This window comes from Melospiza melodia (assembly GCF_035770615.1).
Source record: "Melospiza melodia melodia isolate bMelMel2 chromosome 10 unlocalized genomic scaffold, bMelMel2.pri SUPER_10_unloc_1, whole genome shotgun sequence".
NCBI classification, from domain to species: domain Eukaryota; kingdom Metazoa; phylum Chordata; class Aves; order Passeriformes; family Passerellidae; genus Melospiza; species Melospiza melodia.
The window spans coordinates 1,305,835-1,375,810 of record NW_026948501.1 but is presented as its reverse complement, the minus strand read 5'-3'; the positions used below and the strand labels follow the sequence as shown (position 1 = coordinate 1,375,810).

Genomic DNA, 69,976 nt, shown 5'->3' with positions numbered 1-69,976 from the left:
CGCTGGGAAGGCATCGCCATTAGAATGGCTGGATCAAGTTTTGAAGCCCTTGGAGGCTCCTGCAGGTATTTTCTCACTGTCTTAACAAGGATTAATCATTGACAACCTGGCAGGACCAGGTGACCGATGCTTCTGTGTCTGTTGAGTTATAGGTGCTTCTGCAGGGAGGACTTTTGCTGCTCCTTTTCTGGTTCCTGCACGCAAACCCAGCTCCCATCGCAGGGGTGAGTAGTGTGTCCCTGATGACCCCACAGGCTGAGCCCTGCTTTTGTGCCATGCAGTCATGGGAAATGGAGCTACTTTCTCTTAAGGTCCTCCAAGAAGGAAGAACAAACCTAGAGGCGAGACAAAATCCCTTGAGTCAAACAACGTCTTGAAACAAATAGTGGAGGAACCGCACAAACGGAATGGTGAGAGCATTTCCCTCAGCCTTGCCCTGGGGCTCAGCAGCCAGGGGCTCTGGCTGCTCATCTGGACACGCCGTGCCCGGCACAGCGGGAAGGGATCCATGGCAGCCTCACTGCCCCGCTGCTGCTTCCACGCCCTGCAGGGCTGTTTGCCAGCCTGGCCTGGCTGCAGCTTCTCCCCAGCCTCTGCAGGAAGGCATTGGGCATCAGCTCACAGGCAGACCAAACATCAACACACCCTGAAATTCCCCACAATATCCTGGTCTCCACATTAGGAAAAGGAGGTGGTTTGCACCAGGGAGTGATCTGACCCAGCCCCAAAAACTTGGTCGTTTTCCTGGTCTTTAACAAATATTGCCTCCTGTAGATGCCACCACCCAAATAGCCAACAGTTCCCTCTGATGCAGCTGTCTCCCTTCCTTTCTCAAGAGGTGGACATAGAGGTTCTGTGGAAAGCAGCATTTCCTGAAGGAAGCAGTCGCTCTTCGTTGCCAGCCCCTGCCACAGGAAAGGAGGAGATGCCAGACACAGGCACAGGCACAGAAGGTAATTGCTGTGCCAGGCTCAGCCCTTGGCAGGGCTGTGTGGCAGCAGCTCTGCCCCAGGGCCTGGCCTGCACAGGCCCGGCAGCAGCCAAAGCTGGAGGTGCCTCTGGAGCTCGTTCACAGCCCCGGGGAAAGGGGACTCGTGCACCAACGTCCCTCCCGCTGCAGCTGCTCCGGAGCTGGCCCTGAGTGCCCCGAGGCCCAAGGCACAGGAGCAGCCCCGAGCGGGAGCCCTGCCGCGAGTCCAGGGCCAGAGCCAGCCATGGCACAAAAGGAAACAGTTCTCATCTTGGTTTGCTTCCAGACTGGGATACTGGGATGGCTTCTCCATTAACCTGGAGGTTTGAAATTGTGAAGCCCACTGAGGGTTCTGCAGGTGCGTTCTCATGGTCCCACCAAGGCGTAATCATTGACAAGCTGGCAAGAACCAGGTGACAGAAGCTTCTGTGGCTGTTCAGTTACAGATGTGACTGCAGGGACAACTTCACCAACTCCTGGGCTGCATAGTGAGCACCAAACCAGCTCCCATCACAGCGGTGAGTAGCGTGTCCCGGCTGGCTTCAAAGGCGGAGCCCTGCTTTTGTGGCATCCATTCATGGGAAATGGAACTACTTTCTGTCAAGATCCTCCAACAGTAAAGCCCAAACACACGACAGACAAGAAACTCCAGAAGCCATTTGAAGTCATGTGGCAACTGCTGAAGGAAGAGCTTCAGGGAGGACAAGGTGGGTGCATTCCCTCAGCCTTGTCCTGGGGCTCAGCAGCCGGGGGCTCTGGCTGCACATCGGGACACGCCGTGCCCGGCACAGCGGGAAGGGATCCATGGCAGCCTCGCTGCCCCGCTGCTGCTTCCGTGCCCTGCAGGGCTGTTTGCCAGCCTGGCCTGGCTGCAGCTTCTCCCCAGCCTCTGCAGGAAGGCATTGGGCATCAGCTGACAGGGAGCCCGAACAGCACCACGGGCCATGCACACCGTGACATCCCCTGCAATTTCCCTGTCTCTCAGCAGATCAGGAGGCACACAGTTTGCACAAGGGAGTGCTCCAGCCCAATCCCATGAGTCTGGACATTTTCCTGATTCTTATCTGTGTCTTTGAGAAGCATTGCCTCCTGAGCTGCGCCCTTGCCGATGGGAAACAGCCCCATCTGACCCAGTGTTCCTTTTCCTTTCTCCAGAATTGGATGCAGAGGCTGTGCTGAAGGCGGCGTTTCCCACAGGAAGCAGGGATACTGTACCAGCCTCTGGTGCAGGAAGGCAGGCGATGCCAGGCACAGCCACAGGAGGTAATTGCTGTGCCTCTGGGCCTGAGCCCTGCTGAGGCTTGAGCTGCCCTCTCTGCTGCTTGGCACTGCGGGCACAGCCCGGACAAGACGGGCACAGCCCAGAGGAATTGTCCCCAGCAGGCTCAGGGCACTCGGGTACTGAGCTGTCCTGCTGGGCTCCCTCCGTGGGAGACACGTCCCCAAACCTGGGAGCGGCTGCACGGGGTGCCCATGGTGGGGAAAGGGCAGAGGGGCAGAGCAAGGCTCCAGTGGGTCCTGAGAGGGCTTGGCTATGTCCACTTCTGTTGGGGGAGCAATTTCGTAGGAAAGAGGAATAAAGAGAGAGAGGGAGTCAGGAAGGGAGTAAGGGAGGGCAGGACCGAGGGAGGGATAATTGTGGCACTGCCTGCTGCATTTTTGCACCAGGGCTTTAGGAGGAGTTTCAGCTTTGGCTGTGAGAGAGCCCCAATGCAACCTGCGCTGCTCCAGGCACCTCTCCAGGGATGTTGCACAGGGCCTGCAAAGAGAATGGGGGTGGAGCAGGAGTCAGCCCAGAGCTCCCCAGACCCTGGTGCAGCTTTGGCCTTGTCCATTCACACCTGGCTCCCATGGCCTTACCCGACCCCCTTGCAGTGCCCATTTCCCAGAAGCAGAAGGGGATCTCAGCACAGCATGGAAATGGTTCTGATCTGTGCTCTGTTCTAGACTGGAATCGTAACATGGATTATTTGGATGCCCTGCTGGACAATGGCTTGCAATTCCTGGAAGATGCTGGAGGCAAGTTCTCAGTGTGCCGTTCGCGAGACAATAATCAGTGTCAATGTGGCTAGAGCTCCCTCGCCTTCCATTTCCCTTCACATAATCTCATGGTTGAAAGATTCTTGAATTCTTGGCCCGCTCCTTTCTGGAGCCCTGAGTGATCCCACAGGATTGCTGTGAATAGGAGGAAGGAGCATTTAGCTGTCCATCCTCTTCCCGTGTGCAATGGCCGTGTCCTTCTGTGTGCTCTGTGCAGTCACAGAGAAGGGTAGAACGGGCAGGGTCCAGGCCCAGGGCTGTGCCCCAGGACTGAGCCTTGCCTGCAGCCTAAGGATCTCCTACAGTGTCACGGGAGCTGTTCTGTCCTGCCTTTCTTTGCAGCTGAACCTGTTGGTGAAGGTGATCTGGCTTCAGAAACCACATCCAGGACTGAGCCTCTGGGAGATGGTGAGGGTAGGTCAGGTCCTTTGCCCTGGGAGAGCTGCCAGCTCAGAGCCCAAAGCTCGGCCAGGGGGGCATCGCTGCAGGTGCCAGGACAGAGCCATGCACGTGTGTGCCCTCGCCCTGCGCGATCCCCTCACTGCTCCTGCGGCTCAGTGGTGCCCGTGCAGCTGAGCAGAGATGGCAGAAGCTTCTGTGGCTGTTGAGTTACAGATGTGTCTGCAGGGAGGACTTCTCCAGCGGCTCGGCTGGATTCTTGGCACCAACCCAGCTCCCGTCGCAGGGGTGAGTAGTATGCCCCTGCTGACTCCACAGGCTGAGCCCTGCTTTTGTGGCATCCATTCATGGGAAATGGAACATGGAACAAAATGAAAGACCCATGATAGTGCAGGCAAAACGTCTCTTGACTCAAATGAATTCCTGAGACAAACACAGAATGGGGCACAGGCTGGACAAGGTGGGTGCATTCCCTCAGCCTTGTCCTGGGGCTCAGCAGCCGGGGGCTTTGGCTGCACATCTGGACACGCCGTGCCCAGCACAGCAGGAAGGGATCCATGGCAGCCTCGCTGCCCCGCTGATCCTTCCACGCCCTGCAGGGCTGTTTGCCAGCCTGGCCTGGCTGCAGCTTCTCCCCAGACTCTGCAGGAAGGCATTGGGCATCAGCTGCCACACAGCCCAAACCGCACCACGGGCCTCAGATCCCCTGCAACATCCCTGTCTCTGAGCTGATCAGGAGGCACAGCTATTTGGAGGAGGGAGTGTTCTGGCCCAGCCCCAACAGCAGGGGCATTTTCTCCATCTCTACACTGACTTTTACAAGTTTTGCCTCCTGCCGATGTCACCTCCCCAATGGGGAATGTTGCCATCTGATCCAGCTGTGCCTCTTTCTTTTTCAAGTGATGGACCAAAAATCTGTGCAGAAGGAGCCACACCCCGGAGCAAGCAGTGTGTCGGTATCCAGCTCTACTGCAGGAACAAATGTGATGCCAAGCACAGGTGAAAGCACAGAAGGTAATTGCTGTGCCAGGCTCAGCAGGGCTCAGCCCTTGGCGGGGCTGTGTGGCAGCAGCTCTTCCCCCAGGGTCTGCCCTTGCAAGGCCCGGCAGCAGCCAAAGCTGGAGGTGCCTCTGGAGCTCGTTCACAGCCCCGGGGAAAGGGGACTCGTGCACCAACGTCCCTCCCGCTGCAGCTGCTCTGGAGCTGGCCCTGAGTGCCCCGAGGCCCAAGGCACAGGAGCAGCCCCGAGCGGGAGCCCTGCCGCGAGCCCAGGGCCAGAGCCAGCCTTGGCTCCCGACTGGGCAGGGGCTGCACTGGGTCCTGACAGGGCCTGACTCTGTGCCCTGGGGCTGGGGGAGCTGTCACGGGACAGGGAGGGCCAGGGCTGGCAGTGGCTGCTCAGGGATGGCTTTGGCCCCTGTCCCTCCAAGCAGCCACTGCCCAAGCAGCTGTGCTGCCCCCGGGCTCTCCTCCCAGCCTGCTGGGCTTTGTTGGGTGGCACAGCCTGTGCCAAGGGGCGGCAAGGTGCCTGCAGGGCCCAGCTCTGGGGGAAACGGAGAACGTCCTGCCCGCATCCACCGTGCTGCCAGCTCAGCAGCGCAGCACAGCACGGGCTGATGCTCCCCATTGCTCCCACAGGTGCAGCTGGAACCACAGCACATGTTCCTGATTCCCAGGAGGGCCCTGGAGGGGGTTTCTGTCAGGGAACAGGCTGCTGGCTGGGGTTACTGGCAGGCCTACTTCTTTTGGACATTGTCGTCATGTTGTGCTGCTTTGGAATCTGGTATTCCTGGAAGAGAAATGGGTGAGTGTTTTGTTGTTCTCCCCCTTGAAACAGCTTCTTCTGAAAGTCTACCGCAGACAGGAAACATTCCCAGTGGGGCTGCGGTGTCGGTGTGGCCAGTCCATGATTGTCCAAAGAACTCTGCTGAGGGTTCTGCTGCTGCCCAGAGCTTTCATTGGCCTCCTCATTGCTGGGCCTTGTCCTGGGGGGCCCGCTGGGGCTGCAGCCACTGCTGGCTCCCACTGAGGCTGCCTGGCCAAGGCAAACCCCAGGGGCACAGGGCAGAGGCAAAGCACGGTGGGGAGGAGAAAGAGCAGGGACGAGATTGCCCTTGAAAGGCAGAGGCGCTCTGGGGCCCGCTCCTGGCCAGGGAGCCTGCCCAGAGCCGTGCCCTGCTCGCCGGGGCCTTGAGGGACAGCTGTGCAGCTGGGCCAAGCTGTGCCAGCAGCTCCAGCCGTGCTGGGGAGCCTTGCCAGCTCTGGGCCCTGCTGTGCAGGAGGCTCCCTGTGTGCCCCTGGCAGCTGGGGCCTCAGCCACCTCCTCTCTCCACAGTTCCACCTCTGCACAGCAGTTTAAAGGCGGCAGCACCTCACACACGGAGGGCCTGGGCAGCCCTCTCAAGAGCTCTGAGAAGAGGACCCCGGAACGGCCATCTAAGACGAAACCTGCTATTCTCCCAGTGTAGATCCCACTGCCACCTCCTCTCCCCATGTGTATCCCTGAGCTGCCCTCATCCCCTTTTTGATCTTCCTCCGTCCCGTCCCAGCCCATTCCCGAGTTGTTCTATAGACCCCAGCAGCAGCCCAGCACCCTCCAGCCCCTCTTGAGACCAACACGCCCCTTCCTCTGCCCCAGAGCCCCCTGGCCATGCCCTCTAAACAACCCTGTAGGTTACACCCCTTTTAAAAATGCCAATCACTTGTTTTTAAAATTTTAAGGTTTAATAAAATGGTTATATAGATAGTCATACAATTAGAGTAACGATAATTTGCACAATTTGCATTAGGACAATATGAGACAATAGAAACAAAGAGTTACGGACGTCCGGTTACCTTTTCCTGGGCAGCACAAGCTCAAAAGAGGACACCTGTTATCAGAGGATTAACCCTTAAAAACAATACCCTGTTGCATATTCATACATTTCATACATGATGCATAAATTCCATTCAAATACAGGATTCTGTCCTTTCATCATCAACTTCTTCCTCTGAATCCTAACAGTGCCTTTGAGGCGGGAAGAAGTTTGTTTCTTCTGATAAGAGTACAATGAATTCTTTTCCTCTGACAGATATATGTGTCCTGTGGCTGCTATCCTGCTGTGAGTCCTTTCTTTAAAAAAAAAGTATCTCACATAGCGTAGCTTCTATTTTAACATTTTTTTATAAGCTAAAACTATATTTAACACACTACTTAAAAGAATTAATACAGAATTACATTCTAACACAACACCTATAATATTCATTTTGGTATTTGCGAAAAGCCAATCATAAAGTACACATTTTTCACACCCCCCCCATCCCCCCATCCCCACCCAGGTAGGTGATGGCCCTTTTTTCTATTGCAATAAAGAGGTGGAGCTGTCACCCCAGTGTCCGGGTGGCAGCAGCAGCAAAGCCCAGCCAGCAGCAGCACTGGCTCAGCTCCGTGCCCAGGAGCAGCCGTGGATGCCCACGGTGTGGGCAGGCAGGAGCCAGGCAGGGGCTGCTGTCACCAGCGGCGGGGTCCCCAGGGCTGGGGGAGCCCATGCTGAGCGTCCCTGGGCTGAGGGCACATTTCCTTCCCCGGCATCATCTGGGCCTGCACCTGCTCCAGTGGCAAGCCCAGGAAAAGAGGGAAGCCATCAAGAGCATCTCCACAGCCACAGCCTGACCAGCAACTCCAGCAGGCAAAACCAAGCCCCACCCTAATTAACACACACTTGATAGAACCTAATTGATGGCCCATCATCAATGCACAGGGTCTGCTCCTCTGGACGAGGGCCAGAAGGGGAGGGAAGGGAAGGGCTGTGTGGCCTTGGGGCCCGATGGGGCTGAGGAACAGCCCCAGAGGCACAACAGCCCAGCTGCAGCCACACTCCGTTTCCTGGTCAGAACCCTAGCCGTAGCTGCCCTGGCCTTCCCCGTAAGGCACCTGGGGGCTTTGGGGGCCCCCATAAGGCGCACGAGGGGCTGGGGTCCCTTGTGGGACACACAGGGATATTTTAGGCTCCCTCTGAGGCACGGAGGGTGCTGCGGTCCACTTCAAGTCATGCAAGGGATTTGGAATTTTGTGTGAGGCATGCATGGAGTTAGGGATCTCTCCCAAGGTGTGCAGGGCGCTGGGGTCTCTGCTGAGGCACATGACGGGGTTTTGGGGTCGCACTTCACATGCGGAAAGGGCTGTGGGCTCTCATAAGCGTCCCGGGGCTTTGCGCCCCTCCTGCTGCCCACAGTGGGGCGGGAGTCTCTGCTGAGGCCCGCAGGGCTCGGGGCCCTCCCGCGCTCCCTCCCGAGGCCCTCCGGGCCCGTCCGGCTCGGGGCTGCCGCGGCCCTGGGGCAGCCGCCGTGCCGGGACGGCGCTGGCGACGAGCCGAGCCGGAGCTGCCCCGCCGGGTCGCGCTGCACGGGCACGGCACGGGCGGCGCTGAGCGCCGGGCAGGCGGCGCCACAGCCCCGGCCCTGCCTCCTTCGGGGCCGGGCACACACAGCCCCGCAGGCAGAGCGGCGGCTCCGGGCTCCGCTCGGCGCCCCAGGGGACGGGACCGATGCCACAGGAGCCGGGGGAGCCCCGCGCAGGGCCCTGGCGCCGCCCGCCCGCCTCTCCTGTGGCCATCCCGGGCGGCAGGGACTCGCTCTGGGCGAGCTGCCGGCTCCTGCCACTGCCCTGACAACGCTGAGGGGCCTTCGGGGCCGGCACTGGGCTTGCCAGGGAGACAATTCATAGGAGACTTGCTCAGGCCTTACACAAGATTTACTGCGAAACAACTTTAAATCCCAGGCTAAATCGTGTGGTTTAACGCCTGGGTATTTGCAGTCTCGTCCCGCAGCCACAGCAGCTGCTAGAATGACCGGTGGAGACCACGAATCCCGCCACTCCCAGGTTCGCTGCCAGGACCCCGAGTTCTGGCTCCGTCTGCGGCACAGCGACGCAGGCGAGAGCAGCACTGCGAAGCACTGAGGCGAAGGAAGGAAGGACTGGACACACGTAGAAATGCCCAGACGCTTTACTGACACAGCCGGGGCCAGCACCGGTTTCAGAGAAAAACTCTTGGGGGGGCACTTATAAAGGCGAAGGGCGTGACACGAGGGGACACAAGGGACCAATGAACGAAGCCCAGGGGAGGAGCGAGGGACACAACCGAACCAATAGCAATGGCACAGGGGAGGGAGAAGGGTCGGGGGACAAATCATGTGTTAAGTAAGGCAAGATTGACACAGAAATGTCTCGAAATGAAAGGGGGCTGCTTACAATGATGGACAGGTAACTGGCCGGAGGAACAAACCTTTATGAGGGAGAACATGGGGGGAACCGAGGGTCAAACCAAAACCCTAATTTCCAAAATAACCAACTTTACAATAAAACCCGTATAAAACACGCAATGCCACAGGGATTCCTTGAAGACGCTTTGTAACTCCCCGTGGTGCCGGGCCAGGCCGGGTCCCAGTGTGAGGAATGAAATCCTGGAGATGAGAGCTCTTTTTCAGAGTTGGCATTGGTAGTTGACGTTAATGAAATTGATAAGGTCTTTATTTGAAGTATTGGTCTGTTGTTAAACATTGACTGTTAGAGTTCTAGGACTTGCCTTCAGTTGCTGTTGCTGACTGTTACTATTTTACCTGTATTTGTATCTCTTCTTGTCATACTCTGTATTTGTACCCCGTGTTAGTCATTTGTTAAACTTTGAATGTTAGTATTCTAAGACTTGCTTTTAGCCGCCGCTGTTAGATGTTGCTATTTCACCCTGTATTTTTATCTTTCCCCGTCATTCTCTGTATTTGTTCCCCTTTCCGTCTCACCCGGGATGTGTATCCATTCCCTTCGGGAACCACTTTTCCTACTCCCCTCCTCGCAGGAGGACTTGCACCCGGACTGAATTTAAATGAGAGGCTGTGGGAACTATATGAACCCTCTCAAAACAACAAACCAGCACATAAACTTTGACTTTAGCCCATCAGAACCACACTAAGCCACCCACTCTTGGCCAGAGCCGGATTCCGTCCTGTCCCCATAATTTTGATAGTATCCAGCTTGGAAGATACCCCTCGGCTGTGAGCCAATATTTGCCTTCCTAAGGACTCTGGTGAGGATGGAAGGCCCAGCTGTGCCGAGAGACAAAGCTGTACTGTTCCTCCTCAGCGTCGTCCAGTGGGAGCAGTGGCGGTGTGCGTGACACCTCGGTTCCCCACCCAGAGCTGTCTTTAATAAAGGCATTTTAAATTAGCTCCTCTCCTGGCCCTATTTCTAACACCAGCGAGCACCAACACCCAGCAGCTCTCATGTATGCAGCACGGCTGGCACCGGGGACACGAGTCAACATCCCTCCAGCTGCCCGCTCTGCCTGCAGGCTGTCACGCAACAGCAATGTTCCAGCCAGAACAGGCATTTTTACATCCTCAGCACCACGTGCTCTTGTGGTCCTGCTAGTGCATCAGAGAGAAAAGCCAAATGTGACAGACCAAACTTGACTGTAGGAGAGGGATGGCTCAGCAGAGGCTCTGGGGACCTGTGGTGCCAGCCAGTGCCCGGGCACTCGGACACAGCAGCAATACCCCAGACTGTCACACTTCACCTGGGAGGGTATCAAAGCCCAGGGGTTCTTTGTTCAGGGTCCGCCAGAGGCACCAGCTCAAGCTGCCACTGTTCCACCACCATAAAATTGTTTTAAGGATCCAGAGGTCCAACACTCTGCTATGGAGGACATTCCACATTTCCAATCTTTTGGGCATCTAGGACCTTTTGATTTTGCTTTGCACCCAAGAAAAATAAATCTCCAAATGTGCACAAATAACTCCTTTAGCATTTCCTCCTTTTATTTTCAGCTGATTTTTACATTGTTCTCTGCTACCTTGTCCTTGTCTTTCCAAAATTCCTGTGCCTATTGAAGCCCTGGCTTGGCGCACACATTTTCTTTAGATCTGTAGGGATGTAACTCCAGCAACGCTGCCGAGCACACCCATTTCACTGTTGCACAAACCTAACTCTGTGCTGCAGTATGTGAATCCCACTGTGGTGTGGGAGATGGCAGCGCACCAGAGCAGGTCCTGAAGCAAAGACATTCAGGGCATTAGAAGATGGTATTTGTTTGAGCCTGACTGCTAATGCTGATACAGAACTGCCTGTCATGTTGCCTTGTCTTTTTGCAAAGCTGGATTTGTGTTGTGATTTACATGTGATATTTTCAAGTGTTCCTATTTTAAGATGATTCTGCCAAAGTAGCTGTTTTAATTTGAATTTGATATAAAATCATCCAATAATTGAGACATATATAAATTACCTGTATTTGAACTGGTCTATTTTTAATTCTAAATATTTGTCATTTACAGAACCGAATAAAAATATTTTGGAAAAGGATAAATTCTTGTTTAACTACTTGCTGAACCTCTCATTCTGCAAACTGGCATTCCAGTCCAGATCCTAAGGCTGGAATGCAAAACTGTTTTAGGATGCTGTCCCAGCTGTTTCTATTTTATTAGATAAGAATGCCTTGGCAAAGTGTATTGCAGCTAGTAAGGCTTTGATTAATATCACACTTCTTTGTGTATTTGCTGGATGTAAGTATGGACAGAATCATATTCTTATGAAGATTTCATGATGAAGTGTTTTTTCACTTAAAGCTATAAAAGTTTAGCTAATAAAGTAAAATTTTACTCTTATTCAAAGCACTTTAAATGCCTCAATCAATTTTCTGTTAAAAACAGTTTGAAGCTTTCTCAGCCAAAAAAGTCTAAATTAGGGCTTGATGACTACTGTTCAACACAGTGCATTTCTCTCCTACAAGACCTTCTAGAAATACTTTGGTTACAATTGTTTAAGAGATCTGAAAAAAAATACTGTCCGCTGTCTATAACAGATCTCAAGATCTGTGAATCTCTCCATTATTACTGTTGGTCTCACTTCAAAATTTCTGAAAGGAAAAGCAGTTTCACAGGTGCAGTCAATATTTATTTTCTGCAAAATGAAATCAAATATCATTAATGTAAACATATGTAATACATAAATATTAATCCATTAAACCTTTGAGGATCATGGCACTGAACTTTATGGCAGTCGTGTCACTTGACAATAATGTTTCTTGCCAATAACAGAGGTTTCCACATCAATAAACACATCTGAAAATAGAAGAACCCTTCACAACATAAAAGAACAGTACCTGAAACAAAATGCTACAGAGAATGGTTACATGGAGCTGTTCTTTAAAACTATGTAGACTGAACAACTGCCACTAAAACTCCCTCTAAAAAAATAAAATTATTTGTTAATAACTTCTGTTAGGTAGATCATGCCAGGTAGCACAAAATACAGTAGCTGGAATATGCAAAATAATTCGGTAGGCCCATCTAATGCTTCAGCAGAGCTGTGTAGAAATCAAGGAGGATTCTCTGTGCCTTCTTTAATCCTTTTCCTTTTTTCTTCCAGGGCTTGTTTAAACACAGTTTTCAAGGTATTGTAAACATATGGCCCGTTCTCAGAATCGAAGCTTGTCTAATAAAAGAGAGAAGTTTCAGTTCAGTTGTTAAAGAGATGCCATACAGCAAAATGCAAAGTAGATGCACAACATTAAAAAAAAAAAAGCTTTGAGATTTATCAAAGAAAATATTTGTTTTTGATGGAGTGCTTAATGCCAAGTGTTTTCAGTTTTATGCTAACTAGACATTAAAATGAAACAGAAGAAAGAGAAATGTGGTGATTGTTTTAACAGGCAGGTTTACAAGAGATGAGGAAACAACACAGTGAACATTCTGTTCAAGCTCAGATTTCATTGACTGAATCTGAGAAGAAATCTGAGCTGAGCAATAACTTCACCTGTCACTGTTACTCAATGAGCCCAAAGCAGAAATTAGTTACTCACAACCTGTGGTACAGGTCTGGAACAGAACTGACTTGCAGTGTAATTTCAGAAAGTGATTTAATCTGATGGAAAGAATTCACATGGTACAGAATCTACCAAAGCCTTTGGGAAACTACTCTAGGTGATTAGTCAGTGTCACCCTGTAAAATTCTCTTTTCCCTAATTTGAAGATGTCCATGAACTGGCAGTGGTCCAGAAAGAGAAAAACGAGACTCCAGGATTAAGGTTGTAGTGACGGAATTTAATTTTTTAGAGAATATTTCCAACCCTTTATGTATGTGAGTATTATAAAATGTAAACTCTGAAATAAATAAGGTACACTGAAGCATGAAGGAATTACTGTAGCCTTTCTCACAGAGGCCTCCCTCTGTTGATTGCTTCACCCTTCATGATTTAAACCAAGTAAATACAATATCCTGGATAGTTATTTGGGATTACTTGCCTTGGTGAAAGCTTTAATAGCACGAGCAAGTAAGGCCTCCTCCACATCAGCTGGCAGCACTTGCAGTTTCGCCACACAGTGTAAAATACAAAGGATGGTCTGACACTGCTCCTGGTGGGGAAAAGGAACAGCATCTCATCAGAAGAAATATTTCCATAAAAAGCAGTTTAGCACTCAGATTTTGTTAACTGCTGTGTAAATACCAGGTTGTGCCTTCTTGTGCTGAAACTTCATGTGCAGGAGCCCAAATTTTCCACCAGCCCAAAGAGCCGCGGCATAATTATTTCAGTCACGATAGGAAAACTCTCCTGAGTGCTACAACTACTCTGGCAATTCCTCCTTATTTCTGGGAATTTCAAGATTCCCTCCACGAACAGCAGCCTTCCTGTGAATTGGCATAGGAAGGGTGAGATTTGACCTTTTCAGCCCAAAATGCTGTGCATGTTCAGGGCTTTTTTCCCATCTTGTACCTCTCTCTGTCCTTCCCAGTATCCGTCACCACTGGAAGCTGGCAGAGACACTGAGCAGTGCTAGCAAGGAGGAAGAAAAGGAAGAACAATATTGGGGTTGTTCCTTCCCAACCCTTTTCCAGCTTAATTAAGGGGCTGGAGCATTTGTCACACAAGCAATCTGCTCTAGGTAACTCTGTTTTGAGCAAGACACTTGGACTAGAAAATATCTAGAGATACCCAGACAATTCACACAGTTTGATGCAGAATGAATTCTCATTCTGATTTTGAAAGAGAATTAAGTGGCTTTTTTAAAGTGCAACCCTTGCCCAAAGTGAAGGAATGAACTGTCAGATTGAATATGTACCTTTCCCAGCAAGTGGAGTGCATCCTGGGATTCTGTGCATTGTTTTGCCAACATGTCAATGTCATCTTTGGATATAATAGGTTCTTTCAGCTGCTCTATCCATGACCACATCAAGCTGGAGAGGATAAAAGGATCTCTCTCGGTGCAGATTTTATCCCAAGCTCCATCTTGAGAATTCAGTTCTTTCTTAAAACAAAAAACAAAAAAAAAAAAAAAATACAAAAAAACAAAACAAAACTGAAAATGTATTATCTATATACCTTTGCCAAATTCTCTTTGATTGTTGCAGTATTTGGCTCTTATATTCCAACAAGAAAAGTGTTTTCAAAAAAATTTGTATTTTTTTCCAGAGTATCAACATTAATCAACAGTAATACAAGTGATTCTTTAAAACAGAAGGATGAAAGCAGCAGTGCAGCTGAGAACCTCCCAATACTCCACTGGAATACATAAACCAGCTTTGCATTACAACTTCAAAGCAAATGTTGCTAAGAGGATTTGGGTTTGACATTAAGCAGTTAAGTTTCCACTAAATTCTTTTTCTTTTACTCACAAATCCTCTGATTAGTTCTAAGAAAACACTGATGAAAACCAACTCAAACCTTTAAAACCTGTGCTATTTCTGTGCCACCAGCAGCCACATTACAGCCAGAGGTAATGGCATCAATTTCCCCCAGTTAGGAAAGTGAACACAACCAGAACCTCCACCCTCCTGCTATAGACCAGAATGTGTAGGTGTATCTTGCCAGCCTGTGAAACACCTGAACCCAGGCCTCATATAAATTGCTATCCTAATGTGCCATTTCAAAGCTCCATTGGCATTTTTGCCATTCCAGGAACTCACTGAGGTGAAATATGCAGAGCCCGTAGCATGGGTTTGAGTTAAAAATTACCTGCCACATTTCTACCTTCTGCTTCACTTCATCCTCTCCCAGAAATTCATTTATATCTGCAAGTGCTTTGGCTGCCAAAACTCGTCGGGCTTCCAAACTTAATTCTGACTGCAGAACAATGTGTGGAATTGTCTCTGACAACTCTCTGCTACTCTCACTTTCATATCCAGTGGAAAAATTCACTTTGGAAGAGGAAGAAGAAGAGTCAGAGTCCTCAGAGAGATAGAATCTCCTGCCATACATATTGGTCTTGTGGTCCTTCCTGTGAGCAGTCTCACTGGCAAAGCTGTGCCTTTGCATCCCAGGTTCCTTGGGATTGTGCATGGACGCCAGGCCTGAGGAAAAGGTCCTGCTGCGTTGGACTTCTTTGGTAGAGCTCCTTCTGTGACAGGAGCCGTCCCTTCGTCCATGCAAATCAAATTTCCCTTGGCTCCAGAACGTGCACGTGTTGCGCACTAATGCTTCTTTGTTTAACTCCATCTGTGGCTTTGTCTCACCTGTGGCAGAACATTCCTCTTCACTGTTCTGCTTGGGTTTGTTGTTCACTAAGATCTGCGCAGGCACTGTCCAGGCAGTGTCATCCTGTTCCAAAAGAAACTCAGTTCTCCTTAGGTCTGACTCACTGTAGCTCAGACGCCTTCTCATATGAGTAAGAGGCTGAAGGCATCCGACGTGCCTTCTCCTGCAGTAGGCATCACACTCGTGTCCCAGGGAGACGTGTGAGTCCTGGCTGTCGAGAGCAGAGCAGTGGGCGTAGGACGAGTCCGACGCGTCGCTGTCGTGCCTGGCCAGCTCCCGCTCGAGCTCCGTGGCCGCCAGCTGGGACACGGTGCTCTCAATCTCAGCTGAGAGGTCTGGGATGTCCAGCAGCTCTGCCTCTACCACCTGTCTGTTCTCAGCCAGGTCCAGCAGCAGCTTGCACACCAGGTGGATGAGCTTTGGCACGTGCTTGAGGTGCCTGCTCTCGTAGCCGTGGAGCAGGTGCCTCTGGCGGGTCAGGTACTGGGCCAGGGTGACGGCGGGCGCCCTGGGCTCGCAGCAGGCGAAGACGTTGCGCAGGGGCACCAGGAACTGCGAGAACTCCCTGACACACAGCAGCTGCCCCCGCGTCTGGATGGAGTTGGGCCTTTTGGCTCTGACAAACAGAATCGCCTGGTCAGCACTCATTCTGGTGGCAAAAACCAGGTAGCAAGCTATTAGAACACCTGGAAAATACAAAGACAGGATTAGTGAAGGAACTTTCAGACTCAAACAAACACTCAGTGGAAATACGGGATAGAAATTAATACAGGTGAAGACAGAGCGTCCTCTATTATGTGATGCTGTTACTGAAACGTAATTTCCTGTGAAGAAGCACGAGACAGTGACGCCCTGCTCACTGCACTGCAGTGGGAGCTCCCCACAGCCTCTCCAGGAGTTCCACTATTCACAAACATGGGAGTAATGGAGGCTTCTAAGGGAAGGGCACAACCAGAAAGGACTTGAAAGGGGCAAATGAAATTTTAGGTGCTCCACCAAATCTACCCAATCCAACAGTGAGTGGCAGTTTGTGAACATGTTATAAATACTGGACAAAGAAAGTGTACCAGGGGAATCTTTCCCCTCCAGAAGCAGGAATGTAATGGAACTATTATACAGATTAAAAACTTCTCTTACAGGTCTTTGGTTCTAATATACTAAAACTGATCTTCTCTAGCCATTGAGGACATTTGGACGCAGTAGTTTAGCACTTTTAACCATTTTATAGAGGTTCATCTTGCAATGACACAGAATCCAGCCCAGTTATTACTGGTTTATAAGCAGAGAGGGTTGGAGTTTCTAGAGGAACCCTGGTGCTGCTCCTGCACAGGGCACGTACCTGTCCTCCCCAGTCCTGCATGGCAGTGAACAGCCACCCTGCCCTCCTGCAGGGCGAAAGACATCACCTTGACCATGTCAAGGATAGTCGTGAGAGATGCCACGCCGTAATCCTTCCATCCAAAATTATAGAAATAAACTGAAATAAAAACAGAGACAGTGATTTTCTGCCACACCAAATGTGAAAGGCGTAGTACCATTTGCAGAGGAGAGATTACTAATAAGAAATTATAGTATTAAAATTGCATAATGGATCTTAAAATCTGACTGCATCTTGTTTGCAAGAGATTATTTTCCCATTTCAGTGTATGCTTGCTATTGAAACTTGATAGATACACGAAGCTAGCAAAGATTTGTCAAACTCAAGTTCAGCTAGAATGTAAAAGAGGTAACAAAACAGTGATTCATGCAAAATTGCTCAGCTATATATAGAAAGAGGGCAATTTTTTCTTTTCAGAAATAAAAGCACTTCTTCAGTCAGCAGCTGCTTTTTACAGAGAGGCACTTTCTTCTCACCATAACATGAAAATACAAAGATATGGTCAGCAGCAGTGTCCTCACATGAAATAACCTTTTATAGTCTAGGTAAGAAGACATGAGTGTACCAGAATTTGTGAATACAGAAGAAAAAGTGAACTGTTGTCCTTCCTTTAGAAACACCTGCACACAAACCCTCCATCTCTCTCTATATAATACAGAATCTTCAATAATGTGTTATTTGCTCTTCATTGTATTTGCCAGGTTTCACATTTTGTGCAATGTTTCCTACATAGCTGCGTTTAATTCACAGGAATTCAAGTAAAAATACCCTTAAATGTCAAAGTCAATAATTAATGAGGAACAACAGCAGGAGGGCACTTACTGCCAGCCTCCATAAAGGCTTCAGGACGGTAGGTGAAGCCGCTCTCCTGCTCCAGGGGGTTCCCACAGCTCGCGTGCTCCCCAGGACGCTGAAGGTTAATTATGGTTTTTATGCCACATCTTAGGGAAGGAATAGATGAGTCAAAGTATTACAAGCAGCCAAAACCTCATTGTCCCTTATTTTCTGAAACACATATTTATTCTTAGTGGATAATAAATCTTTACCTGTAGAGCGTTAAAATGAAAGGATCTTTATCAACAATCCAAATCTATGTTGAAAGAGAAAATGGATCAGGAATTACACCAGTAATATTCACAATAAATAATGACTAAATTTGTTACCTTTCAAACTGCTCAATAATGTTGTACTTTTCAATTACTTCTGTTGAGGGTCGAGCCATAGCCAGGATGTTATCTGTTATCCTGAGAAATTAGAAAAGTAAATAAATAATAATGTTATCATTAATAATTTCCTGGGTACGAGTCTTCCAAAATAAGAATATTATTATATTCAAGAAACAGAGAAATACCTTGGTGATTAATTGGAAATTACTTTTAAAATTCTACTATGCCACAGTGTTAATGATAAATCCTATTAAACTGATACAGATGGAACATTATCAAAAGACAATTACTGGAACTGCTTAGATGCCAGGACGTAAGTAAGAATTCCTTTGGATAGAAATCTTTCTATTCCTTTGAATAGAAATCTGGACCCAGATCTCTCTTTATTTATTTAAGGTTTGTAAATGTTGCTTAAGCATTTGCTGTTAGAAAAAAAACCCTGTAAGAATGTCAAGATATACTTCATGTGACTTTTGCTGCACATGAATGTCCTTCTGAACACATGCCCACATTATTTCATCTGCAGGAAATGCTTTTACTTTTCAATTGTATTATTAACATATTTAATTCATTTGCATCCTAATCCTGAGCAGCCCAGAACAGCTTTTTAATAATTCATGACACACAGGTATTTATTCTTTTGGATCTGACCCAAACCCACTGTAAGTCACCAGGAATCTTTCACTGTCTTTCCTGGGCTGTGTCCAGCAGCCACCAGGTCAGGTTCTAACTGCAGATCAAACTCCCGTTCCGTGTGCCACCTGGCAGCTGGTTTCCCAGCAGCCCGGCGGTTTTGCCGCTCACCATGAGGAGTAGAGCCCCTTGATGGCCTGCTGGTGCTCGGCCCAGCGCTCGGGGTTCTCGTACTTGCAGGCGCGGCCGCCGCAGGCCATGGAGCACTGCATGTGCCCGGGGATGACGTGGCGCAGCCGCTCCCCCACCTTCGTGTACTTGGCCGTGGGGCGCCTGGAGCTCCCTGCGACACACAGAGCCGCGTTAGCCACGAGCCCGCTGAGAAACACCCCTTCAGCCTTATGGCAGAGCCACAAACACCAGAAAATATGCAACGTGTACTTCAGGCTCGTTGGTCAAGGAAGGATTCTGAGGGGAAAAAATCGCCTGCATTACTGCCAGGTATTTAGTCTGATGAAGTTAGAGGTTAGTGACATCCTTTGCAGCTGAAAAAAGTCACGGTCCTCTTCAACCTGAAACCAATATAGTTAACCATGTCCTCTGAGTATGCATGAATGTGAGCTTCTGTTTTACCTGTTATTTATAACTGAGCTCTTAGAGTAAAAAGCATGTATTAACACCTGAATAAGGAATCAGTGAACAAAACAGAATACACAAAATACAAGAAGAAAATTAAACCCCACTATTTTATCCACACATAAAAAGTACAGTTAACAGAACAAAACTATAGTAATACCGAGAAAATACCCAGAACTGCCAACAGTCTCAATGAAAAGTACTTTACTTTTTTTTTCAGGAAAAGTGGCGTCTAGCTCCTCGGGGCTGAGCGACGACAGAGCCACCATGACCCGCTGCGTGGACGAGGAGAGCAGCTCCACCACGGAGCTGCGGCGCCGCTGGCTGAGGCGGAGAAGGGGATCGGAGGAGGAATGCCTCCGCCCCTGGAAGAAATGGCTAAAGATGCTGACGGCCGAGCGGCGGCGGGGAGAGGGCTGCATGGCTGCGCGGCCGCAGCTCCGCGCGGCGCCGCTGCCCGGGGCGCTCTGAGCGCAGGGGAAGTTGCCGAGCGCTGAAGTTGCGGGAGCGGAGCGGAGCGGAGCATCCCCGAGCGCGCTCGGCAGCTGGTCCCCGGGCTGAGCTGTCGCCATGGCAACGGAGGATGCAGGCGCTGCTGCCAGCCAGCCCCGGGCTGCTCCTTTCCACAGGGATTGCGTCTGCTCGGGACAAACTGTTCCACCGCTTGATGAAAACAGTTGCTTGTCAAGTAGGTAATTTTCAAAACGCGCTGGGAACAACCAAAATGTTTGTAACAAACAATGGGAGTATTTAGTTCCTGCTCAATAACAGGCATTCAGAACTCGCTAAGACACAAAATACTCCATTCAACAGAACAATGAAAATGTAGCTGGAGGCTCTGCCTCCTGAGAGATCTGTAAGGAAGCACATTATACTCCCCCACCTCCTGGTTCTTCATTCCACAGCCACCTCTCCTCCTCCACTTCGCTGCTCCAAAATGCATCATTAGCTGTGTAATGACTGGGATTAGTGTGTTCCTGCTGAAATGCTTTAGTACATGATGAATTGTAGACTGTTTGCCTGGACCATTCACATCTAACAAAACACAATTTGTTATCCAAAACAAAGGGCTGGGTTTTTTTCCAGGGCACAGCTTTTTTATGAAGCAGAGCTGTTAACCCTGCAGCCTGACAGAAAGCAGATCACGAGGAGGAGAAGGTGTGTCAGCTGAGTGCTTCAGGCTTCTGAAGGTAGGTATGAGGTGGCAAATTGCCTCCCACCTTGCTTCCAGTGTGCTGAGCAGGAATGAGGTGGCCAGAAAGATTGCAGCACTTGAAAAAGCTACTGTGCACAGAAGGGATTATAGTGATGTAAAAAGCCTCTGTCATCCCAATGTCTGTGCATCAGACTGCACAGAAAGGGGAAGGCTGGGGAAATCAAGAAAATTCACTTGAACTTTGTCAATAAACAAATTAATCCCGCTGTATTTTCCTAAAACACATTTGTGTTTCTTCTTGTTCCACAAAACCAGTAACCTGTACAGAGGAATTTGCATAAGAGGAAGTTCTCTTTTGGGACAAATTCATCAGGTAAAAATGTGCTTCTTCCAGGCACTGACCAGGAACTGAAGGCCTGAACTTTGACTGCTGCTCCCCAGCTCTTACAGAGACGTGGCAATGTTTGCTGTGGGTACCAGGCCTGAAATATCAGCAGTGATGTCGTGTGAGGAAAGGAAAATGTTCAAAGCCTTGACTCGTCATTCATCAGTGGAACTGGTATCAGCAGGTGAGGAAACATGGACATATACTTTTAGTTTGGGGGTTGCATGGAAGAGAAAGGAGATAAAAAAGGCTATTTCAAGTGCTACCTGTATCCAAGGAATGTGAAACATATTTTCTAATTCACTATATTCCTTTCTTGTATGTAATTATTTTTCTCTTTCTCTTCTCAGAAACTTTTCAGTATATATCAAATGATAGTGGAGATAGAAGTGAGGAAAATGAAATGCTACACATCATTATTTTCTTACTGAATCTAGCAGATTTGCAAACACTCACGCAAAACGGTAAGAAAGAATTGCATCTGTACAAGTTTAAAAAATTAGAAAGGTGAGTTTTGCTGAAGGCAGGTTTGTATTTTCAGAGAGCTAGGCAGTTTCTCAACACAAAAATGACATAGTTTCTTCCATTAAGAGACCTGACAAAATGAAAATTACAGAAAAGGTTGACACATTATCACCATGATACACTGATAAAATAATGCAGTTTGGTTTTGTTAGAGACATTTTACATTTATAAACATGGATAATATTTCTGGGGTTTTTTAAATTTTGTGGGCATTTTTCCAGAATTGTTCTAAGCATTTATTATGAACGGCACATCAGAGCCAAACTCTTACCTGAACTCATATTTGCCAGATACACACTGCTCTCTATCAGCGACGAGTATGGTTGCTCATTTTGCAGCAAAACTCCTGCAGCCATTGCAGTACCTGTGGAAACAATGGAATAATCACTGAAAATCAGAGAAGCTCAAAATGGGCAGAATAAAGGCACATGCTCCTGGTGAGGCTGTGGAGTCGTTGAAGATTTGGGCAGTAAGGCATGGGCTGGTATTTGACACACAGATTGTCCACAATGCACGGCCCCTCACTGCTCTCTTGGGCTTTGGAATCACATCTGCCATGGTTCTCCTCCAACAAGAAAACTGAACCCACCACTCTCTCCAGGCAGAAACAGATTTTTTTCTCTAGTGTTATTTCTAATACAAGGTAAGTCCTGCTTTGAAAACCTTCTATCTGACAGAAAGATAAAGCAAGCTGTAGATATGAACACAGTCATCAGTCTGTGATGTTTAAATAAACCCTTTGCATGGCTCTTGAATGGAAATTCTTACTCAGTATAAGATCACCCTTCTGTTTCTCTTATCTCTATAGGAAAACAGCTGCAAGCATAACAAAAAAGAGCAATTTTTATACCAAACTAAGCACATCTCTGCTGCATCATTAGCTACAGAAACTTTGCCAAATAGACAAACCTTGGGTTCCCAAGTCTGCAAAACCTGTATTAGAATTCAGCATAAATAGGGTTTTAAAAGACAGATTTGCTAAAAAAATATATATAAAAATAGAAGAGTCCTGCGGGGATTAGGTGATACACCAGGCCTGTGTGGTGCTAACTGCTTGCTGTTCATTGTCCAGCTTTTATCTCTAATTCTGCATGATAATTTTTGCAGCAAATATTTAAATAAAATTTATTCATTCAGATATTACATAATCTACCACATACTTGAATAAATTATTTTTCTAACAATGCTAATGGACTTTATTCCACAAAGTCAGCCAGTGCAGGTCTGTTCTCTTCAAGATGCTTAATGGTGGGAATGGATCACAGATTCACATTAAGAACCCTTTCACAGAGCTGCACCAGTCCTCTCAAAGGCATGAGAATTACATTTGTCAGTGAAAGACAAAAAAGCCTTCTGAAACTTCAGAGATGCTCAGAAAGGCATCTCTGATGTAGGTATTTTTAAAAGAATATGAATCAAGAAAATTAATCAAGAACACTCTTTAATAAAGATTAAAAGAGTATCTGGAGCATTTTCTACTCAGCTACTTGACCATCTGACTGTATTCTGAAAAGTCAGTCCTTTCATAAACTGCCTTCATATAATTGCATTCTATTTGGAGAAGTTCCAGAACCTCTACTTTTTTTTCAATGGATTTTGAAATCAGTAAGTGATGGCTTCCATTAAAACTTTGAACCTAAAGAAAGTACTTCATTTTATCCCCAGAATTTCTTTTTTTAGAGTTAATAATGCTGAATTAACAAAAAATACTGGTTTCTATTTCTCAGCAAATTCACTTCAAAATTCTTAACAGCTTGTCCAGATAACATTTGAAAAAGATATCATACTGGCAGCAAAATCACCACCATGATGACTATTTAGTTCTCCTATTTCCTTATATTCAAATGATTAAAAAAATAAAGAGATTAAATGTCAAGGATATTTCTATCTAAAATTATTTCCTTTTTTTTTTTTTTTTTTACTGAGGAATCAGGCTGATAAGAACTCTTAACTGGAAAGGGACGTGACGGAGGTTAATGCAGAAGAGAATATACCTAGAGTATGAAAAAATACTAGCAAGCTTCTTCTAAGTGGCAGAGGTGAGGTTTTTGTTTCTTCGTTGTCTAACCAATTTTATTTCATTTATACACCAAATCCCTAATTCCTGTGCTGCCCAACTGACCTGAATATTTTTTCTGTGCCTTTCAGTTTGCAAAACTTGACTGACAGCGCAGTGTGATCAATGGGAGCAATTCCCTTATATTTACTTCGGGAAAAAAAAGTTAGCAATATTGTGACAAATGACTTTGCTGAGTTACACTGCACTCCCTCAGACACGTGTAAGGTGGTAATTTGGGACAGGTCAGGGCTGATGTTCCTACGGAGGGGCATTGTGTTCCTGCAGCAATAAAAAGGATGCTAGAAGTGCTTAGGTTAAAGCAGCAGCTTTCTCCTGCTTTGCCTCTATACCAGATATTCTTGGTTTTTAAAGACGTTCTTCAGCATTTTGCTCATCTCGTGAACGCTCGGTAGCTGCGGAAGGCACAGCCTGGAGCACTGTTGCAGGTCGCGGTGCCATGAGCTGCCTGAGGATCTGAGTCACGTACCTTGGGGCAATCACGGTATCGCCTTAACCAGCTCTGCTGCTCGATCTGTGCCGTGCGTCCCTATTGCCATGACAGCAAAGCGGCCGCCCCTTAATCCCGGCTCCCGGCAGGAGTGAGAGGAGCGGCACCTCCTGCGGGGCAGCTCACCTCCGCTGCAGCACAGGCAGCGGTGCCACGCAGCGAGCGGGAACAGCCCGGCTCTGACCCCGAGCCCCGGGAAACGTGCCGGTGCTGCCGGCTGGCACAGGGCAAGGGCGGCACCACGCTGCCCAGGGATCTCCTGGAATCCTCATGCCAAGCACTCTGGGTATTTCGAGAGGTCCCCTCCAGGTGTGGGTTTGATACGTGCTTTGATGTTTGTCTGCAGTTTTGAGTTTCTTTTCTTCCCCCCACTTTTGAGCTGAACAATTTCTACCAGAAGGGATTTTTGTCTCCTGTCGCACTGGATTCACACGTTGCATTTGGAAACGCGACAGCTGCCGTGCCCCACTCGCTGTGCACACTTGCAGGGCTGCATTTCCTGCGGGGGATGCAGAGTGGGCACCTGGTGGATGAGGTCGCTCCCAGCACCCACCTTATCAGCAGTGAAGCCCCTGCCCAGGCCCTTTCCTCTGCAGCGCAGGCCCTGCTCTTTGGAAGGGCACGGGGGAGCAGCAGCACAGCTGGGACACGGGGGTGCCAGCTCCTTCCACTCCTTCCTCCCAGGAGCTGGCTGCAGGAGGCACCCTGCAAACCAGCACTGGGCTTTGCAAATCAACAACTCTGCCTTGTCACAAAACATTTCTTTCTGGCGTTTCAGGATCTGAAAAGCAGTGGCTTCCAGTGGCTGGGCTGAATTTTTGCTCCAGACTGGAATGAGAGGAGCAATGTCCATTACTGCAGCAGCCAGAAAACAATTACACAGTCAAAAGTGAGGAGACAAGAAGATGCTGGTCTCACTCTATCTTGGCAGTGAGGATGGTTATTTAATAAATGCAATTGCTACCTTTCCCTTCAGAACACATTTCAAACAGAGAGAAGAGCTTGCATTCCCAGCTGGAAGGATTCCAGTTAGGGCAGTGTAGCTGCCAGCATGGCCAGTAATCCCATTGTGAGGCTCCCCACAGTGCCCTGTGCACCTATCCACGAATACTGAGGGCCCAAATCTTTAATTCCTGTGGCTTTGGCAAACAAGGATGTCACAGCAGACCACACACTTAAAAAGATTACCTGTATGTATTAACATAAAAAAATATAGTAAGTTTTCCATTTCAAATATCAATATATGGGAAAAATTATTTTAAACCTCAAATATATTCATACAACAGAGGCAATGCTGATGCTTAGGCCTGTCACATGAAATTCTGAGATTATTTTACTGTTTTATTGTCTTCTAAAGTGAATGTGTTCTCTCCCTGTTGCAGTCATATGTAAGTAACTACCTAGCAGCTAAATTTTTAAAGAAACTCACTGCAGGTAGGGGCAAGGGTAGCTTAGTACCTAAGCACTTGGCTGACACCTTTCAAATTTCCTGTGGCCTAATTCTCCAAGCACTTGAGAAGCTTTGCTTTGAGAACAGTCCCACAGAAGTAAATGGAATGTCTAAATATAAGATCACACGGGATACAGTTTCACTGCCAAAATGCAAAACCCTGTAAACAGCACTAATGGAGATGTTTCAGGCAGATGACTAAAGATAACTTCAATGATTAAGACTAAGTAAAAATAGGATAGTGTAGTGAGGACTGGGTATATTTAATGAAGTGGTTAAGAGCTACTAAATTATAACCTTGTCTCTTAATTCAGGCTTTGAATCTGACGCTTTAAGATTGGCAGATCATGAGAATTTCTAGCAAAAAATCTTCTAAATTGGCTGAGAGGTGGTTAGTCACTGGTACAGGAAGCACTGGTAAATGAAAATGCATTTTAAATTACCACAGACTATCTAATTTTAACATTGCCAGGAATAACAAAGCATTTATAAATGTTTGTGAAAAAATTATGATAACTGAGGGTTTTGCTAAACTTGATTATTATGATTAATGAAACAAGATGCAGAGGTTGTTGTTCTAATGCCTTACCAGTGAAAAAGGTCACTGGGAACAGATATTTCATGAATGCTTAAGCTACAATTTAACCATGGTTTGGAAGGCAGTTTTAGCACTGAGCACACATCTTTCAGTAGGCACACACCTCAATTCCCAAGGTGCTTTAAAAAGCTCACTTATTTGAAATTTAAATGTTTGCTACCTGTACGAAAACACCAAAACACTGGAAAAGCAAATAAACACACGGATAAAGGGCAGAGAGAAGACTAGGTAAAAATGTAAACAAATTTTCATCTAGTTTAGTTATACACAACTCACACAGCAGGATGATACTACAGCTGCTGTGAAACTCCACTGGAACCACAACCAGAACAGATTTGTTATTTCTACATGTCTCTTACCCTCTTTGGGAAAAAATATTCCCCACCTGTCTTAGTAAAAGATGGATGTCATTTAATTATCAAGTTTGATATTTACAAAGGACTCTAACCTCTTTCATGTGCAAAAGAGACAAGAGAATATAATTCATTAAAAGATTATGTAGGTGCTGGTTTGGTGATTCAGCCTTTGCTGTTCATAGATTTTTGACATAAATAGCAAGAAACTGCAAGCTAAACCGATGGACAAGTCTCTCCATTGACTTGAGCCATGTTATTTAAATCACCTCTTTCTGTGGCAGTGCCAACCTAAGAGTTAACAGAAGGTATTTGAAACTACCTTGCACACACTGGCAGGCAGTAATTACTAGAGAGACTCACCAAGGAGATGGCATAAAGTGAATAGATTAACTGTTCTACAAACAAAAGTGCTGCCTCTGAGAGCCTTGATCATGAACATCATGTTTACCATGAGCCTCTCAGACTCATCACGCTGACTACATGCAAAATGAAATAGTCAGTAATTGCCAGAATTCTGACAGCACTCGAGTGCCAGTTCAAAAATTATCTCTGCGAGTTAGAGGATTTTTATATCTAATACAGTCAAAATCATAGTAAATTTACAGGAATTTTAATAGTTTCAGTAATTTCAGTGTAACACCTTACCTGTTACCCTGCAAAAAGAATGAGTGAGTGCTGATCCCTTCATAGCTGCAGTATCAGCCACAAGAAACAGGTGCAGGGCAGTCACGTTTTACAGAGAAGCTGAATGAATTCCCCTGGTGTTTCCTGTGGCTAATCGGATCGGGGATGGTAATCTGGGAGGAGCCAGCAACGATCTTTTCTTAACCTAAACGGTGCGGGGAGTGCCTCGGGGACTATGCAGATAATCGTCCCTAAAGTGCTTTCTGCGTCTGCCCGGCCTTTGAAGGGATTGAGGCAAACAGGCCGCGCTGCCTGATGTTCTAATAACTGACTCTCCCAGCTCTGCTCCTCCTGTGCACCTCATTCCCCACCAGCAACAACCAAACAGGTATTTATCTGTGTGTCTACATGCACAACACAGAACCACAGAGAGAATTTTGAGGAGTGAGATTAATTACAGTAAAACTGATACATTGATTTTGAAATGTCATGAGAATTAGAAATGTTCCATTGTTATCGGGGCCTATCACTGTTATCTGCATAAAACATTTCTTCTTACCCAGTAAAAACACAGAATGTCACTGAAGTATTTTTAGCAAGTATAAATTAACTGCATTAAAAGTAAGGTCTCAAAACCATAACAAAAATACTAGATAAACAATGTATAGGATACAGTATCTTATTCTATCTTAAAAATAGATCTTATCTCAAAATCAATTTCAAGCACTAAGTAGTAGCTGATAAAGAAAAGGGCTTTCATCTATTCCCATCACTTCCCTGCATGTCTTGTTAAAAAATCCCTTCCATTAATGAAGCTAGGGATTAATTTTAAAAACCTCCCAATTATTTAGAATCAAAGTATCCTTAAAATTAAAATCCAATGTGATCTGACTGTTCTGTGATTCTAAGCTTTTTGGGGGAAAAAAAAATAAATGGGACTTCAAAAGATTTGTACACAATTTGGGAAAATCCACCAAGATACCTTGGCTACTTAAAAACCTGAACAGATTGTAGAGCCTAAACCCCTCTTTTGCACAGCTTTCTTGTGCTGGTAGAAGTTTCAGCCACAAAGGGGCCAAGCAGCCACAGCTTCCCCAGCCTGCAGCTGCAACTGGGGGGTTCAGAATCTCCAAAAATGAACTCATGTGGCTTCCCAGAAACTTTGCCAAATAGACAAACCTTGGGTTCCCAAGTCTGCAAAACCTGTATTAGGATTCAGCATAAATAGGGTTTTAAAAGACAGATTTGCTAAAAAATATATATAAGAATAGAAGAGTCCTGTGGGGATTAGGTGATACACCAGGCCTGTGTGGTGCTAACTGCTTGCTGTTCATTGTCCAGCTTTTATCTCTAATTCTGCATGATAATTTTTGCAGCAAATATTTAAATAAAATTTATTCATTCAGATATTACATAATCTACCACATACTTGAATAAATTATTTTTCCAACAATGCTAATGGACTTTATTCCACAAAGTCAGCCAGTGCAGCTCTGTTCTTTTCAAGATGCTTAATGGTGGGAACGGATCACAGATTCACATTAAGAACCCTTTCACAGAGCTGCACCAGTCCTCTCAAAGGCATGAGAATTACATTTGTCAGTGAAAGACAAAAAGCCTTCTGAAACTTCAGAGATGCTCAGAAAGGCATCTCTGATGTAGGTATTTTAAAAAGAATATGAATCAAGAAAATGAATCAAGAACACTCTTTAATAAAAAGAGTATCTGGAGCATTTTCTACTCAGCTACTTGACCATCTGACTGTATTCTGAAGTCAGTCCTTTAATAATATATATATTGCATTCTATTTGGAGAAGTTCCAGAACCTCTATTTTTTTTCAATGGATTTTGAAATCAGTAAGTGATGGCTTCCAGTGTGCAGTGCCACTGGTGTGGCAGTGCCACTGCTGCAGCAGCCCTGCCCTGCCCAGGCACACTGACACACTCACTGGTGTGCAGGCCAGGCACACTGACACACTCACTGGTATGCAGCAGCCCTGCCCAGGCACACTGACACACTCACTGGTGTGCAGGCCAGGCACACTGACACACTCACTGGTGTGCAGCCCAGGCACACTGACACACTCACTGGTGTGCAGCAGCCCTGCCCAGGCACACTGACACACTCACTGGTGTGCAGTGCCAGGCACACTGACACACTCACTGGTGTGCAGGCCAGGCACACTGACACACTCACTGGTGTGCAGCAGCCCTGCCCTGCCCTGCCCAGGCACACTCAGGTGTGGGTAAGAGCAGAGTTCCAGCAGAACAGTGAATTCTCCCTGGGAATGACAGCCCTTCAGCAGGAATGTGTACTGGAAATGTGGGGTAGAAAGACTGAGGGGTCAGCTTGAATGGAATATAAATTGTAGAGTGAAATAAATCTGCTCTGTGCATTTGGGTTGAGGGTTGCCCTTGGTTACCAGTCTGGGTCAATTCACAGAGCAGGAACAGCCCCAGGGCAGCACTCCGTGGTTTCACATTGTTCACTCACTACAGAAGTGGCTCTAGAAATCTGGTTCTGTGAATTATGAGTGAAGGGATACATAGAAATCTGATTCTGTGAATTATGAGTGAAGGGATACATGTATTTTCCAAGTGTCAGTACACTAAAATGTGTTAACAAATGGAGCATCTGGCAAAACATTTTGTAGGAGGAGCTGGAGGAAGCTGGCATCATTTTAGTTGACTAAAGAACAAAGAGCAGCTTCAGATAACTAATAAATATTAATTAAATTCTTAATATCAGCATACTCTCTGGGGGAACTTCTGAATGTTCACATTTGAGAAGCTGACATAGCTAAGTTTTATTTCCATGTGGGTAATATAGCACTATTTACCTATTTGATTCCAGAGGGGGTTAATCCTTGGAGGGTTTGGATTCCTGGTGCAACAGCCTCTGCTTCCCTGTACCCACTTGTGGGTGTCTGACTTTTGCTGGCTACTCCTTTATCTGTTCCTACATTTGTACTGCTCACTATTAATGACTTTGTTCAGCTGAAGAACTAATTTCTTCTAGTGCTCTGCAGAGTTTGGCTAATTCCAGGCACCAGTGCCAAACGTGTTTGCTCAAACAGGACTTGCCCCATGTTTGAGCCAAAACAAGGCTTTGTGCTAACTGAGAGTAACTTTTTGGGAGAATTAACCTACAGGGTGGAATAATTTGCCATTTCCAAGGAAAGAATACACAGAGTAGGTGGGATGCTAATGACTAAACTAGCAATCTTCATGTCTCTAGGCTTGGCATTTTCCTGTTTCAACAAAATGAACAATCCCAAGCCCTCTGGAAAATTCTGCTGAACTATGATTGCCATTTAAAGCATTTTAAGTAAGGAGAACAGGATCACTGGGCTTCTGGCAGCTTCTCTTGCACTGCAGGAGCTGCCTCATGCCTACTTCACAGCAGATGTAGCAAATCCACCTGTCCTGTGACCTTAGGGACAGGTTTATCAGATTAGGCAGGCAGAAAAGTGCCTGAACTGCCTCATCAGAATGTCTGACCACTGCCTACACTGCACTGTTTCCAGTGGTACATAGAAAGAATCAAAACATCACATTATCCTAAAACTTAAAGCTGACTAAAACCTGAGATTAATTTTCATTTAATACAGACTCTGTGTTTGGATTCCTAGCTGGCTTTGGGCATTTCCAGCTTCTCTTTTTGCTCTTTGCTCTTCTCATAGTTTGGATCATAAAAATCAATTAATGTTGCTTTATTTTCAGCCTGTATTGAAACTCTGTATTGAAACAGGGGAAGCTTTAACTTGGTGTAACTTTCCAACTGTATACATGTTATTGAAGACTTTCTACTTTTAGATATTTTACATATTTATGTATATCAATATATATAGACACATATAATTTTTTTCTGTCCATTAAGCATAATGCTGTACCACCACAAATCAATCACAAAAGCAGACTCAAAGCCTTTGGCAGACCTCAGCTTTACCAGCAGTGTTACAAGTGTGGGAGAAATGTACACATTTAGCTGCTTAATGAGATTCCAGAGCAGCAGCCCACCTGTGATCCCTGTCCTCTTTCACCATCTCTACTTCTGGACAGTCTCTCTTTTCCTGTTGGTTCCACTGTTACCTAAAATTGCCAGTAAAGGACAAAATGTAGTGAAATGTTAGGTAAAGGCAGCAGTGTAATATGAAAATTTCAATTCAAAAGACAGTTCCAAAACTGAAGAGTTGTATCAGGTGTTCATTCAATGGACTTACAATGCAAAAGATGACTACACACCTAGGAAAATAGTGTAGAACCACTTAAACTAGATCTAGCTAGAAAAAGGAAAGCTCTGATTTATGAGACAACTATCTCCTCCATGTCAGATTTCCCAGCTCCTAGACAATTCATTACAAAATAAAATAGTCATTATGGTGTCCAAATGGTATAAGTGGATTTCCAAAGTGAAATAATGAAACATGTGGAATGTGAAACATTTTGGGTCAGTTTATGTGTCAAGCCAAGCAGGTACACCACGGGAGAGGACTGCATTGCTCACTGTACCTGAGGTGACACCCCCACAGCAGCTGGCCCTGCACAGTCTCCCTCTCTCACTTCATCTTGCCCTAGACATGCAGGTACTCCCTGTGTGTCACACAAACTACTGATGGAAACAAGAGATGGAAAAATCACAGAATCCCAGACTGGTTTGGGCTGCAGGGACCTTGAAGCCCCTCCAGTGCCACCCCTGCCATGGCAGGGACACCCTCCACTGTCCCAGGCTGCTCCCAGCCCTGTCCAACCTGGCCTTGGGCACTGCCAGGGATCCAGGGGCAGCCACCACCTGAATCACAACCTGAAAATGCTTTCAAGCAATACAAAAGTGCAAACACATTTATTTTGTACACATGATATTGGGATTAATTCCTCCACAGATGTGAAGCTGCGTGTTGCTCAGTGGTGTGAAGGACTCCCAAAACCAAGTCAATGAGAAAAGCAAAAGCAAGGGATCTATGCAAAGAGGAAACACTGAAGCCTAGATTATTAACAAATCAGGTAACCGTTATTTTTGTTATTCCACTGAAGAGTGCAGTGACAGTCCGGAACCCAAAGCAGTAATAGCTACATCTAAAAGGTACTGCTGAGTGTGTGGAGTAACCTATGTATTGAGGTCCCTCAAGCAGGACTGACTGAGCTGCGTTTTTCAGGGTGACTGATGATTAGAGGTAAGGTACAACCACTAAAACATGCAGACACTGCTGAGAAGGGGAAAATCAGTTTCCATTGTGCTACCCCGCTGTCCTTCATGGACCCCTCTCCCCCCGACAGCTGCGGGTCTTTGCTAAAGTAAACCTACACAGACCATTCCTTTAACTGGAAGCATTTTGAGATTGTGATTCAGGGGGTGGCAGCCCCATCCCTGGAAGTATTCAAGGCCAGGTTGAACGGGGCTTGGAGCACCCCGGGCCAGTGGACCCCAGACCAGCCTGGGCTGCTGTGCTTCGGTTCTGTGACTATTCAGCAGCGGGTGGCAGAGGGGCTGTGTCACCGCACATCCCCCGCGGCACCACGGGCCGTTCTCGGCCCGGGGACAGCGGGAGGAGCCCAGAGAGCCGTGCGGGGTCGCGGCGGGGGCTCAGTCCTTAACTGCGGGGCCAGGCCGAGCAGCGAGCGCGGGGCTGCCCCACAGCCCGGGGTGCCCGGCGGGGCTGGGCGCTGTGAGGGGCGCGGGGCGCTGCGAGGGGCCCCGGGTGCCGTGAGGAAGGTGCGCGGCGCTGTGAGGAAGGTGCGCGGGGCGCTGTGAGGAAGGTGCGCGGGGCGCTGCGAGGGGCCCCGGGTGCCGTGAGGAAGGTGCGCGGCGCTGCGAGGGGCCCCGGGTGCTGTGAGGAAGGTGCGCGGCGCTGTGAGGAAGGTGCGCGGGGCGCTGTGAGGAAGGTGCGCGGGGCGCTGTGAGGAAGGTGCGCGGCGCTGTGAGGGGCCCCGGCTGCTGTGAAGAAGGTGGGCTCTGAGGGAGGGGCGCGGCGCTGTGAGGGAAGGACGCTGTGAGGAAGGTGCGCGGCGCTGTGAGGAAGGTGCGGGGCGCTGTGAGGGGCGCTCTCAGGAAGGTGCGCGGCGCTGTGAGGGGCCCCGGCTGCTGTGAAGAAGGTGGCTCTGAGGGAGGGGCGCGGCGCTGTGAGGGAAGGACGCTGTGAGGAAGGTGCGCGGCGCTGTGAGGAAGGTGCGGGGCGCTGTGAGGGGCGCTCTCAGGAAGGTGCGCGGCGCTGTGAGGGGCCCCGGCTGCTGTGAAGAAGGTGGCTCTGAGGGAGGGGCGCGGCGCTGTGAGGGAAGGACGCTGTGAGGAAGGTGCGCGGCGCTGTGAGGGGCGCGGGCGGGGCGGGGCGGGGGCGCGGACCCACCTCACCTGCAGGGCCGCTCGCGCCGCTCCGCCGGCACCGCCCCGCGACGTGCGCATGCGCAGGGAGGGACCGGGGACAGGGGAGGCAGGAGCGGGAATGGCGGGGTCGGGATCGGGATCGGGAATAGCAGTGTCGGGAATAGCAATGTCGGGAATAGCAATGTCGGAACTAGCAGTGTAGGGATCGGGAATAGCACTGTCGGGAACAGCGAGGTCGTGATTGGGAAACAACGGGATCGGGAATAGCGGGATCGAGGAGCAGCGGGAGCCGGAAAGGCGGGGCCGGGGAGGAGCGGGATCTGGAAAGGCGGGATGGCATGGGGGGAACGCGCATGCGCGACCGGGAAAGGCGGGAGCAGGGGAAGCCGGCGGGATGCGGGGGAGGAGTGGGAGCGGATGCGGGGAAGGCGGGAGCGAGATGGGGAAAAGAGAGCGGCGGGTGAGGGTCTGGTGCGGGTGTGTGGGTGGCTGGCTGTGTGTGTGTGGTGTATGGGTGTGCGTGGGTGTGTGTGGTGTATGGGTGTGCGTGAGTGTGCGTGGTGTATGGGTGTGCGTGGGTGTGTGTGGTGTATGGGTGTGCGTGAGTGTGTGTGGTGTATGGGTGTGCGTGAGTGTGCGTGGGTGTGTGTGTGTGTGTGTGTATGTATGTATATATTTCACGCTGTTTTACTGACACGGTTTAATGTTTGATCGTGAGCCATTGGGTTTTAGTGGTAAAAGGTCGGGAGCTTAATTGAAAATGTCCCAATGACCGTGTTTTCCAGGTGAATGGTGCCTGCCGGTGGAGGTATGGTCGCACTGACACTCCAAAGGTTTCAGCTTCATCCCCCTGCCCCATCCACATCTCATCAAGCATTTTATCGAGGGCATGCCACACAGACATAGGTCAGGGCTTTGAGAGGCTTGGCTGAAGACTTTTGATAGGCATGAAAGGCATTTAGGTCTTGGACACAGAGCAGAATAGGTTTGTAATGGTTTATTTTAATACTGGAGTTGAATATACAGTCGCTGATTAAAGGAGGAGTGAGAGCCATAAACCTCTGCACACGTCAGTGAGCTGGGCTGGAACATCTGTCCGAGGGTCAGCAGGGTGTTCTTGGAGTGAGTGCCTGCTACCACGCTTGGGAAGTCTGAATTGTGGTTTTCAAGGTCCTCACAGACTTTAGGCACTGCTCTTTGTCTGTCTCGGTAGCCACATTAGTACATTAGCACCTAAAATAAGTGTCCCTAGTATATCAATTATTTAAACACTACCGAGGTTTACATACTTTTAATTGACTTTTTTTTAAGGTAAAAACAGGTTTGGGAACTTTGTAGAAATGTTGGAAAGAATTCTGTCTCTCCTTCTGCTAAGCTGAAGGAGTTGTCAGCGAGGAGACACAGGGCTTTTTTCTTAAATATGTCTTGATTTTTGGCAGCATAACGTATTCCTACAATAATACTGATTTATAAACTAAAAAAATAAAAAAGGTTGTGTGACTCTTCCTTCTGTCTTCCTCTAAAAGATTTGAATGGGGTTTCTCTGTGCCTATGAGAAAATGTTATTAAAATTCACAAGTTTCATTTTTTAAATGAACTGCAGGGCACACATGAAGTGTTTGGTCCCGCAGAGTGAGATTTGTGCCTTTGCCATCAATTATCATTCTCATGTGTTTAGGGTTTGGCTGGCTTGGGCTTGGAAGGCTGAGCACGGCTCTGATCACGCCATGTGATCTCTTCCCAAAATTTGTGTTTATCATTACATAATTACACGAATAAACAATCTTTTGCATGCTTCACAAAGAATTTGTAAAATTCATAGAAGAAAGCACAAAGCTCTCTTTGTTTCGTTGTAAAGATGCAACCACAAAGGCATGAAAATAAATGCTTGCTTTGCTCTTTCTTGTCTGAAATAAGGAAAAAGTTGAGGTTTTCACCACAGCGTGTCCTTGGTGCAGCTGCACAGTTGTGCTTGTGCCGTGCTGCAGAGGGGGCAAGGCTGCTTCTGTCCCAAGCTGAGCAGGGACAGCCCCTCAGGACCATGGCACAGAGAAATCCGTGCTCCTGGAATGCTCTGAAATGTTGTCTTTTGAATTTTATGGGTTTTTTACTCCAGAGACTGGAGAAAACTCGGTGAGGCTGACCATGAGGGGCAAGCTCCCAGATAGAGACAGGAAAAGGATCTTTCCTCGGTAGGAAAAACTCCAGGGGTGCACAGGGGAGAGGGAGACTTTGTGCTTTCTTCCCTTGCTTGAGCACCAGGTTTCGCAGCCTTCCAGTGCTTTAAGGGAGAGAGGGACTTTTTATCTGGGTAGATAGTGACAGGACAGGGGATACAGACTTTAAACTATCAGAGGCAGATTTAGGCCAGATATAAAGAAATTCTTCCCTGTGAGGGTGGGCAGGCCCTGGCACAGGGTGCCCAGAGCAGCTGTGGGTGCCCCTGGATCCCTGGCAGTGCCCAAGGCCAGGCTGGAGAGGGCTTGGATCCACCTAGGATAGTGGAAGATGTCCCTGCCCATGGCGGGGGTGGAAGTGGATGGGCTTTAAATGTCCCTTCCAACCCAAACCATTCTGTGATTCCATAATTCTGTGATTTGAACACTTTATTCCACTTTTTGTTTCTTTGTATCCCAGGGGATAGCAGTGTTCTTTTCTAGCATAAACACAGCCTTTACAGAGATGATTCAGGTTTTCTCTGGGAGCCTTTCACTTGCACTGTTTATGCAGGCACATTGTGTGTTGTACAATGTCTCTCTTGTTTGCCACGAGCATCAGCGTGGTGGGAAGGCAACAGAAGACTCGGAGGGACACTCAGCAGATGTAAGGAAACTATGCCAGCAGCAGGAGAAAATAGCTGGAGAGGCTGCTCCTGGGGGTGGGCACGTCCTCAGTGGGATGTGACAATGCTGTGGTGAGTGTGGAGAGCACCCCAAGTGGAAGCAGGTTTGTTTGCAGAGTCACTGGAACCATTGGATCTTCTCCAGACTGAGTAATGTGCTGGAGCTCTCACCTTTCCTGGGAGCAATGAACTATCCCTACTGCCACAGGTTTTCTGAGGGATTTAGCCTGGGCAGGATGCTGGTGGCAGCTCCTGTGCTTTGGCACACAGCAGTGTGAAGATGGAAACCCTCTCTGCCCGCTGGCTGTGGTGTCAGAGCAGGACAGGTTCTGCAGGTGCAGTCCTGCTTTCTGTAGTGACCATTTCATATCCTTTCCTTTGGCTTTGTGTGGATTTGGTTCCTGTTCCTCCTAAAAATATGCGAACATGTCTCTGACAAGTTACCAGTCTTCTCCTGATTCTGTAGAATTTTCTTGTCCTGACTATTTTTTTCCCTTGGCCTTTTACATGGGCCTTTGTATTGAGTTTCCTTTTACTGCCTTTTTGTTCTTTCTTTGATTCACAGTTGTTGACTTCAAGACCTTGAAGCTGTGCTTTGACCTTTACAGCTCTGACGGTTTGCTAAGACGAGTGAGAAGTTGTTCTAGGAGAGTTAGTTATCACAAAAGGGTAGATGTTTCCTTAGTCCCATGTTTTGCAACATCGCAGGTAAGGTAATGGAAAAAGATCTGAGTGTTTTCAGCTTCAAGTGGCTGTACTTCAAAGTAACAGTGAAGAAATTTGGAAGTCTGCAGCTTTGACTAGAGTGAATTCTTTCTCAAATGAGGGAATTGAGGGATTTTGAGACCCTCCCCCCGTGCATGGTGTGTGTCCTCCTTGCAGAAGGATGTTAATACACCAACGTGGCAGGAGAGGAAGGTGTAACCTACTGTGCTTATTTCAGAAACCTACTTTTATTATTCACCTGGCTGTAACTGTTTGGCTTTCTAAAATGAATACTTAAATGTTTTGCATTTTAAAAGCCTTCAATGGTTGAAGGTATATATTGCAAAAGTGGAATGTTCCAATTTTAAAACAGATTTGTTTTGGCTGTGGGCTTGTCTACCATCCATGGAAATCTGTGCCAATAAAAACAGATGTGGAAGCTGTCTGTCCAGAGGGTGAACTGAGGAGCCTGTGCAGTCATGTTGGAGCAATGTGGACACTTGGTTCCTTGGGGACGTGAGCGGCACAATGTGAAGGACCCACTTAGTCACGACCAACTGTTCTGGAAGTGACTTCAGAGAGCGATTTTGTTTTTAATAAAAAAATACTTTAAAATTGTAATTGCACTTGAGGAAACTGCATTTGATTCAGAGATATTATGGAAGCAATAAAGAGATTTAAAAGAAATCAGCAGTTTTCTGGCAATTATTTGCTCAGCTCAACTATTAATATTGGTTTGTTTGCCAGAACATGATCAAAAACATTTGGCAGGCAAGACTTGGTCAGGAAAGTGAGCCAGTAAAATTGAGCTGTCATCTAAGTACATACAGAAAAACTGTTCACTTGGCATGAAAAACAGACTGTTTACAGAGATAATAAACATGCCCTCGAAAATTATGTTCCTTCTCTCTAAAATCACGGAAGGTCACAAGACTTTGACCTTACAGAAGGAGCATAACACTTTATGAGACTCCTGTCAAAGCACATGATAAAAAATAAATACACTGCAATAAAGAAGTGTCAGGCTGATGGCTCAAATGTGCCTTCCTGCGTATCCTGTCTCCTTCCCGCAGGATGTGGGGTGCCTGCTGCCAGCCCCACACGGAGGGGAGGGCAAACCCACCCCTTCTCCTGACACATCACTCCCTGTAATTAACTTGTGTTTCATCTCCCAAGTAAACCTTGCAAACAGCGAAACGTGTCAGAGTGACATGGAAGTTATTGGAAAGTGTAATTTGCAAAAGCCCCTCTGGTGATTCAGCTGCTGGATAGAGCCCCAGCGCTGGGTGTCCGTGAGGAATTCGGGATTTGGCCACAGCTTGCTGGTTTCTCGGAGCCCTGAGGATGGAGGAGTGAGCTCTAGGCAAGGATGGGGGGTGGCTGCAGCTGGAGGAGGTGTCCACCCCTGGCCAGCTCCCCCGAGGGCAGTGGTCTCACCTGTTTGCGCCTCAGGATTTCCAGGTTCACTCTTTAGGTGGATTCTAAAACTGTTGGCTTTAAGGCTCCAGTGTGAGCTGTGGCCCTGGGAGGGAGGACCACCACTCACTCTGGCACACCCATGAACTGGGGTTATTTAGTGGAAGAAAAGGAGGCTCAGGGGGCCCCCATCACTTTCTGTTACTGCCTGAAAGGAGGTTGTGCTCAGGTGGCTGTCAGCCTCTTTTCCCAGGTAACAAGTGACAGGACAAGGCAAAGCACCCTCAGGTTGCACCAGGTGAGCTTTAGGTTGGGTGTTATAAACAGTTTCTTCACTGAAAGGGAGGTCAGGCTTTGGAACAGGCTGAATGTGTAGGTGTGGCACCCGGGGATGGGGTTTAGTGGCAGCACTGGGTGAACCATTGGTCTCAATGATATTTTTCCATCTTTAATGGTTCTGTGGTTTTTCCCTCCCCTAATTCCTTGCGCAGCCATCGCCTTTCTGCTCCTCCTGCTGCCTCTGCTGGGGCTGGCTGTCACTGTGCAGTGCCACAGGGGCACAGCCAAGGGGCTCTGCAGCCCAGGTGCAGCAGGGGCTGCGCTCACCTGGGGAAGCAGCGTGGGCTGCAGAGCCAGGGAAGCACCAGCCCAGGACTGCCACAAAGACATTGGTGTCACTGAGCAAGATAGAAAAAGAAAGTCAAGAAGCTCAGCTCTGTTTTTTGAGGGCAGTTCAGACTCATGGTCAGCACTGCTGTGCTTCCTGGAGATTTTACAGACTGACATGATGTCATGCAGCCATTCTCTCTTCTTCCAGCATCCCTGAGTTCAGAGGGAGCAGAAGAGTTTCCTCACTGCCTTCCTCAGTTGCCTCCTCCCAGCACAGCACGAATCTAGCCAGATAAGCTGTATTTTGGAAGTCCCCCAGTAGAGCTTATACATGAGCAGAACATAAAATATACCTAAATTTATAAAGCCTGAGCTCTCTGCGTGCTGAGGTTGAGTGTGCAAGTATTTGGCTTTGGGTCTGTCTGCCCCAGCCCCACAAAACAGCTTAATCCAGAAAAAACAATCTATAAAAAAACTTCATTTGCTGGCAGTTTAGATTCTGTTTAGTTATAACTCACAACCTCAAAACATAGGAATTAAGTTTAATTGTTCATAAATTATACAGCACACAGCACATACTGTTGTAATCTGCGCTGCACATATCTATATGAAGTATTAACACCAATGTTTAAACAATGTTTAAACAAAATACAAAGTCACCACAGGCAGCCTTAAACCTCAGCTGTACCATTTTGCTAAACTATTTTGGCTATGGATGTGATTTTTCACCCCTCTACCCTCATATGGTATTAATTCAATTGTTTTAGATGTTGTACATGCGTAAGAACTAGAAGGGATTTCCTCAAACAACAAACACTGAAGATAAAAAGGTCGATGTTTATAAAAATGTCAAACTCCACGGCTCTTCCATGAGCTGTTAGAGGATTGCTCTCATGAAGACTCCGAGCCAGTCTCTCAGGAGTCCTTCAAGCGAGGGAAGCTAATCCTGAGTTTCCACTCCTGCGCCTGTGCTCAACCCTCAACACAGCACCAGCAGCAGGAGTGCTGAAGGGAGAGCAGGGAAATTTGGACGTGGTTTAAAAGATCCCAAAAGTTCTTCATCACTCTGGTTTGGGTTTGTGCTCAGGAGCTCTCTGGAAGCAGCTCCTGCACGGTGCTGTTGGTGTTGCTGCAGGGGTCTGTGGCCGCCAGGTGCTGAAAGGGCCCTCCCTGTCACAGCTGAGCTGCTGCTCTTCCGCAGCGGGGGGGCAGACAAGAAACCTTTAAAAGACAGTGTCTTAACCTTGTTAAAAGAGGGGTTTGTATGTCTCTGCTCTTTACTCGCAGCTCTAAGCATGTTCTGGAAGGCCATGCTCTGTCACAGGATGAGGTGGGAGAGCCTTTGGAGTCACTGGGCCGTGCTTGTTCCCTGGGGAGTCTGTTCAGTGCCCCAGCAGCTTTTCCTGCCACCCAAGCTTAGCCCCACCTGACACAGCTCCAGCCGCTCCTCAGGTCCTGTCCCTGGTCACTGAGAGGGGAGCTGTTGGCTGTGCAGGTGTCCTGGTGCTGCTGGTTAGGTACCAAACCTCCAGTGCCCTCCACAGCCTCCACGGAACTGGCTCCAGGAGCTCCAGACCCCTGCAGTCCCAAGGGGCTCAGCATGGGCTCAGCACAGCAGCTGCAGCAGCCCCAGGAGTGGGGAGAGAGGCAAGGCCTGCTGGCAGAGCCCCCCTCCATATTCCCCCTTCCTCTTACCCTCTGCACTCACCTTCTCCTTATTCTGCAGATCCCTTCTGTGGATGCCTTCAGGGCAGGCCGGGGAGCGGCTCTCAGCTGGCACCTGACACGGAAACCCTGAACGGGTGCCCTGCCACCCCCTGTGCCCGCGCTGCCACAGCCCCAGGGCCGGGACACGGCTCTGGGACCCCCAACACACCCTGAGCCGGGACACTGGGAACGGGGACCCCCAGGCACCCCATACCCCTCAGAGCCCTGTCCTGCGACACTCGGGGACACTCCGGGACACCTGGGGACACTCGGGGACAGCCGGGGACACTCCGGGACACCTGGGGACACTCGGGGACACCTGGGGACACTCGGGGACAGCCGGGGACACTCGGGGACACCTGGGGACACTCGGGGACAGCCGGGGACAGCCGGGGACACCTGGGGACACTCGGGGACAGCCGGGGACACCTGCGCTCTGACCCGCCGCCGCCAGGGGGCGCTGGCGCCGCGGGACACGGGAATGGGGAATGGGACATGGGGACACGGGAATGGGGACACGGCAATGGGGAATGGGGACACGGGAATGGGGAATGGGGAATGGGGACACGGCAATGGGGAATGGGGACACGGGAATGGGGAATGGGGAATGGGGACACGGGAATGGGGAATGGGGAATGGGGAATGGGGAATGGGACATGGGGACACGGGAATGGGGAATGGGGGCATGGGAATGGGGACATGGGAGAGGGGAGTAGGGACACGGGACAGGGAATGGGGATACGGGACTGGGAATGGGGACACGGGACAGGGAAGGAGGACACGGGAATGGGGAATGGGGAATGGGGAATGGGGACACGGGAATGGGGAATGGGGAATAGGGACACGGGAATGGGGACACGGGAATGGGGAATGGGACATGGGGACACGGGAATGGGGACACGGGAATGGGGAATGGGGACACGGGAATGGGGACACGGGACAGGGAATGGGGAATGGAGAATGGGGACACGGGACAGGGAATGGGACATAGGGACCCGGGAATCAGGACACAGGAATGGGGAATGGGGGCATGGGAATGGGGACACGGGAGAGGGGAGTAGGGACACGGGACAGGGAATGGGGATACGGGACAGGGAAGGAGGACACGGGAATGGGGATACGGGAATGGGGACACGGGACAGGGAATGGGGAATGGGGACGTGGGAATGGGGACACGGGACAGGGAATGGGACATGGGGACCCGGGAATCAGAACACGGGAATGGGGAATGGGGGCATGGGAATGGGGACACAGGACAGGGAATGAGGAATGGGGACACAGGACAGGGAATGGGGCATGGAGGATCTGGGAATGGGGACACGGGACAGGGAATGGGGACACGGAATACAGAATGGGGCCACAGGAATGGAGAATGAGGGGTACCAGATACGGGATATGGGGATGGAGGATACGGGATGGGGGGCACAGGGTGAGGGAATAGTGGGTACAGAATATGGGCCATGGAAATGAGGGCCATGGGGTACAGCCTCCAGGACATGGGGGAGGGAATGGGAGGTACAGGGGATGGGAATGGGGATATGGGATAGGGGTGTGGGAATGGGGGTGTGGGAATGGGGGATAAGGAGTGCAGGATAAGGGTATGGGGGGTGGGATTCAGGGCACAGGATAGGGTGCAGGGTGGGGATATGGGATGCAGGGTGTGGGATGCAGGGTGGGATGAGGATTCAGGGTGGGGATGTGGGATGCAGGGTGTGGGATGGGGTGCAGGATGGGCGTGCAGGATGAGGGTGCAAAGCGGGGTGTGGGATGTGGGATGGGGTGCAGGATGAGGGTGCAGAGTGGGGTGTGGGATGTGGTGTGCAGGATCACCCCAGCTCAGGAGAGAACTGGGGAAGAGGCTCCAAGCCCAGCAGGATGAGCAGGCCGTGGTAAATGGCTCCATCTGGAGCTCGGCAGATCGCTATCAGTGGGTCTCGGAATGTCGTGTTAGAGTCCAAAAATTTGCAAGTGTCATAATATATGTACAGAAAGGGAAATTGTTTAAACTTCTTAATCAGCCGTGGCCATATATGGGTTTGAAATGTAGTTCTGAGCACAGTAAATAGAAATTTGGCGTATCAGATGTAGGAATTGCAGTGTAAGCAATGTGAAACTCAGGTCTCATCTCGCCTCAAGTGGATGGCAGATCTCCTTCTGGTGGCTTCAGTGTCAGCAAGGGTTTCTCCCTTAGAATTTAAAATCCCTGCTGCAGGGTCAGGGGCCTTAAATGCTTGTGAGGGTCCCTGTCTGTGTGTGAAAGGAAAATAAAAGACCTAGTGGACATGGCAGAATCACTGAAAGGAATGGTTTGGAAGAACCCTTCAACACTGAATTGTTTTGTATGGTTTGGCCTTTAGTGAGAGCTATTTGATGTTATGAGCTCTCCAGCTCAGGGAGTTTACCCATGGTAATGGTGCTTATGAGGGACGGGGAAGCTAGCTTTGATATGATTTTAATATGTATAAAACATCTTGTTATTTTTTAAATAAAGTGTTTCAATTAGCCATTATTATGTTTAATGATTTAAACATCTCCCTGCTGATCTATAAACCCAAACCATCCAGATCTGATGTAGCACTCGAGAACTGGGAACCAGAAGTGACTGGAGGCAAACCATAAAACTGAAGAGTGTAAGGATTTTATTCTGCTTCTTCCCTTTTAAAAACCGAAGGCCCCAGCTCTGCACAGATGTAGTCATTAAGCGAATTTTATGAACCATAAACAGTCCTGCTGCAGTCACCCACGTGCACACTGAGGCTGTTTACAGGGTGCCAGCAAAGCATCCCTGCTTTCTGCACAGATGCAGGGCTGGGCTGGATTTCAGCTCACACAGGAGTGATAAGGACAGATCGTTGCTTTCTGCCTCAAACTCCTTTATCACCTAGAAATGAATGGAGCAGCCAGGCGTGGCGTTTCAGGTGAAGAATGGTTATTTACTGAACCACTGCACTGGTGTTCAACTTGCTCCTTTATGTGTGTCCCGTTGTTTCAGGATGTGTCCCCGGCAGTGTCACCTGCAGGGCTCTTGGCCATCGCTCCTGGGGTGGCCAGGGTGGCTTTGGTGTGGGCTGGGCCTTGGTGCTGGGCACTGAGCACAGCCCCTGTCCACAGCAAAGCAGGACAGAGGTACAGCTGTCACCAAGGCAGGTACAGCTGTCACCAAGGGCGGTGCCACTGCACTCATCTCTCACTGGAGCCTGCTTTCAGGGGCAGCCACCGCCCTCTCGGCTGGGCGGGGGAAGGAGCTCTGAACCTACAGATCTGTGCATGGCCAAGAATCAGTTCACAGAGAAGAGGCTGTCCCAAAAATACTGCCTGGCCTGAAACCTAATCGTGTATGCGGCAGCTTGCTGGTTTGTATTTCCAAGCATTGCATCCCTTGTCCGTGAACTAACTAAAAGTAAAAATAAATGAATAAAAATTTTAAATTTTAAAGAGAGAGAAGGGGGCTTTCACAGAGTGTGCCTTACTGCTTGTGCTGGTTTGGGGCCCTGCACAATAAAAGGATTTGGGCAAGTGTCACAGCTGGGTACGTGCTTGGCACTCGGTGTGTGGTACCTGATGGCAGCCGTGGGGACAGAGGTGGCACATTTAGGCAGCTGCTCGTTCTGCTGGCTGTTCCAATGGGGATAAATGAAATGGATTCAGACAATAGTGGTTTCAGGGATGGTTTCCTTATGCTTGGACAGAAACGGAGAACACCCAGTTTGTGAAGAGCTGCTGGCGTGTGTGTAGGAGGGAGGAGGATGGACCATGGACCTCGAGGGGCAGGGAAATAAAGGGATTGCAGCCCTCACTCAAACCAAACTGCATCCTCTGAACGTGACTCTCAAAGATAATTCCATAGTCTGACTTTCTGACAAAGCCAGGTGTTCGCAGAAAATCATTTTTAGGGGGATACGTGTTAAATGGCCGCTGATGAAGCTTTACCCAGCCATTAAACATAACTTATTACTCAGGCCTGAGCTGTTCCCTCAGCCCGAGCGCTCCTTCCCAATTAGCCCGTGATGTCACGTTTTCCACTCTCTTCGTTGCACTTTGTGGATTTCCTGAATATTAAGTGCCGCGAGGAGGGAGCGGGAGGGAGGCGGCTGTGCCTGACCGCCCTCCTCGGGCCCCGGTGGGAAGGGCAGGGGCTGCGGGGCGATGCCCCCGCAGGGCACCGGGGGCCCGCAGTGCCCGGCAAGGCGGGCGGGCACAGCCCCGAGACCCGGGCACAGCCCCACAGCCGGGCACAGCCCCACAGCCCGGGCACAGCCCCACAGCCGGGTACAGCCCCACAGCCGGGCACAGCCCTGAGCCGGGCACAGCCCCGAAACCCGGGCACAGCCCCACAGCCGGGCACAGCCCCGAAACCCGGGCACAGCCCCACAGCCCGGGCACAGCCCCGAGACCCGGGCACAGCCCCGAGAACCGGGCACAGCCCCACAGCCGGGCACAGCCCTGAGCCGGGCACAGCCCCACAGCCCGGGTACAGCCCCACAGCCCGGGTACAGCCCCACAGCCCAGGCACAGCCCTGAGCCGGGCACAGCCCCGAGACCCGGGCACAGCCCCGAGATCCGGGCACAGCCCCGAGACCCGGGTACAGCTCCATAGCCCGGGCACAGCCCCACAGCCGGGCACAGCCCCGAGACCCGGGCACAGCCCCACAGCCCGGGCACAGCCCCGAGACCCGGGCACAGCCCCACAACCGGGCACAGCCCCACAGCCGGGCACAGCCCCACAGCCCGGGTACAGCCCTGAGCCGGGCACAGCCCCACAGCCCGGGTACAGCCCCACAACCGGGCACAGCCCCACAGCCCGGGCACAGCCCCACAGCCGGGCACAGCCCCACAGCCGGGTACAGCCCCACAGCCGGGCACAGCCCCACAGCCCGGGCACAGCCCCGAGACCCGGGCACAGCCCCACAGCCGGGCACAGCCCCACAGCCCGGACACAGCCCCACAGCCCGGGCACAGCCCCACAGCCCGGGTACAGCCCCACAGCCGGGTACAGCCCCAGAGCCGGGCACAGCCCCACAGCCCGGGTACAGCCCCGAAACCCGGGCACAGCCCCACAGCCCGGGCACAGCCCCAGAGCCGGGTACAGCCCCGAAACCCGGGCACAGCCCCACAGCCGGGTACAGCCCCACAGCCGGGTACAGCCCTGAGCCCGGGTACAGCCCCACAACCGGGCACAGCCCCGAGATCCGGGCACAGCCCCACAGCCGGGCACAGCCCTGAGCCGGGCACCGAAACCCGGGCACAGCCCCACAGCTGGGCACAGCTCTGAGCCGGGCACAGCCCTGAACCCGGTCACAGCCCTGAGCCTGGACACAGCCCTGAGCCCTGGCGCAGCCCCGCAGCCAGGACACAGCCCTGAGCCGGGCACCGCTGTCCCGGCGGGCTCCGGGCACCGCTGTCCCCGGCGCTGGGGCGCCATGGGAGACACGGGGACATTTTATTGGAGTTTTAGAAAAGGTGATGTTGAGAAAACAAAGAATTGGTTGTGTTTAAAAGCCTCTGAGAGCTTTGACACAAGTTTTAAAAAGCCCTCCCGAAGGCGCCCCGGTGTTTCATTGATGTGAGCAGCCCCGCGGCTCCGGTGCGATCGGGGGTGACCGGCACCGGGCCCCGCTGCCCTGAGCCGCCACCGGCTGCGAGAGCCCCGCCTGGGCTGCCCCGGGTACCCCAGTATTTCCCCGGCTGGGATATTTCCCGAGGGATCCGGGAGCCGAGGAGTTTGCGTTTCGCTGTTCTCCCCGTCACGGTTGTAGGAGTCGGGAGAACTGCGGGAATTCAGAAAAATTCCTCGTCAAATCGGGGATGAATCAGCGCAGCAAAAGTACTCCCACCCCAGGGAAGATTTTAGAGCACTGGGTGAACTTGTTTCCTTTCTCGTAGCAAAGTTTTCACGGGTGGAAATGTCATCCTTCTAGGAGTTACTCAGCCGAAACAGAGACATCAAAATATCTGAAGCGTGAAAGTGAGCGAGAGGAGCCTCTAAAAAACGCGTTCTGCTTTTATGCAAAACGAAGATCAGAAGAGTCTCGTAATGTGATAAATGCATCGATAGTTTCTGAAATCAGTTAGTAACATTTGTATAAAGATTATTTTTTAAAAAAGCTAACTAGAAATAGCCTGTTTCTAGCAGCCGTTTAAAGCCTGTACCTGGTGCAAGGAAAAAAAATCAACAAAACAACCCAACCCTAAACAAAACAAATAAACCAACAAACCCCAAAATAACAACAAAACAAGAATTTTAAAAAGCCACTCGGTAAATGAGGAGCAATTTTGTAAATAAAAGTGATTCCATTCTGGTTGCTGGGAGGAAAAAAATTTGGAGTCTGCAGTTTGTTCACGTGGTTGGTCCCTAAAACCCCACGTATGTTTCTGAACTCCCACTCTAAGATGCTGCTTTTTATAAAAGTGAATGAATCTACCACCCAAATCAATGTGAAATAAAAGTGCGGGTTTACATGCTCTGTAAGAGTACAGGAGATCAGACACTACTGCACTAAAAGAAGAAAGAAGTAGTAGTAGTAGTAGTAGTAGTAGTAGTAGTAGTAGTAGTAGTAGTAGTAGTAGTAATAATAATAATAATAATAATAATAATAATAATAATAATAATAATAATAATAATAATAATAATAATAACTTCTGTCCTTTTCACTACAGGATTTGTTTTCCAACGATTTTAAATTCCTGACTGTGAGTACGGCCAGATGATGAAGTTCACCCTCTCTTTCTTCAGTGCAGCTTCGAAATGTTTCAGTAGGAGCTTTTTCAGAGGCGCTATTTTTTATTTTATTTTATTTTATTTTATTTTATTTTATTTTATTTTATTTTATTTTATTTTATTTTATTTTATTTTATTTTATTTTATTTTATTTTATTTTATTTTATTTTATTTTATTTTATTTTATTTTATTTTATTGGTGACCTGGGGGGCTGTAGGCCTGCTCGCGGGAGGATGTGGGATCCGCCGACCGTCCGTGCTCTCCTGAGCAGCCTCGGGGCAGATGGATCCCAAGGATTACAAAAACTTAAATTATCAAATTTGATGGCGTATGATAGGAAATTATTCCGGGTCTGTACCACTCTGATCCTAACCTGCTCCGGGGTGGGGATCGAAGTATTGTTATTTACAGTTATTCTTGAGCTTTGATTTATTTTAAAGAAACAAAAAGCTCAAGGGAGGCGTGGGTAATTTCTTTTACGTGCACTATTTGTTTATGAGCGCGCTGGTCTCGGGGGTGAGGTTGTTTAAGCAATTCGATGTGGATTTGCCTTCTCGCTTGGATGTGTCCAAAATTCTTCTCACTTTACTCATAATTATTCTCCTCGTTTCATGGTAATAGCTCCAGTGGCCTCTTTGGCCTCGGCCGTAGGAAATCAGCGCTTTGGCATGGAGCACCTTGTGATCTCAGCAGAGCAGATGGACAAAGCACGGCAGGACGGAAACGGGCAGGGTTCGGGGTTGGGATTTTTGGTTTTTTCGGGGGCCCCGTTGGTCTCGGTCGGGGCTCCCCGGAGCGCAGGTGTGCACGGCTGCCCCGAGATTCCCGGCGGGCATTCGGGGAGCTGGGGCGGGATGGATGGAGGTGCCCGGTCCCGCAGCATCTCGGGGGGTCCCGGTGCCGGCCCCCGCTCCGCCGCGTGTCACCGAGATGATGTCTGAGCAAATGACAACCCGCTAACAGCAGGGAGCACCCGGGCAGCTGACGGGGCTTCAGCCCCTTAGCGTTTCACAGAGCGAGTGGCGTAATTTTAAATTGAAGAAATGTGGAGAAACCAGAACGAATCCGCGCGGAACTGCTCCGTACGAGTCGCAGTTACCATATGGAACGGGTTATGTGGGCAGGCAGTGAAGTACAGAGCATAAATTAATTCGTTGTTGTCGCATGCAGGGGTGAGTAGTACAGAGAAACAGCAGCAGGACTCAAATAGCGCTGACAGGAGCAGCAGGGCGGCCTCGTGTTCTCCGCAGTTCCCCGAGCGCCTCCGCCTGCCCCTACCTCGATGTTTAATTCAAGTTACGGGGCCGGGGGCTCCTGCGGGATGCGGGGCCCCGGGGCTGTTGCCGGCTCTGGGCCGTGCCCGCGGGCCGGAGCGGGAGCCGAGGGGAGCTGCGGGGCCCGCCCGGCTCGGGGCAGCCCGGGGCTGGGAAAGGCGCTCGGACACTCGGGCCCCGACGGCAGCCGAGCGCTGGGACGTGTTCCCCGAGCGCTGCGCCCACGGACGGCGCTGCCGGGTGACCTGCGTGGCCATCGCATCTCGCTCGGGGCTTCCGAAACGGGGCCGGGCGAGATCCCGCGGCTGCTCCGCTCTGCCCCGCGCATCCCCCGGAACACGGGGCAAACACGGGCAGAACCCTCTTTTTTTGGTCTGAAATGTTAAAAAAGGAGGCTGAGCTTCCCTAGCCGGAGGGATGAGCCCCGCTGCCGTCGCTCTGCGCGGGCCGGCCTGGCCGTGCCCGTGGGCGCCTCCCGTGATCACCGCCCGGTCACGGTCACGGTCACCCGTGGGCAACCCCGGCCGTGGGCAGAGGCCGAGCGCAGCCGAAGCCGCCCCACGCCGTGGGACCCGAAACGATCTGCCTGTAATCCATTAGCGCCGACGTTTTCGGGAGGGATTTGGGCGCTCGGGCTCCTGCAGACGAATTTGGCTCGAAGCAAGGCAGTAGCGAGCAGGGGCGACTCGTGGGTCTCCGCTGTCGTGCGTGACACAGGCTAAAGGGAATAGAAATGAATCACGTTGTACCGAGCAGAATGTCCGTGTAAATGATCTAAAAGTCCAGGGAAGTGCTCCGCTTCGTGCTGGGTTTTGTTTCCTGACCAGCTCCTTTTAGATGTTTACACCGCTCTGACCAGGGCCGGGGGGGAGCTCGGAGCTGGGGGCATCGGGGCCGGCTCCCCCCTGCCCTCGGCCTGCTCGGGCTCCGCCGGGCCCCGGACACCGCCCCGGGGCTGCCCCGAGGGCTCCGAGCGCGGCGGGGCAGGGCCGAGAGGATGGGCCCAGGCTCCGTGTCCGCCTCCATCGGCCGAGGAGCCCCAGAGCCGCGGTTAGCCCGTCGGGGGACGGATGGGGAGGGGGACGAGGGCTGGGACGGGAATGGGAAAGGGACGGAAGATTGGTGTGGGGACGGGAACCGGGATGGCGATGGATATGGATATGGCCACGGGAATGGGGCTGGAGCCGGGAACGGGGACAGGGATGGTCATAGGAATTAGGCCGGGACTGGGAGCGGAGCCGGGGCTTCGAGGGGGCCAGCGCTTGTTTGGGTGTCTGCTCTCCCGCAGCGAGCAGAACGGGTAATTTGCTTTATATGGCGGGGGATCAAATGCTGGGCTGTAACCCCGCCGCAGGTACTCGCCCGCCCCGGCCCCTTCCTTCCTCCGCAGCCCCTCCCGCGCCCTCCCCCGCCGCGCTGACGGCCCCGCGGGCCCGGCCGTATAATAGGCGGCCGCCGCCGTCCCGGGGCGGAGAGACGCACGCTGCCCGGTGCCGCGCCCCGAGTGCAGCGGCGGGGACGGCTCCGGGCGGCCGCGCAGGGCCAGGGGAGGGGCGGCGGGGCGATGGGCAGAGCCCCCGCTGCCCGGCTGCCGGCCGGGGGGCTGCGCTAGGGCGGCCCCGGCGGCCGGGGGTCCCCCCGCGCCCCGGGGGCGGCGAGGATGCAGCACCCGCTGGAATTGGGCGCCGCGCGCTACTTCCCGGCCGAAGCCTTCCCCGACCACCGCTCGCACCGCTACCGCAGCTTCATGATCGAGGAGATCCTCACGGACCCCCCGGACGCCAAGGGCGCCGCGCCGGCCGGGGAGCTGCTCAAGTTCGGGGTGCAGGCGCTGCTCTCCGCCCGGCCCTACCACAACCACCTCGGTACGTGCCGGGGGCTCCCCGCGGCTGGGGGGCGGCTGGGGGCGGCAGGCGGGGAGGCATCGCCGGCCGGGGCTCTGCAGCGCCTTTGGGAGCCGGGTTCCTCGCAGACAAACTCAGCAATTCTGCAAAGCTGCCGCGGGCTCTGCCGGCCGTGCGCATCCCCGGCGCGCCCGGGCGCTCCAGCCGGGAGCAGCCGCGAGTTTGGGGCCTAAAAGCGACGAAAGCGGCTCTGCCGCTCCGGCTCTGCACAGAACGGCTTTTGGATGGCAGGGAAGAAGGTTGTTGTCGATAGCTTTGTTTTGGGGGTTTCCCCGTGTTTTTGGATGAGGTGAGAAGTGCCGGAGCCGAGCAGCGGGGTCTGCGCGGGGCTGCGAGGGGCGGCAAGAGGCCCGGCGGTCACAGATTTAGCTGGAAACCCGACTTATGTGTAAACAAAAAAAATTATATAATATGCAGAGATATTTTATATAGTATATAATTATATGCTATGTTTATATAATAATAATAATAATATAGCAGATGAAAGGCATAACATTATATGTTATAATCCATGTTTGGATTTTTCTTTTAAAAGGGGTGCCAGCATTGTCTGCCCAGTCAAATATAGCATCCAGGACAAATGCAGTTTATTAACATATTCAAATAGGTTTGGGCGTTTTGTAATTGTAATTGTTATTGGTTTTATTGTTTGGGAGAGTTTTTTGCGGTTCTTTTTCTTTTTCTTTTTTTCTTTTTTTCTTTTTTTCTTTTTTTTTTTTTTTTTTGTATTTTGGGTGGTTTTTTGTTTGGTTGGTTTGTTGGTGTTTTTTTCGGTTTTGGTTTTTGTTTTGTTTTTTTGGTTGTTTTTGTCTTTGTTTTTGTTTTTTTGCAGTAGTGTTTAATGCATTTTGAAGGCTATTACTTAATATACTTTAAAGGCCGATATTTAAATGGATGATGGCGAACGCTTTCACTTCGCAAGCCATCTTCAACTGCAGAGCCGTAGCTCTTCATCCATTGACCTGAACAGAAAAAGACTATCCCAATCTCATTTTCTGCCTTTAAGAGAAAAAGCAGAAAGCGTCAAGCCCCTCTGAGCAAGGGAGCAGCATGCGTTAGAATATCTAGAAATTAGTTTTATTTTCAGGATGAACTATTCAGAACCGCTCGGAATAGCGGATCAGATGAAAGGCTCTTTACACCCCTCAGGCTCAGTTCCGCTGCGATAGGTGGGAGCGGGATGGGGCCCGGTAGGAAGGGAGGCGATTTCGGGCAGGCCGAGGAGAGGACCCCGCAGAGGCTCCCCCGGATTCCTTCCCCGGTGCCGAGCTCGCTCGTGTGGGAGGCCGGGCCGAGCGGGACCGCAGCCCCAGCCCACCCTCAGGCCGGGGAGCGGAGCGGGGGCGTCGGGAGGGACCGGGCCGGGCCGGGCCGGGCCAGGGATTTGAGCCGAGCAGAGCCGGGCGGGATCGGGGAGAGCTGAACCGAGCCGAGCAGAGCCGGGCGGGATCGGGGAGAGCTGAATGGAGCCGAGCAGAGCCGGCCCGGATCGGAGTGAACAGAATCGAGCCGGCCGAGCGGCGGCCCCAGCCCGCTGGAGCAGCATCCTCGGGACGGCTCGCTGTCCCCTCCCCGGGCGCCCCTTCACAGGCTGCTCTTCACGGAGTGGGATAGAGATTATTGCCAGGTCGAAAATATCCCGAAAACTCCTAGGAAGGGAATCCTGGGACCGTGGCCGCCCCCGCGGGTGGCCGAGCTCAGCCGGGTCCGGCACTGTTGGGTGGCACCGAGGGGATCGCTTTTGGGTTGGTTTGAGTTAATTGAACTTGCAACCACCAAGTAACTCCGTGATTAGCATGCGCTGGTGGAAGGGTAGAGCGTGTCTGTGCCGTGGAGGTGGCAGAACCGGGGGGCTCGGGGCCGAGGATGGAGGGGAAGGGCCCGGGGCTCCTTCAGGGGCCGCTCCCCGGGCAGCCCCCGCTCCCTGCCCGCGCTGACCGCCGCTCTCTCCCGCAGCGGTGCTGAAGGCGGAGCCGGCCGCCGTGTTCAAGTTCCCGCTGGCTCCCCTGGGCTGCTCGGGGCTGGGCTCGGCGCTGCTGGCCGCCGGCTCGGGGCTGCAGGGCGGCTCCGCCTCGCCGCATCTCCCGCTGGAGCTGCACCTCCGCGGGAAGCTGGAGCCGGGCCCGCCGGAGCCGGGCAAGGCCAAGAAGGGCCGCCGCAGCCGCACCGTGTTCACCGAGCTGCAGCTCATGGGGCTGGAGAAGCGCTTCGAGAAGCAGAAATACCTCTCCACGCCCGACAGGTAGGCCACGGCCGACCTCGGACCCGGGGCGCCACGCCACGGGACGGGGCTCATTTTACTTGAAAAAGTCGGGAATCTGCCATCCGAGAGGGAAGCTGCCGGCCTGACCCCCTCTCTCTCTCGCCCGCAGAATAGACCTGGCCGAATCGCTGGGGCTCAGCCAGCTCCAGGTGAAAACCTGGTACCAGAACAGGCGCATGAAATGGAAGAAAATAGTAAGTGCCCCTTCTTAACAGTCCTTGCCCTGGGCGCACCGTGTCCGCGTTCGAGCCCTGCCCTGCGGGCTTCGTCCTTCTGCATCTCGGCCCTGGCACGTTTAACGATAACGTTAAGGATAATTATAATAGTAATGATGACGATGGCCGCAATAATAATATGCCCCTGGTCTTTAACACCGCGTCCCCGGTCCAGCATCTCCGGGGCTCCGGCCGGCCGTCCCTCCCGTCCTGGGCCCCGGGGCAGCCCGAGCGGAGCCGCACCGGCCGGGGCACGGGCGAGAGAGGGGCTGCCGAGCCGCGGGCCCTTCCTCCGCCCCCTCCTCGCCTCGCAGGTGCTGCAGGGGGGCGGCCTGGAGTCCCCCACCAAGCCCAAGGGCCGCCCGAAGAAGAACTCGATCCCCAGCAGCGAGCAGCTCTCGGAGCAGGAGCGCGCCCGCGACGCCGAGAAGCCGCCCGAGAGCCTGGGCTCGCCGGCCGAGGTCAGCCAGGAGGAGTGAGGGGCAGCTCGGGGAGCACGGAGGGCAGCTCGGGCCGCGGCTGCGGCCGCCCTCGGGACGCTCGGACGCTTTGGCCGCACTCCGGCCCCGCCGGCCGCGCCCTCTCCGCGCTGGGCTGCGCCGCGGCCCGAGGGGCCAGCAGGACACTGGATCCCACCATCCGCATCTACTCGCGCTCTGAAACCCTGTGGTGCCCCTAGTTATTCGAAAACTGCATTTTATGATCAGTTTTATTAATGCGAAGATATTTACTTTATTTCAATAAAGTATTTTATGAACTATTGCTCTGAGTAGCGTAATGCTTTGAGGTTGATTTTTTAAAAAATTGTTGGGCTCTTTTTTGGGTTTTTTTTTGGGGGGAGTTTTTTTGGTTTTTTTTTTTTTTCCCCACGGGGGCAGATTAGAGATTCAAAACCAAGTTCCAGGCAGAGCTACAGACAAAGTGCAAAGCGCAGTGGTACCGGGAGGATTCTCCCGTGGCTTTTCGCCACGGTTCGGCTGCCCGTGGCCGGGAGACGCCAGACCCTCGGCCTTCCCTTGGTCAAATACCGATGCTTTCGGACTTTAAAGATACATTAGTTGGTGACAGAAGGTTAATTAAGTTCTGCACTGCCCATCCTGAACGGTACTTTTTAAAAAAAACTCTTAATTGCTGCTGCGATAAAGCAGCAAAAATCCTAGTACGAAATCGTGGCTCTTTGTTGTTCGGGTGGGGGTTTTAAAATTTTGTTTTATTTTTTCGCTTGTTTTCCCCGAGTCTCTTCTCCACGTTTTCCGCTGGGATGTTAAATTACAGACCATCCGCCGAGACATGCAATTACTGCTATTCTGCTAAGAAAAAAAAAGAAAAGGAAATAAAAGAAAAGAAAAAAGCAGCAGCGCAGGGAAGAACGAGAGGCGGAGAGCGAGGGCCGGGAGCGGCGGGATAGCCCCGGGCTGAGCCGCTGCTGCGGGGCCGCCTCGCAATTAACGGCGGTAATTAATTAACGGCGGTAATTAACGGCGGTAATCAGCGCTCTGGGCTCAGGGCTGGTCTCTGCCCCCCTGTCCCGGCGGAGCGGGATCCCTGTCCGGGACAGCGGCTCCGGGAGGCTCCGGCCCGTCCGTGCTCGGCGGTGGGAGCGGGGCACGGGCACAGCACGGCCGGGCTTTCACCCCAGCCCGCCCCGCATCGCCGCCGAGGAGCCCTCGAGGTGAATCTGCCGCTCTCCTGCCGGCCCTTCCAGTTTTCCTCGTTTCTCTCTCCTGCCCCGCTGCCCAGCACGGCCTTGCCCGCAATGTGCCCCGAATCCAGCCCGGGATAAATCAGCCCCCGGGATGAGGGATGGAGGACACGGCCAGTGCCAGGTAAACAGGAACCAGCCTCGTATTCTTACACTGAAATGACTTAGATATTTAACCAAGCAATTGACTGAAAGTGGTTTTATTTTTATTTTTTTTTTTGTTTTGTTTTGTTTTTTGTTTTGTTTTTTTTTAATTTGAGGATGAGGACGGGCGCTGGGAAGAGGGAAAGCGGCGGCGGGGCTGGCAGAGCCGGGGTCTGTGGGACCCTTCGGGCGGTCAGGACACGCAGGCCGTGTGCCTTTGTCACTCCCTGTCACCTCTGGCTGCTGTTTCTGGGGCTTTCAGAGCGCACGGGAGCGGCACCCGGTTTTAATTAAAAAGAGATTGGCTGGCGCATTAAGCTAAATTAAGAGGACGACAGGCTGTGTTCGTGTCACACACAGGGCTGGAACAGCCGGGCTTCACTCGGTGCTAGCGCCTTCGCTAGAGAATGTTAATATTTTCTTTTCACAGCTGAGCAAGTGACGGAGCAGCGATTGTACTTTCTCAGATCATAAGGTGATGGGATTTTTTTCAGCACACCAATCGTTAAATAGAGTAGTGTTTTGTTTTTTTTTCATTTGTGTTTTTCCCTCGTAGGCAGCCGAGAGCGGGCTGGGGATGCTTTGGTGAAGCCGCGTTTCTGCCCAGCCGGGTCCGGCCGCTCTGTCCGCGCACGGCGGTCCCGGGGCAGCACACGCAGGTAAAATTCCCTTCTGGTTGTGCCGCGGCAGGGAAATCCCCGAGGGGGCTCGGGCGGAGCTTCTCTCGGCCCGGCACGTCCCGAGAGCCCCGCACGCAGCGGGTGGAGCCGAGCCCGTGCGGGGCCCGGAGCGCTGCGGGAGCGCTGCCCGCGACATCCCGGCACAGCCCCGGCCCCGGCCCCGCTTCTGTGACACATTTCTGCTGCGGGAGGAGCCCGCCACAGCCCCGGGAGGCTGCGAGCCGGCTGGCGCTGACGAAACCCGCAGTCCTCTCAGGCACGGAAGAAGCCTGTGAGAATTATCGGACTACATACCTGACTAATGGGATTTCTTTATTGGCTGGCTTGGTTTGTGTTTTCTTGTAATATGTAATATGTATATACACGTACAGTCACACGGACGCATTCCGATTGTTTTTAACGATTTTATGTGTTGCTTTCTGTCCAGTTTGAATTCCCCGCAGGTTCTCCAGGTCGGCTGGGCTGGGCAGGCCGGGGGGCAGCAGCCGGCAGAGAGAGAGGGGCGCTCAGAGGGATGGGGGCGCTGCCGCGGCAGGGCTGGAATGACAGCATCTCCGATGTCCCTTCCAGCCCAAACCACGCCGAGATTCTCTGATTCTCTTTGAAAAGCCAGGATAAATGCCACCGGCCGCCCGTGACAGCCCTTCCAAACGCGCTCGATAATATCCCTGTGCATGTAACAGCAGGGCTGGGGCTGCCCCTGAGCAGCGCGGATAAACCTCGCCGGGCCATGAGCGACCAAAGGGAAGCACAGCAGGCCTCTCCTGCACACGGGTTCCGTGCCGATGGATAAATGCGGACAGTGCAGCATAACCACTTCACTTTCCGATCGCCCTTCCCAGCTGCGAGGAGCCCGTGCGGCGCTGCCGGGCTGCGATCCCCGATTCCCGCAGAGCTGCTCCGCCCGCAGCGGCCCCGGCAAGGGCTGCGAGGTTTCGGTCCGTGCCGCGGCTTCTCCTCAGAGCCCGGCTCTGCTGAGGGAATGATCTCGCCCGGCAGCACCCAGAGCTGCTGCAAAAGCCACGAGCACGGTTTGCCGCTGCTGTGTAATTCTGGAGCCAGTAAAGGATATGTGTAGCTAATACACCTGAGGGTTGCTCTCTGTCTGTGTGTAAATAAGCTGAGTTACCATGCACATTCATGCTGGGAGAAATGCGTCCACACTGGGAAACTGCACATTTTACTTACACCTGTATAGGTAGAACAGCATGTGTTTTCTCTGCAAACAAAGTGGAAGGGTGTGGATTGAAGGCTGGAAAAGTGGGTCCTTCCATGTTTGACTGCTCCTCGGGTCACAGGTAATCAGCGAACGATTTGATGGTTTTCTTAACAAAAATCCTTTTAAGGCGAGTTTCCATTTCAAACATCCTAAAGTCCCTTTTTAAGAAGCATCTCAAAGAAACCCGAGAAAAGTTCTGCTTTTTCATCAATGTCAATTTAAATATAGCTGCACGGAGCCCGGTGAGTGAAGATGAATGCCGTGGGTGTTTATTCAGAGGCAGCTCTTGGGCTGGGGGGCTGCGGGGGCCGTGGCCTTGCCCTGACTCCTGCCCCACACCTGCAGGCAGGGGAGGTCTGCTCTGCCCCTCTGGAAGAAAAAATTCACCCTAGAGCAATGCTTTGTGGGCACTTCTCACAAAAAAACACCCCTAAAGCACAGAGTTGATGCTGCATTTTCCCCTCCAGGGGTGGGGAGTGGGGATGTGGATGGGGGGGGGGGTCAGTGGGATGGGGAATGGAGGGGGATGTGGGGGGATTCAGGAGGAAGCATGGGGGCTGTGAGGTGTGTGGGGATGGGGGCTGATGGAGGAGTAGGGATGCAGGGGCTCTGGAAGGATGCAGGGTGTGGGGAGGGGGTGCAGCATGCAGGGGTGAGGAGGCTGGAGGGGATGCAGGGAGGATGGAAGGGTGGGAAGGGACATATGGGGGTTGTAGGGAGCATGGGGAGGGTGTGGGAGGATGCAAGAACACGAGTGTGGGACTGTAGGAGTGGGGGAATATCGAGGGATATTGTGGGGTTATAGGGGAAGGAGTGCATGGAGATTTTGTGGGGCATGGAGAGCAGGGAGGGGATGCTGGAACCCGCACCCCCATGTACTGATAAAAGGCATCACCCAGCACCATCTCAGAGTGCTGGCGTGGGCCAGGCCTTCTTGGATTTGGGGTGAAAAATTAACATCTATCTGGGACTTTTCCTCACCATTTTGGTCCAAAAGGAGCCGAATGCAGAGGCTGAGATGACCTGCTGAGTTCAGTCAAATTCTCTAAAGTTCATTAACCAACATGTGATGTCCTGTTATTAGATGTTTGTCTTAAGCCTCATGTTGGGTTGAGGTCATTGCACACTCCTTAGATTTGGTTGTTTCAGCTGAGTTGTAGAGTAGATAAAATCTAAATGCTAAACTCCCAATTCCCTGAAATTTGGCCCAGCAATGTGTAAATAAAGCTCAGGGCAAGTTTGCATTATCCGTGCTAACACAGCTCTCCATGCTGTTATGTCTGCTTGGCTGAGCTTTGCCATGAAATCTGCAGGAAAAGCGCCAGGAGGAAAGCTTGGGGACAGGGATGGCTCCCTTTAATGAGGCTGGTGGTGACCACTGGGTCAGCAGGCAGCAGTTTTCATGGCAGACTTTAAAAATACATCCCTTGCCCCCTAGCTCTGCGTGGATGGAAAAGTCCTGGTTGTGCATGGGCTCATCTGTTTACAAACAGAGCCCATTAAAACATGATTATGTACATCATGGGCTCTTTCTCTGCTGGGTCCCCAATCCATTGTTTATTCTGCACCTATATTAGCCAACCACAAAATGAGCTTGTGGTGTTTCCAGAACGTGTTTCTCTTTAGGATGGGAACGTGGGAACTTTCCGAAATTGAAATGGGACACAAGGCCAATGAGAAAGGGCCAGACTTGCGCCTGAAGTTGGAGTGTCAGTGGAATGAGAAGATTCCACTTTCTTGCAGTGGTTTTCCCCTGAGAGGAGCAGCTCAGAGAGCGGGGGGCAGAGCCCACTCTCTCTCTGAAGATGCTGAAGTCAGGGGGTTTCATTTAAAGGGAGAATTACCCCTGGAGGGGGAAACCCTTGGGTCACCTTGAAGAGCTCAAGGTCAGATGTGCCTGCAGCCACAGCCCAGCCCTTCCCCACTCCACGGCTCCCCAGGCATGAGCTGCGGTGAAAACGACACAAAGCCCAGGAGTTTATGGCAATTGCTCCCCAGCTGGGAGCTGCCTGTGCCCCTTCCCCACCTCAGCACGCCCTGCCAGGAGCCAGCAAACCAAGGGTTAACAGAGCCCAGGGCATATGTGCAGGGCAAAACTGCATGTCCTAGGAGCTCTGACGTCTGTCTGGAGACACAGGACCGCAAAACTGGGAGAGGAGAGCCTCAAAACCTGCACTGGGCTATTTTACATCAATTACGGCATTTTTGTGCGGATTAGATTAATTTATTACGAACTATCCTCTCCAGCTCTGAAACTTTTACTTTGTGAAGAATGACTGTTTTGTCAGGGAAGAGTTCTGGGTAAAAATCTACGTAAGGCAGGAGATGTCAGCAAAGCACAAGTCTGACTTTGGCTGGCAAGGAAGGTGCTCCCAAAATGCTCCTTTTTCACCACAGTGAGCTCTCTGAGGGAGAAGCTGGCTCTTCATTTTGAGCTAACGAGCTTTTTCCTTCTCTGCTGCTTGACAAGGTTTTAGAGAGATCCCACGCTGTTATTGCTGCTAGAAACATTTTCTTTCTAAGGTGTTTACTAAAGATTAAAGACAAGGAATACAAATCCCAAATATTTTCAAATTATATTATCTCTTAATTGTATAATTTGCTGAAATATGGAAGTGAATAACATCTTGTCCGAGTCAAAATAACCTTTAACGGATGTTTAAAGGAACGAATCATCTCTGTGCCTTGTCCTTTTCTCCTTTTCGGGAAAGTGAGAGCTGGGTTGCTGAATATTCCCATTTATTAAACAGAAATTCTCACAGAGCCTGTTCAGACTGTGCAAAATGCTGGATGTCTGTGCCAGTCCTTGCAGATGCTCAGAGCCTCCTCTCATTCCGCCCTCTGAGGCTCAGTGCTGCCATAGGTAAGGTTTAAAGGGTCCCACAGGGTTTTTTTTTTTTGAATTCTGTGGTGTGCTGTGAACTTTCCACGTTAATGAGCGTGTCAATATTTCGTGTTCAGATTTCATACTGTTAATTTTGGAAGTCACAGAGTGCTGCTTGTTTCCTGGCGTGTCTCACCAGGCGAGTGTTGGTGTACACACCGTGGTGTAAAACAGAACAGAGCACGTTGAGCCCGGCGCTTATTGGAAATTAAAATTCCTCACTCACCAGGATTTGTACCAGTAAAGTACAAGTGTTCAAATATTTGCAGAAAGTGCCTGTGAAGCAGCTGCAAATTTGGCCGAATTTGCCTCTGAATTCCAACGAATATTTGCAGATTTTGGGCTAAGCTGTGCTGCATGGAACGCTGCAAGGGCGCAGGTTTGTAGGTGCCAGTGCTTTACAATTACCCGCGTGCAAATTGCAGCTAAACCGGCTGGATTTAACTCTCATTGATTTAAAGGGAAAAGTACAGCCAAGCCCGGAAAAAAATCCTAAACCAAACCCCTCCAAGCAAACGCAGAGAGCAGCAGAAGCTTTAGACAAATACCCACATTAGCGCTCTGCAGCTCTCACTGCAGCTCTCCCTGGCTCCTGTCGGAAAGGAGGCAGCAGGGTGAATTTAACCCCTTCATTCCCCGCTGGCAGGAGGAGCCTGCTGGGCAGGGCTCGCTGCTCAGGGGGGGACTCCTGCCAGCCCAGATCTCCCCCTGGGGCCCCAGAGGGCTCCTTCTCTGGGGGGAAGGTAAGGCGTTCACAATCGTCTTCAGAAAACCTCATTTTAGCAGAATTTTTGTGTTTTCAGCATGCAATTGGGTTCAGCGTGATCAGGACTCAGGAGGGAGTGCTTGGCTCCAAAGGGATGTAGTTTGCTGAGGTTTGGAAAGCTTGGCAGGGATGCTGGGCAATGAGCTCCAGAGGCTGGCATGGTGTCTTGAAACACAGAATTTCCAGTCAGTTTTGCTCCTCTTGCTGCACCAGGAAATATCTGGATGGCAAAACTTCCACAGATTCCTGTGATCTTCTCTTGCCTGTCTCCCTGATGCTGTTGCCATGCTTGTTCCTTTTAGAAATGGATTTATAAGACATCCTGACAGACCTTTCTGTGACCAGACTGAGACGGGATCTGTTGGATATTGGAAAAAAATAGCAGAAAAAGGTATTCCTTTGTATCTAAATTTTTTTGATTCTCTACAGTCCCTCACAGTGTCTTCTCCTATTGTTTTCTTCAATCCTCTGCTTTCCATCACTTGTGGACACTGCGTTAGCCTCTAGCAGGCAGTTCCTGTGTTTGCTTGGCATTTTCAGCCAGATTAGCTGGGAACAAGCTCAGTTCTCTGTGCAACAAGAGCTACTCCCCATTGTTTGCTCTGCTAATTGCCACCTGCTAATTTCCCTTGTCCCAAGTGTTGCCCCGAGGGTAACAGCCTCTTCTCCTTTCCCCTGCAAATCTTGGCTTTGTGGGGCTCTGCCATCATTCCCCCAATGTTTCCCCACAGGGCTGTGCTGAGCTCTCCACTCCTTCATCCAAACCACGATGGGTTTCATTTCTGGCTGAAGAGCATCAGTGCCTTGCCTGTCCATGGCAGGGGGGTGGAAGGAGATGATCTTTGTGTCCCTCCCAGCCCAAGCCATGCAGGGATTCTGTGATTCTCTGCAGGCACGTGCGGTGCTTTTGGAACCAGACCCTGGCACGCTCCTTTCTGCCTGGTGCTCTTCCATGCCTTTCATCAAGACCTTCCTCAGAGTCCTGGATGCACAGCCATGGTGCCTAAATTCCCTGTATCCCTATGTTTGGAGAGAGTCTCAGTCCCTGAGCCAGCTCCTGCTGTCAGGTTGCCCTCCAATGGTTTGCTCAGGGCACTTTCAGTCTTTCTGATCACCCGAGGAATTTCACTTTGATTCCCATGGAAGGTTTTATTCCCTGAATGTTTTACTCCATGAGGATCTGGAACTGGAAGTGGAGCTGTGCTGCACAGAGGGAAAGGTGGAAACCTCCAAGGAGACTGTGGTTGCAACCCTGCTCATTCATAGGGCTGGCTTTGATTTCTTTTAATTGAACATGTTAAGAGTTGGCATTCAGAGATGTCAGGGCTCATTGCTGAAAAGTGTTGGTGGACTGCTTAAAAATTTGGACTGAAGACAGAAGAATGAGAACCTTTTCTTATATGGCTAAGGTTTCATCCTATCCCTGAAGATTTCCAGTGAATTCAGAGATCTTCTCTAAAGTCAAATGGCACAAAACCCCCATGAAAACCAACCAAAAAGGAGAAAATATGGGAAAAGTATCTTGCATAGGTAAATGCAAAAAAAAATATTCCCTCCAACAATGAAAAATGTTGGAAGGTTGTTGTGATTTGATTTGAATTTCAAATACTTTAAAAAAATTAATTTTTTTTTGTTGTTGTTGTTTTAAACCTAGGTCATGTGGTGCATTAAAATTTGCTGAGGAAGATGGCAAATTTTAGCCCATTGGAGTTTTTCATGCAGAGTGCTTAGTTCAGCACTGTTCTGAGAAGAATAAACTTGAGGGGTCTGGCAGTACCCTGTGCTCCCCATGAACCCATTCTGGCTGCACCCAGGTGATTCGTTCAGGTTGATTTTTCTCAGAAGATGTAACTGAGGATCTGAATTTAAGGAAAAACTTCTCCCTTTTCATTAGAAGAATGCTGGCCAGCAAGACTGGGATTGGGAGAGCAGAGCAGTGCCAGGAGCGGGGCTGCTGCACCCAGGGCGTGTTTGAAAAACTGAGATTTCTCACAGCAATAGAGTTCCCCTCCAGGTGCCTCACGTGTCTGGGAGGAGGCTCCAGGACCACAGTGTTCCATGGAAATTTTGGTGGTCTGGAGCACTGACAGCCTTCATTCATCTGCAAGTGTCTGCCCTTGTCCAGAGAAACAATCCTGGGGTGTCCAAATTGGTAAACGTGACTCGAATCATGGACGTGAGCGCTGCTGGGAGGGTAAAGGGAGCAGAAGGAATCAGTAAAGGTGCCTCTGCTCTATCTGTTTTTATTTAATAGACTGCATGAGTTTCAAATCTGCTGCAAACTTAAATCAGGGTGAAATTTTGCAGCGCAGGGACACCCCTCAGTGGACCTGGGAATTAGTGTATATTAAAGAAAGAAAGGGGAGGGTGGGGAAAGAAGGAAAAGCTCCCCAAGAGTTTAGAGTGGGATTCTGGTTTGTGTTGGATCCTTGTCCTCTAAGCTTAGAGCACTCTGGTAACCTGAAGGATCAAAAGTGTCCTCAAGCCCTTAAATAGATGACTCGGAAATACTTGAAATGTGTTTCATTTTATGGTGAGTTTAATGTTTCTAATCTCGGTGCAATTTACAATTACAATAAATATCACAAAAAATTAATGTGGCCACTTCAAATACAAAGGAACGACGAAGTGTAATCTGAGAAATTTTTATCAACATGCAATTTCCTTAACAAAAACATCAATGTATCATTTCAGAATGCCAAGAAATATTTATCTTTTGGGACAGCAAAATCATTTGCAGAACGTTTTAACCGCTAAATAAATATTTTACTGGCAACTTCTGAGGCATCATAAATGCAGTCAATATAAACAAAGCAATGTGGAAAGCAGCTCCAGCCTCAGTTCAGAATGTGCTGGGCTGGTTCGTGGCGGCACAGGACTCTGGGATGCATTTGGCTGAGCCTCTGTGCTTGGAAAGATCTGATTTCTTCCTGCTCTTATAAGCAAGTTTGCTTCGTTTATTTGGAAGTTCTGGCAGCAGGAGCCAAAGTGAGCTCTTAGGAGCGGTGATGCAAGCAGTTAGCATTGAACTGAAACTGGCTTTTAATAGTTAAATTTCTTTTTTTTTAAATTGAATCCAGCGCCCATGAAAGCTGCAGGGTCTGCAGCCTTGGAGGGACGGTTTGTGTGCGTGGCTGCAGAACGGGAACAGAAAGGCTGCGGGGGCTCCAGCTCCCTCAAGGTCTGGGCCAGGAGCTTCAGCTCTGGGTTCTGCACAGCACTGTTGCTGTGCCCTACTCCATGGAGCATTTGTTGGGAGCATTATTGTTGGGAACTCTTTGCATTCCAGCCGTGGTTTGGTGATCCCCCTGTGTGTGCTGATCCACACGTTTGGTGCGGCTGGGAGAGACCATTCCCAGGCTGAGGAAAAGCTGGGGACTCCGGAGGCGGTGATGGTGATTCCCTGAATTTTGGGGTGGCCCGGAGCTGATGCTGCAGCAGCAGTTACTCCGCAGATGGTGGAACGGGCTGTGTGGGAATTCTCCTGGGAAGCAGCACAGGGTCTGCTCTCGGGCAGCAGGGAGAGCTCCTGGGGATGCTCCATCATCCCGGGGAACATGAGCACGCACCTATTGCACAATGCATCTTTCAGAAGGGACTGGGAAATACATCCTTGTGAAAAAAAAACAAGGCAGGAGAGTTTATTTAGTCCCAAATCCATTTAAATGGTGTATATTCCTAGGGTTTCTTGGTAGTAACTGCAATTTAATCCTTGCTTAAAAGGATTTTTTTTTGATTAATTGAACACACAGGAAGAAGCCAACCATACTGTTCCTCACAAAAGAAACAGCTATTTTTAGGCATTTGCTTAAATTTTAAGTTGCTTTGTTCCTGTTAAATCTCAGCCTTTGCTTTGGCAGGAATCCCATTTTAAAGCAACTCTCACGTTTGGGAAGGCAGCAGGGCTCAGGGGTGTGCACGGGTGAATTTTGGAATGGTTTTTACAGAACTGGGGCCATCAGCGGAGCTGATTGAGCCTTCAGCCTTTACAGGATTTAGGATGACATTTAGAGCTAGATTGGCTTTATTGAATAACAGCTGGGTAAGACGTGTGACTTAGGCTGAGTGAAAAGTGCCACAATAGGAGATTCTGGTAATTGTACCAAACTGGGTGCTTGTCTTATTGTTCCAGATAATTTAAGAGTTAATCTTCATTGTAAGCACTGGGAAAGAGATTTAAATTTTCTTTAAGGAATGGTCTTTGCATGTCTTAGGGGCTCGAGTTTCAACTGTTCTTTTCATTTTGCACTATTTTCATTCAGTAGGACCCCAAATGAGGTACAGAAAATGGGATTTACATGTGCACACAGGTTGGTGGATGTGCTGTTATCCCCACCTGGACATCTGACTGCAGCTTGGGGCAACCACACTCAGACCTCCACATATTTTTCCCTTAAAACAAACTATCTGCAGAGTTGGAGAGAATAATGAATATTTGCACCATTTAAAAATGGTGATCTGTTTCCTACCTAAGTCTGGGAATTTCAATAGGATTTTGGGTGCATAAACACTTGGATCTTCTGATATTGGCAGGTAAATTGTTTTGACCATTGTCTTCCAAGCCTTCTATAATGCAAAGGTTGTTCCCTGTTCACTGAAGTCACTTTAGAAATTATAAAATGGAAGCTGTGATTAATCAAATATACCAATCTTTCTGTAGTTGTATAGGGCGATAGGGGAAAAATAATCCCTTACATTTGTTTTTAAAATATGTCCATTGTTATTCTGGTGTTTTATTTTATTCTTGACTTTCAATTCCCTGATACTTTCGAATAAAGCCACAGTTTATCTGCTCCAAGAGAGAGAATTCTTTTGCGTTCAAGTTCATGAATTCTTCTCTTCTGAAACCTGCCTAATAAAGGCAGGAATACAGAATTGTGGGAATGTTGAGAGGTTTTCTCTGGTTAACAGGTGTGAAGTGTTCTGGGATCCAGAGGTAGGAAGCACTTTTGATGTTTAAGGTGGATTTTAAATATGTGCTTGGTATTGATGTTGGAGGTGATGTCAAAAGAGAGGCTTCCCTGGGTGCTTCTGAAATTCTTGTTGTAAACAGCCCGGAAGTTACTCTTAAATACATTGTGAAAATCCGACATAGTTCCCTCCTTAGTAGTTTGCAGAATAGAGCAGGATTGGTTCATGGTAAATTTGGCTGCACGAATGATCTGGTTTTATTACAAAAATTATGTTACCTGCACCTGCATCCTGTTACTAAAGAGCGCTGAAGTGGGAGGGAACCAGCTCATGGGTCAGTTTGTGAAAGTATTACTTTAAATTGTCTTTTCTCTCTTGACAGGTGGTTAATGAATAACATTTTCTGGCTGATAGATCCCAACCCTTTCACTTTAAACATTGTATTTATCAGGTCTTTATTAAATATACGAAACAAGACCACACTGGCCAAAATCTGTCACAGCACATTTTGTTGTCACAGTGCATTTTGCTGTGTGCTGAGGAATGAGAGTCCAAGCCATAAAGTCGGTTCATTTTAGCCTCAATGGCTTTTTAAAAAGCTTGTAGCTTAAAATAATACATTATTAAGGTATTCAGACTTGTCAAAATTAATAATTAATATCACTTTCTGTTCCCCACACATGCACAGAGCCTTTAATTCCCTTCCCTTGTTTGTGTTCCAGCCAAGCAACTCCGAGCTGTGGCCTCTGCCTGGGGGCAGCTCCTCACTGCTGCCTCCTGGACCAGGTAAATGATCCATGGATCTGTTAAAAATAATATTACAAACGCGAATCGTGAGAGGGAGAGACATATAAAACTCCAATACTGTCAGTGTTTACTGCATTTGGCATTTTTGACTGTCCCCCTTTGCTCTGCGCTGGGGCAGCCTCGAGTGCTGGGAGCAGTTTTGGATGCAAGAAGCCACCAGAGAGCATCCAAATGGGAACACAGGGATGGGGAGGGGTCTGGAGGGGCCCCACAAAGAGTGTCTGAGGGCCCTTGGTTTGCTCAGCCGGAGAAGGGAAGATTGAGGTCACAGCTCCAGGGGCTGCAGCTCCAATCTCTGCTCTGGGACAGGGACAGCACCCAGGGAACAGCTGGAGCCGGGCCAGGGCAGGGTCAGGGTGGACATCAGGGAAAGGTTCTTCCCCCAGAGGCCGCTGGGGCCCTGAACAGACTCCCTGGGTTTGGCCATGTCCCCAAGGCTGCCAGAGCTCCAGGAGCATTGGGACAACACTCTGAGGGACAGCCGGGGTGGGATTGTTGGGGTGTCTGTGCAGGGCTGGAGTTGGGCTTGAGCATCCTTGGGGGTCACTTCCAACCCAGCCTATTCCATTGTTCTGTGATGCTATGGTGTGCTTTTACCATGAACTGGATTATACTAAAATGAGTTTCCTGGAAAACCAGGGTGCTGGGAGCTGCTGTCTCAGTGCTGGGCATTTTTAGCCATTTATCCTTACTCTATGCAAATCTTACCTGGGGATTAAGGAGTTTGCATTATGAGTACACTTAAACTTGCTCTCCAATGCCTAACTTGCCAAGGGAACTTTGCATTCAACCACAGCTCCTGGAAAGTTCCTGCACTTCTACATCTGTAGAACCACACCAAATGCGGCCTCTTTACTGCCGCCTCCCTTTAGATAACCTGTCACGTGTAATTTCACAATAAAGCAATAATTTAATAAATAAATAATGAATTAATAAATAACAAAGGAGAAAAAGGAGAAGCATGTGGTTTTAAGCTAGTACAAGTCTCAATTTCTTTGTCCTACCTTTGTGAATCCTTGGCTGGGATACCCGAATCAGAATTGATAATTGAGGATACAGCTGATGTCCACTAATAGGGAATCAAATTACCAATGGACCTGGGAGCAGAGCCCAGGTCCATGGATGCTCCTGCCCCAGCCTGGGGGCTCTGCAGGTCTGTGTGCAGCTCATCCCTGCCCTGTGCCCCATACCCCACGCTCAATGTGTGTGCTCTGCAGGGCCTAAACACCCCTGTGCACCAGACAGGGAAAGGTTAACAGTGTGGGCTGAGGAGGGCTGGCTGGGGAAAGCCAAGAAATCTATCCCCAGCCCAGAAAAGTGTCCAGCAGTTTGTACTAAGGAAACACATTTGCTTTTCCTCTCACCTTATAATGGATGCTGGTATTAAGGTGACTGCACTGCAAACCCTGTCCAGACCATTTGGGCAGGGATCATGCTAACTCTAACAAACAGTGCTTGGAGCCTAGAGTGATGCAAAACGTTTATAAAGAGATTTTTTTGGCTAAGTCCCTGCAATTTGGAGGCTATAGAACACAACCATTTGGGTTGCAATCTAAGAAGCATGAATTTAACATAGAGATTGTATTTCCCAAATGTTGGAACACTCTTGCTGGAAAATGCAGCCTTCAGTTGGCCTCCTTTAGGATTTTAAGTTTAGACAATACGAGCCTTGAAAATCTATAGATGTGTGTCAGAAAATACAGAAATTGTGGTTGTGGTTGAGGCTGAGCACAAAGCAGAATGATGGGCAGTTTAGCTGGCGTAAATTTATGGCTGGAACAATTTACATTGAGAATAAACAGTTTAATGGATAGCTGGAAGGATTAAAGGATGCTCAATCCATCAGATTAAACCTGTCGTTCTGGCTGGTGGCTGGTGCCATTATCTCAGTGGGAAATGAACATTCTTTCAGAGATGTGTTTGCTGTATCTATTGCCCTAATTGTGTCACCGATACCCTGGCCCTGCAGGGCTGGGGGCAGAGCTGTCTCTGTTATCTCTGCTGGGTGAGGGGAAATGCATTTCCCTGTGCAGCCAGAGCTCCCCTGGCACGCTGGGGGCTCTGGGGCTGCCCTGCTGCTCTCCTGCTCCGTCCCTCTCCTGCTCCGTCCCTCTCCTGCTCCATCCCACTCCTGCTCCATCTCATTCCTGCTCCATCCCTCTCCTGCTCCATCCCTCTCCTGCTCCATCCCTCTCCTGCTCCATCCCACTCCTGCTCCATCCCTCTCCTGCTCCGTCCCTCTCCTGCTCCATCCCTCTCCTGCTCCATCCCTCTCCTGCTCCATCCCTCTCCTGCTCCATCCCTCTCCTGCTCCATCCCTCTCCTGCTCCGTCCCTCTCCTGCTCCGTCCCTCTCCTGCTCCATCCCTCTCCTGCTCCACCCCACTCCTGCTCCATCCCTCTCCTGCTCCATCCCTCTCCTGCTCCATCCCTCTCCTGCTCCATCCCTCTCCTGCTCCATCCCTCTCCTGCTCCATCCCTCTCCTATTCCATCCCTCTCCTGCTCCATCCCTCTCCTGCTCCATCCCTCTCCTGCTCCATCCCACTCCTGCTCTGTCCCTCTCCTGCTCCATCCCTCTCCTGCTCCATCCCACTCCTTCTCCATTCCTCTCCTGCTCCATCCCTCTCCTATTCCATCCCTCTCCTGCTCCATCCCTCTCCTGCTCCATCCCTCTCCTGCTCCATCCCTCTCCTGCAGCTTCACCATCACTGAGCGCAGCTGCTCTCCTCTCTCTCAGACTCGGGTACCCCAGCAAGGAAAAGCAGTGCTGGTTTGGAGGGAAGGCATGAAAAGCCATTTCTGTGGATCATAACTAGTGAGGTGGCCCTTAATTTCCTCCCCTGTGGTTCCAATTTATCCAGTTCAGAAATAGAAAGGTTGATTATTTTTAAATTTTTTTATTATTTTAAAATAAATTTTAAAAATATAATAAATAAATTTTTATTTATCTGCAGGCTGATTTTTAAACCATCAGTCTGCAGATTTGTATTCTTTCATTAGCTGATGCAATGCAAGAAGAATCTTTTCCTTTTTTCCTAGATAAGAAAAAAAAATCATGGACTGCTTTTTTTTTTTATTTTACACAGTTTGAAGAAAATACACTTTATATATTTAATTTTAAAATTTTGAATATTTTAATATAAACCAAAAGTTTGACTCTTTGCTCTGAAGAGTGTGTTTTTCATTTAAAAAAATGGTCTGTGTCTCTTATAGAAAGGCACAGCAAGCCTGGTAAGGTGCAGGATTATCCCTGTGCTAAATGTTTGGAAATGATACAATAAACCCAGCTTGAGAGGAGAAAGGAGCCACATTACAGCATCTATGGGCAAGGGAGGGAAGCGTTAACTTAGATTAGAAAAATTCCCTGAGTTAATTAGGTGAAGTGATAATGTTTAGAGTGGCCTTCTCACATGAAATGTGGAAAGTGGATAATAATGTGTAAAGAGTAAAAAAGGAGACAAAAATTTTGCCTTTGAGAAGTGGAGGAGTAGGGAGAGGCAAAGTGAGCGAGGCAGGCTGGGGCTATGTAATGAGAAGTTGTAGAAACAGGGAGAAATGTCTGAAGCTGGGAATTTTATAATGGAAAGTCCAGCAGTCACAGCTAAAATAAATTATGGACTTGGGAGCAGCACGTGAGATGTTTCATGGAAGTGGTATGCTCAAGCAAAGACAGTTCCCTTCTGAATACTTTTTCTTTTTTTTTTTAGAGGTTTATATATTATATTGCAGTTGATTTTGCTTCAATATTTTAAAACTCAAACAAGGGTAATTCTGTGGTAGTAGTTTTGTCATTCTGTGGTAGTAGTTTTATCTTTCATAGGTGTCATGCTGTTGACCAGATTAAAAATCAAATGGAGCACTGGGGACAAAAGCTCATTTTGAACCTACGAGTCCAGAAATTTACTGAAAGATCCATTTATTACAAGAGGCTGTTTATGCATTATGACAAATTTAAGTTAGGTTTTACAGCTGTACATGTGCACTGTGGATATTAAAGTTTTCAGTGTGCGACTATTGTAATAAAAGGCACGAACGATGTGATAACTCTTCTCAGAGAGAGGAGTGCTGCTCACTTTGATCTCCAAATGTAGCTCAGCTTTTGGAATGATGAGGACTCCACTGAAGCCACGGTGCCTCAGGATTCACACCCAGCCTGCCAGGAGCAGGGTTTCACCTGTGTGAGCAGCGTTTCCCTGGGGGCTCAGCGTTTCCAGCTGCATCCCACCCAAAGGGATGAAAATCCAGTGGGCTCTGGCACAGCTCCGGCTCCTCTCCCTCCCCGCTCAGTGCTGAGCACAGGAACCATTTTTGTGTCCTGTGGGCCCTGCCTGGCTCTCAGCAGCAGCACAGGACAGCAGATTGAGGCGTGCAGCACAACCAGCATCCATCCCAGCCCTCGGATCACCTCCCCTGCCTCTGTCTGCTCTGTGCTTCCCAGAGAGGGCTGGAGGGAGCGCTGCCTCCAGCACAAACTGCAGGCACTCAGAACAGTCACTCCTTTGG

General features: G+C 49.9%; 2 protein-coding genes and 1 long non-coding RNA gene across 7 annotated transcripts; 2 read left to right on the top strand and 1 right to left on the bottom strand.

Moving 5' to 3' along the window:
* Positions 1 to 11,311: 11,311 nt before the first annotated feature.
* On the bottom strand, positions 11,312 to 32,769 carry PTPDC1 (protein tyrosine phosphatase domain containing 1). Of its 5 annotated transcripts, none has more exons than XM_063181820.1 (10): positions 32,729 to 32,769; positions 21,061 to 21,153; positions 18,259 to 18,430; positions 17,452 to 17,532; positions 17,111 to 17,229; positions 16,250 to 16,387; positions 14,392 to 15,596; positions 13,499 to 13,684; positions 12,683 to 12,793; positions 11,312 to 11,873 (listed from the first exon to the last, which is right to left on the bottom strand). In XM_063181820.1, exons 2-10 carry the CDS (start codon positions 21,143 to 21,145, stop codon positions 11,757 to 11,759), a joined length of 2,214 nt encoding a protein of 737 aa, XP_063037890.1. In that variant the 5' UTR covers positions 21,146 to 21,153; positions 32,729 to 32,769; the 3' UTR covers positions 11,312 to 11,756. The 5 variants fall into 5 exon arrangements, with proteins under 5 accessions (XP_063037890.1, XP_063037892.1, XP_063037889.1 ...); XM_063181822.1 differs by having other exon boundaries at positions 32,734 to 32,761; XM_063181819.1 differs by lacking the exon at positions 32,729 to 32,769 and adding an exon at positions 30,405 to 30,476.
* Positions 19,626 to 21,062, top strand: LOC134432956 (uncharacterized). Its single transcript, XR_010031435.1, has 3 exons — positions 19,626 to 19,913; positions 20,274 to 20,448; positions 20,615 to 21,062. It is a non-coding gene; the product is annotated as an uncharacterized LOC134432956 (long non-coding RNA).
* Positions 32,770 to 49,632: 16,863 nt separating the features above from the next.
* BARX1 (BARX homeobox 1) lies at positions 49,633 to 52,854 on the top strand. The gene is made up of 4 exons (XM_063181834.1): positions 49,633 to 49,843; positions 51,839 to 52,124; positions 52,255 to 52,339; positions 52,675 to 52,854. Exons 1-4 carry the CDS (start codon positions 49,639 to 49,641, stop codon positions 52,837 to 52,839), a joined length of 741 nt encoding a protein of 246 aa, XP_063037904.1. The 5' UTR covers positions 49,633 to 49,638; the 3' UTR covers positions 52,840 to 52,854.
* Positions 52,855 to 69,976: the final 17,122 nt, after the last annotated feature.

Coding starts and splice junctions, on each gene's coding strand:
- BARX1 (XM_063181834.1), top strand. CDS start 49,639: ATGCAGCACCCGCTGGAATTGGGCGCCGCGCGCTACTTCCCGGCCGAA. Junction 49,844..51,838: donor GCCCTACCACAACCACCTCG/GTACGTGCCGGG, acceptor TCTCTCCCGCAG/CGGTGCTGAAGGCGGAGCCG. Junction 52,125..52,254: donor TACCTCTCCACGCCCGACAG/GTAGGCCACGGC, acceptor TCTCGCCCGCAG/AATAGACCTGGCCGAATCGC.
- PTPDC1 (XM_063181824.1), bottom strand. CDS start 19,295: ATGGCGACAGCTCAGCCCGGGGACCAGCTGCCGAGCGCGCTCGGGGAT. Junction 15,597..16,249: donor TGCAGGACTGGGGAGGACAG/GTACGTGCCCTG, acceptor TGTATTTTCCAG/GTGTTCTAATAGCTTGCTAC. Junction 12,794..13,498: donor CACTCCACTTGCTGGGAAAG/GTACATATTCAA, acceptor TTTCCCCACCAG/GAGCAGTGTCAGACCATCCT.